This window comes from Ruditapes philippinarum, unplaced genomic scaffold (genome assembly GCF_026571515.1).
Source record: "Ruditapes philippinarum isolate M1 unplaced genomic scaffold, ASM2657151v2 ctg2716_1_1_1_1, whole genome shotgun sequence".
NCBI lineage: Eukaryota > Metazoa > Mollusca > Bivalvia > Venerida > Veneridae > Ruditapes > Ruditapes philippinarum.
This window is the reverse complement of record NW_026863181.1, coordinates 77,597-137,684: the sequence shown is the minus strand read 5'-3', so window position 1 is coordinate 137,684 and position 60,088 is coordinate 77,597. Positions and strand designations below refer to the sequence as shown.

Sequence of the window (60,088 nt, the reverse complement as noted above, 5' to 3'; positions counted from 1 at the left end):
TTTAACAACTTTCTATTTGCCATTTTGTTTCTCTGTTCGAATATGCATGTATATGGCAAAACTTATCTACTATGTGAAACGAATATCTTAGAATATTTTAAATATCACTCTTATTTGAAATAAAGAATTTTCAAAAATGACGCCAACGCTTATTATTTCGTCATTTTAAACGTCATTCTTGCTCCCGACGCTTCACTTTAAACTTTAGATCTCGTGAATCGTGACACATGTAAGTTTTATTGCGGCGTGTAATACATATGTTAAAGATATAAGAATATATTGTTTAGTTTATCATAGTTTTATCAAATACATGAAATGTTTAAAGACACATTATGCCTCACAAATATGTTTTTTGTATTCTGCAGAAAGGGCAAACATTTTTGTTATAATTATTTTATATGTAGTGGATTCGGAACATGTTAAGTGCTAACCTTCTGTAGAAAATAAAATAGTTGTAAAATGATTGGTTATAAAAGTAGCAAAACGTAAATTAAATGGTGTTTTGACTTACACACAAAAAGCTAAATCACTATAATAGTAAAATCAAAATGCAAAACAAGCAAAAAGTGATTCAGCTATTTGGGACTCGAGTCTCTCTTTCTTATTCTTTGTTGTTGTTTTGTTCTTTTTTAAACATTTTTAGGGCTTCATGGGCCATTAAAATATTATTTTTATATAACGACTGTTATTATTTTATTTAAAGACACCACTTTATAACAAGAAACATTTAAATAATACGAATAATTTAAATTTCAAATTGACAATATTTAGGATAAAATATAATTTATACATATCAATAGTAAAACATTCTGTAGAATATAGATCATTTGTTCTGACGATTCGCATGAAAATAATCCGAATGTTTTATTTCAGAGTACACAAAGCAAAAAAGGACTTATTGCGACTTCAGAGGTTTTCACATTTTGCCGGGGTCAAAATGGAGCACGCCGATGGGTTGTCAAGAGTGTGTCTGTAAAAAGAAATTTATGAAGTGTAAAAAGTAAGTACTTGTCGTATTAGTTTATCGTCCGCATAAAATGTCATCTCCCATGAACTTTTCTGAATAAACCAAACAAACGGAATGATTCAATATCTGTGCGACAAAATCAAGAAAGAAACATGAACAATATTTCCAAAATAGTGCTTGTCTTATTATGTTAACGTCTATCTAAGTACATGTACATGTACAGAGTTATTTCTTTCATGACTTGCGTTGGTCGGGCACATTCCTAACGGCAATGCTCTAATGTCAAACACAGGCGTTAGGGTACAATTGCCTAGCCAGTAATGTCAAATTATCTTTGTATCTTTGTAAAATATCCCCTTGATCATCAATAACAAAATGAACAAAATTCCTGTCCAAGTTACTAATTTGACCGTTATTGGCAAGGTAAATAAGCCGTATACCTGTGATGTCATATATATCTTCGTTTCTAATGATTTTTTCCTGAGATATTAGCTGTTATTAAAAGAAACTTGCGGCAACCATTCTGTGACTGAAATAGCCCTTGATTAACTGGCCTTTAACCGATCACGACAAACGATACTTCTCTCTGAAAGATTTATATTATGACAAATTTGTGATGCAAAACACAAGACAGTAATAGAAAGAATTTTAGTTCCATTGTCGTCATAATTATTTTGTTAATTAAAAAAGGCATGTAGTTGCCGATAATTATTCATTCATTTGGCCATTTGTATATAGTTGCCGATAATTGTTTATTCTTGTGGCCATTGTGGTCAAAATTTTTAAAATAGAGCCACACCACTCCCATCTAGTAGTACAGCAGGACTCTTGATATTCGCTTTGTCTGCTACTTAAATCTTACTATTTTATCATTAAGTAGACTTAAAGGATCATTTTCAGAAATGCTTTTTTTTCAATTTCGAAAAAAAACAAAAAAAAAAAATTAAAAAAAAAATAAAAAAAAAAAAAACGATTAAATTTCGGTGAACTATCCAAAAAATAACTCATTGCCAAATTACCGGAACCATCTTTTTCATCTACAGCTTTTTGAACAAAAAAGTACAGCTACAGTAAATATGTATTTTGTATGGAAGTCAAAATACTACTTTGTTTACACTTTGCTACTTCATTACAAATTATTTCACTTTTATCGCTACTTTTTTCAGGGTTTCCCAAAAATCCAAAAATTTTCTCTAAAAAACCCTTATTTTTAAAAAATATAAAAACCCTGCCCTTTTCTTAAGCCCTTAAAAAAAAATTTGTTCTGAAAATTTTAAATTTTGCCCCTTTAAACAATTACAATGGACAGCGAAAAGAGGCCATTACACAAATTCATATAGACACCAGGTCTTATTAATATTGTTTTTATTTCAGGATAAAGAAAAGCAAGATGAGAAAGATGAAGATAACATGTATATAAACTAAATATATGTATGTAAATTTAGTGTGATGTTTATAAACTGAATACATGTATTTAAAAAGTTTGAAGCGATGACAAAATATCAAATAAAACAATTGAACGGTGTTTATAAATAATATTCCTTCAATAATAAACTAAACCTAAACAATACATGTCAGACTTTGTTTATCATTTTTAACCAAACAATGTTCCCTGTATTTAAATGACTAAATGTGAATAATGACCCTTTCCACGTTAAATATCTTCAATGGACTTGTCCACCTTTCAAGCTGGACAAAACCATAATTCGTTTCGGACAAAACCATTATATTTAGGAGAAAAATCAAAATTATGTACTGCCTGAATAACAAGCAGTGCCAACCATGATCAGCCGGTTGATCTCGGCCCTGTGCTGATCGCTTGGGTAGTAAATTCAGTAGTCGCTGGCGGATTCAGGGTTGTTAAATTGATAAGGCCTGTAATGCTTGGAATTGTCAAATGATGGCTAAGAGTCTTTAATCTCACGTAAAAAAATTAACTTATGTAATTCTATAATTTCTTTGACGGTTTCGTAAACAGGATGTTTGTTCCAATGAAATAACACTGGACCTCCCAGCATCAGTTACTCGAAAGCGTATAAGTTGTAGAATGGTTGTTCTTGCTCGGAGGTTTGGAAATTATTTTCTAATTCCTGGGACTGGGTTACTGGATAAACACGGAGGCATATGTTCTAAAACATATGATGTTTTTATTATTACATTTTAACAATCAATTCATGAGTCTTTTTCTTTCTATTAGAAGATCTTTACCGGTACATTTAAATACATAAAAATGCTAAAATGAAACAAAAACGACACAATATCTTGTGCTATGTTTCTGATTGACTATTAAATTATGAATAAAAATGACAAGACTTATCAGTTGAAGCAGTCCGGTTCACCACTGTCAAAGAAGGCAAATGCGGTTTGGTCAGCTAAGCTAGGTCATATCGAGTTTAGATGCTTCAGTCTAATATCGTTAAATGCGTCTTCTTTCAAGAACTTTAACCGCTTCTATTTTATCAACATGTGTTGTAGGTTTTAAAATCTTTTCAAGTTCTTCAGAAATATACCGGCAGGTTTTAAACCTTGCATGTATCCATGTTTTTCTCATGTGTTTTCCTGTGACTACATACACCAACGGGAAAAAATGCTTAATTTTTTTATATAAATTTTGTTTGAAAGACCCAGCTGGGCCATACTGAGAAAAACAAATTCTTTGAGACGTTCTTCTTTCATCAGCTAATATATTAACGTTTGGCCTTAAAGAGTCTTTTATTGCTAGCTAATTCATTTCACTTACGTTTACAATGGATAATCTACCTTTATTCTTGGAATGCACGCAGCAATACGGACTTGTTTATGCCAGATGGAATATAACAGCGCCAGCCAGCTCCATTGCTGGCCAGGCCGTATGTTTTAATTTCATTATTTTAATAGTATAACCCCTCAAACATAACACACATCCAACAGGTTAAGGGTTAACATCATTATCATTTACTGTCTGCTGACAAAATTGACCTGTATTCAATGTGGAATGTTAAATATTAACACTAGTTATTGCCCTTCACCTAGGGGCCCATTGTCCCGAAAACACGCACCTATGGTAAGATTATGATAAAGCTTTTAGCTTTAGTTACGAGGTGAATGTTAAGGCCAATGTGATCTTGACCTTAGACAAACTGACTAAAATCAACAGGTATCATCTACTATTCATGACTAACTTCCACACCAAATCTTAGGACTGTATGCCTATGGGGTTTATAGAAGAAGCATTAAAGAAGAAAAACCAATGATCCCTAGGGAGGAGCCAGATTTGACTCAAGAACAATAACGTGAATAATCCTAGACAATGGTCCGAGCTGGTCTGACCAAAGATATAATTTCAGCAACCATGTAAAGGTACATAAAATGATTTTTCATGCCAAATATATATGCTCTAGTCTGAGGGCTTTCAGAGAAGACTATTTCTTGGTAGGTATTTATGAAAAAGAGGTTTCATGCAAAATATCTAAGCTCTATCCACTGGGGCTTATTTTGACAATACAGATATCTTTCGAGTAAAAGATCTCTAGATGATGCTATATACATGTACCACATACCAAAGCCCTGTGCTTTATATCTTAAGACAAGATGAATTCTTTAATTTGAATTTTAAACCCCCTTTTTTGCCCTTTGACCTACTTATGCAACTGACCATAACCATCTGAACAACTTTAATAGGATTCCTGCGTGGTTTTTCTCATATCCAGTCATTGGTTTCTGTTGTTTAATACAAATTGTTAGCAGAGGGGTATCACAAAAGCCCACCAAGAGCACATTGTGATCAGGTAAGCTAATGAAAAAGAAGTCAGTTGATTTTGAATACATTTTTTATATTCTCTGATACAAATATATCATACATATATACTCACTCCATTCTAATATCATAAAAATAATTTTAAAAATATGTAAAAATATATCTGATAATATACATACATTATGCATGTTTTGTTACTACATAAAACAAATCTCTTATAAACACGAGGTTAAAATGGAGTCATAGTATATTTAAACTTGTCTGAAATGAAAAAAAACAACTGTTTTGATTGTAAATGAGTAAAAAGTAAAGGGTCGCACTTTCAGTTATCACTAGAAAATTATTCCGCCGCTGTAATAATGTGTCATAAACAATCGTAACGCTGTTATACTCCTTAAATTGGCTCTTCCTCCGAGAAAAGTAATCCTGAAATACAGAGAAAACTGTTATATAATTTATCCCATAGTACTCAAAGTTACCCATCAATAAGTTTTCTCAAAAAAAATAAATAGAATATAGTTTACACAAATGAAGTTTGACAAATAAAATGTTAATAAAACTAATGAAAAAAAAGACAACAAGTTTTAAAAGGTTCAATCAAACAGTGCCTGTAATTTTTCAATTTTGGAACAATTCTACAGTTATTTTCTGAAAACTATTTTAAGTTGGAAGGTATTTGAATTCAAACAGTACTTTTTCATTTAAAGTGCTATTTTTCATTGTAAACTGCCACTGCACTGTACAGGAGCCCCTTCTAAAGTGAAAAAATACTTCATGCGTCCGATATGGCATTCATACTGGTGAACATTTCAATGAAGTAACATTAAAATTCCTCCAAGAGTGTAGGAGATATGCTGCGGACAAAAATTGGACGCAATCCACCCATCAGCCAGTCCGTCAGCCCGCAAGGGGGAAAACTATAATATGACACGTTTTTCAAACCACCCAGCCACCCCTACCTCCGCCAGTTTGACCAGCTGTCCGCCCGCCCGCCAGGGGTAAAATTATAATAGGACCCGTTTTTCAAACGGGCGTATAAAAACCTGATTTTTTAATAAGAACTAGAACTGTGTCCAAAGGACACGGATGCCCCCACTGTGCAGATGTGCTCGTAAACAAGAGCATGCATATCTGTATGTAAGATTTTTATGTGGAACTTTTTATTAAAATCTGCCATCCGGTTTAAGAGGAGTTGCGTTCACAAAATTTCTATATGGTATATAGTGAAAAAATCAACAAAGGGCCATAATTCTGTTAAATTTGGTCGCAGCAAAAATTCCTTCCTTTACTTCCATCTACACATTAAGGTTGTTCATCCCTGGAAGTTTAAGCAAAATCTGCCATCCGGTTTAAGAGGAGTTGCGTTCACAAAATTTCTATATGGTATAAAGTGAAAAAATCAACAAAGGGCCATAATTCTGTTAAATTTGGTCACAGCAAAAATTCCTTCCTTTACTACCATCTACACATTAAGGTTGTTCATCCCTGGAAGTTTAAGCAAAATCTGCCATCCGGTTTAAGAGGAGTTGCATTCACAAAATTTCTACATAGCATATAGTGAAAAAATCAACAAAGGGCCATAATTCTGTTAAATTTGGTCGCAGCAAAAATTCCTTCCTTTACTACCATCTACACATTAAGGTTGTTCATCCCTGGAAGTTTAAGCAAAATCTGCCATCCGGTTTAAGAGGTTTAAGATTTCAGGACGTACGGACAGACGATAACGTTTACATTAATCGGTCATACCATTATGATATAATGGGTTGTGCAAGTTATTCAGTTATTACACTTTGCATTTTTATTGCAATATAGAAGAATAAAAAGTAGATATGGAAACGTAAAGCTGAGTAGCGTCGTTGTTAGAGAGTTCAGATTATGAGGAGAAAGTTTAGATTTTTTTTCCGAGTTCAAATCTGCAATTGTGCAATATCTTTTGTATTTGTATGTTTTTTACTTTCAAAAAACATTTTCATATTCTCTTATAAACCTGTGATCTACAATTTTGTACAATTTTAAGTTAAACTTTCAACGGTTAAATAGCAAAATTGAATGTATTTGATTTAAACAGTCATTGAACAAATTGAATAGTATTGTCAATTTAATGCTATTTAAAACTCTGAATTCAATTTGCTACATTTTTTACAATTTTGGCTCAATTGTATATTTATATACCCGGTATTCAAATATCTTCCTGTGCGGGTTGCCTCTAACTTACCGGTCGGAAGCGAATGTTTGTAAAACTAAATGTTCTCAAATTCCGGAAAGTATTGTATGAACAAAATTCACGAGGAACTTAAATCCAGATCTTTGAAAAAAAAAAAAATATATATAAGAATATATAATATATAATGCCTTTTCCAGTAATCGAACCAGGGTCTTTACACTTAGGAAGCCAACACTCAACCACTACGCTAATACGCTGAACAGTTAAAATGAATAATTATTTTGGTGATTAAAGATTTAAAGGCGATAAATAATATGCTTTTATATAAGAATTATCGACACCTCTATTTGTCAATATTGATGTAAACAGATAATGAAAGGAATAGCGTATTCAAGCTGTATTGATCAATGTTTACAATTGTTTATAGTGTGTCATGAAGAAATTTCAAAGTATAAATTAAATAGAAGGAGCTGTAAATTCTTCAATTGATTAAATAGCATGTAGCCTACCAAGGTAAATACCTAGACAGATTTATAAAGTCATGCAATAAAGGCATGAAGTGAAATATTTGAAATTCAAATTTTTAAATGGATAACATATTGTTATAATTAATCAATACAGTACAGATATCGAGGAATATGCAAATTTCTGCGAGTATCGAGTAATCTCAAAAAGCGTGACTCCGAGTGGATTATAAATTTCTCGGGTGAAAAAGAGTGACTCCGAGACAAAAACGAGTGACAATTTTGTCCGCGGGACTCCGTGAATCTCCGAGTCAAAAAGAGTGACTCCGAGAAAATAAGACTGATTTGGTACACGTATGCTTTATTTATTTATTAATTAATATAATGCCCTACCTCTAAAATAAAATCCTTCAACGCATGTATTATTCATTCAAAATAACAATGTTGTCGAAAATTCTTCGTTGATGTAAAGTATCACAAGTGAAAACGAAAGTAGACACACTTGATTCATTAATTAATTAAAGGAAAGAATAACCGATGATTTCCCGCAATTCCCGTAACGCTCAGTGTCAAAAACCTATTTAATTTAGTATTATAAAATAAGAAAATATAGACGAGCTTCTTTTTTGCATTGTTTATACAAATTTATAATTATTATGTAAGCAAAAAAAGAAGAAGAAAAAAAAAGGAAATACATGGCAAAACAACCACGTGCTTAGGTCGATTCATTCCATTGACATACTATCGTAAGGGAAATTATACTTTGTACCTGAACTGAATAAAAAAACAACATTTTCTTTAAGACAGTCTACAAAATATCTGCCTTGGAAAGTAATTTTATACTTTTAAGTCAGGCTTTTAGATAAATTTGCAGGGCTCCAGATATTTTTTTAGGGCAATGAGTATTTACTAAATTTACCAGTTACATAAATGATACCAAACTGATTTCCATGTGAAGTACATGTACGTCTCCTTTTAATTGTTGGTTGATAAAAAATCCGTGAAATACGAGATATAATACATCATTCCATACAATGCACTAGCCAAAACAGCGACACCCTATGTCGGCATGTACAGTCCTGCTTTTAACATTAATGTTTAAATTTATTTTACTATTGCTTTCAGAACAATATAGAACAGAGTTAAGAAGTTCGATCTGCTAGGCAATTCTACCGATGTTGGCAGCACAAGAAAGGACAACATTAAGGAATTCATTTATGAAATTCTACCGATGTTTGCAGGGGGAAAACAACAGGCACTGCGTCGTCTCAAAAATAAAACCATGAATTATAAAACAAGAACATTGAGATTGGCAGTGATTTTTTAAAGGCATGGCGGTCTTTTTCAATCCACATACGTACATGTACAACGCATGCCCGCTTGCTGTGACGATCAAATATGTTCATATGCTATTATAAAAATATTGTTTTATCGTCTATCATATGAACAGTACATGTACGTGAAATCGGAAGTAGTTTAATCTTTGTCAAAACTGTTTTTTATTTTTATAAAATGACATGATATAGATGATGTACAAACCATAAACAAATAAAACAAAAAGACAAATAAAATGATCATTTTATTCTTTGCTGTTTTTATTTTTTGTCAATCTGTGTAATGCTGATTACAGATGAATGAATTACGGGAGCAGTGCGCTAGGTAAGTTGAACGGCCTCTGTCAACTTGTTAACACCTCTATAACTCTTGTATTCCTCCATAATGCCTGAAATAAAAAACAAAAATCTTAATTTATTAATGATCATCACAAGACAATTGACTTTTGATATCAATATCGACATACGTCTACATATGACTTTGATAACAGATTTTCGGAGATATTCTTGGAATAAAATTACAACAATATATTACTAATTTTTATGCAGCTTTATTTAGAAACGATTAAGTTAATGTTAATTCTCAAAAATTATATATAAATCAAGTGTCTTCAAATTAAAACGGCGGATGTGACAGGTTGACACGTAACTAAAATACATGTAAACAATGGATTATGAAGAAACGTACATGCACATCATGACAATTTTTAAAACTATACAAACCAATATAAAAGTTGGGAAAGTCAATTTTTTTGATGTGCACATGTTATCAATGATTAAAATATTATGAAGATCGAAACTCATTTTCCACATTGAAAAAAATAAACACAACACAATATTTGGCACCTGAAATAAATTAGAACGGCACGTTATCGGTATTTGATGCATTTAGAAACATTTAAGATTAAGAAGTTTATATAATTAATTCATTTCTTAAAGAAGTATAAAAAAAAATGTTGGCCGTTATTATATGGATTTTTTAATCGCTTTTTGTTTTTGATAGAATTTCGGGTTCCTGTGGTTATTGCTACTGACCTAATTAATCGGGATAAAAATAAATTGAGAACTGATGACGCTTACGGAGTGATTTTTTTCTAATCAAATGTACCTTTCAATTGTTTCAGGGTAAATTGAAAACAACAACCGTAAAAATCATCTTTATTTTTCGAATGGTAATCTAAAGAATTAAATTAAATATAAAATGAGATTGCACTTTGCATTTATTTACACCAGCTAGACACCGACACGGAGTTACGCGGTAATTCTCTCTCGGAGTCACGCGCTTTTATTTTCGTCTCGGAGTCACTCTCATCACACGTTTCTCACGCGGAGTCACTCGTTTTTATGGGCAAATACTCTCGCGGAGTTGCGAGTATTTTCCTCGATCCTCGGAGGATTTTGCATATTCCTCGATATCTGTACTGTAAGTCATCAAGAAAACAAGTAAAGGTAATTAAGCACTAATATCATCTATCTAATATTTTTTTACAGTTTTGATGTGCCCTCTATTTTGGTTTATAACAGTAAAATTTAAATAGCAGAATAATTACCATATCGTATAGGTAAGCAAAAAGCTTGACTGAATCTATTACATATCTTACAGTAAAATAATTCTTTTATATTTTTTTTGAAGTTTCTTGTCTGTTTTATTTCATGCATATTTGTTTAATGTCTCAGGTCATAAATTATGGAGAATATTATGAGAATTGTTTTTATGGTGATGTTACTGTCAACAGCAGTGATTTCTCAGTCATGTACATCTCCAACAACTAGATGTGACTGTTTCCAGTTAGATGGGAAAACCATAATAAACTGTAGATACAAAAACTTAACAGCTATACCAACATTTACCAACACAAATCAGGTGTATGATGAAATCAGATTTACTTCATTTGAAGAAACTGGAACTTGCCAGCCATTTGCTGGTTGTAACAATATTCGACAGATAGGTGCTAAGGCCTTTGCTAACTTGAAAGTAAAGAAAATAGATCTGTTAAACAATCCAGTAACCTTGATCGACAATTATGCATTTGAAGGTTTAGCACCAGAAATAGAATCAATATCACTAGAAGGAGATGGGTCAAATGGAATGCCTGACCAAGCCCTTGCTGCTCTTGATGAACAACTTAAAACTCTACATCTTGAAAAATATGGAGATACATCCATTGATGCACCAATTGTTTTTCCATTTCCATATCTAGAATCACTAACAATCAAAAAATGGAAAAACCTTAAATCTATCAATGCAGACATCTTCGGTGTAATGAAAGATTTGAAGGAACTCAAGTTAATAGCATTAAGGAACATAACTATTCTTCCAGTCCCAGCTATTCAAAAGTTTTTAAAATTAACCTCATTAGATATAATGGATATTGGTATAACATCTATAGATGGAGATTCTTTCACACCAATGTCACTACTCAAGGACATTAAAATACGCAACAATATACATCTGAACACAATTGATCAAAGAACCTTTAGTGGAGTAACGGACAGTGTGGAATTCCTTGAAATAGATAATAATAATTTGAATAATAAACTGAGCCTTGAATTTCTTAGAAACGAAAACTGGCCTGCTTTAAGTCACTTAAATATTGGATATAACTTTAATTTAAGAGATCTTCCCAGTGAAATATTTAGCAAGACACCAGCTTTAGCATATTTACAGTGCCAAGACATTGGACTGACAAGTATCAACAAAGACATGTTTTCTGGTCTTGTAAGTCTTCATACACTTGATCTGGCTTATAATAACATAAGAACTGTTACAGCACAAACCTTCAAAAACTCTCCATCTTTGGTTGAACTTCGACTTCATGATCAGCAGAGTATTGATTATCTAGATATCCAGAATAATGCATTTACTGGAATAGAAACATCTTTAGAGACGCTTAGTCTCCAAAACAACAAACTGAATATTTCTCAATTCTGGATGGATTTATCAACACTTACAAATTTGTTAGTTCTTGAAGTAGACAAACACGGATAATTGAAATATAATTACCTGAATTAGAGCCTTTTAAGAAAAACAAATGGAATAACAAATTTTTACATATTGCTGACAATAAGTTTCCCTTTTTAAAAACAAAGACATTTTTTTGGGTCCAAAAGAGCACTTTTACAAACTATTAAATAAAAAAAAAAGAATACAAAATTTGATCAATGCACATTGAGGACTTTCCAGTCAGCCAAAACTGATTTTGGGTTTGGGAAAAACCTTTTTAAATTTGGGCAATTGTGATTTACCCTGGCTGTATGACGGGGTTTAAAAATTTTACAGGAAACCCAAAAACCCAGTTGCCCGTCAGGAAAAGGTAAAAATGTGCATCCCCAAATTTCCCTTGAAAACCCAATACTTTACAAAAATTTAAAAAAAATTGGAAATGTGTCCCACTGGAGGCAACATCGAAACTGTCCCAATTTATACCGGGAAAAAACCCAAAAACCAAATTCCTAAAAACACCCCCTTCTTCCAAAAAATTTGAAATTCTTATAAATAATGGGGGCCATAAACTTTCTTTAAAATGACGGGTAAAAAATGGACAGGACCCCAGGGTTTACGGGTTTAAAAACAAAGAAATGTTTATCAAATTCCCAAGGCACCTAAAAAAGGCTTACCCCGGGTCTTGATCCCAAAATCACAAAAAATTCAAAACCAAATTTTAACGTGAAAACACAAATTTTCATTTTTTCCCCTTTGTTTAAAAATTGAAAATGAATATAAAAGATCTAAAACCCAAAAAATGAAGTCAAAAAACTTTTTTCCCATCCCTAACTGACACCCCCTCTTAACCACAAAAGGGGCTCCAGAGAAAATCTCCCCGTTTGGGTGTTTTTATTTGGTAAAGTTTGGAGGAGTTTTTACTTGTTGGGGCTTATCACAGCAATTCTCTTTAATCTTCTCCGCAGCAACAAACCCAAGAAAGAAAAACCTTTGACTGAACCTGTCAGAATCTCTATGAAAGCTGATGTTCCTCATGCCAGTGGTACAGCTGAACATTTATCTGAGAAAGTGGAGAAGGGTGCATCTACTGCTGATACAAGTGTAACTGTAATCTCAAATGGAAATATCAACAATCAAAGCAGAATATCTGCCGGCAGTTACCAAACTTTAAATGAAAAAGGAGTGGATAGTAGACCTATGCCATCCTCATACGGACATTATACAAATGATATTGGAGAAAGACCACTACCAAATGCTCCTAGAGGAGCCACTGGACATGAATATGTGAATTCTGGATTTATGAATAGTGCAGATCATTTACCTGAAACATCAAAAAATGATTATAGTGAAGTTTGATACTGACAAAGGTTAAAGTTATCATTGTTCTACAGGCACAGCTGAGATTGTGAAATCCTACATGTGTCACATTCAATCAGTGCCAGCTTGTGTATTCTTGTGTAAATGACATGTTTCAAATGTAGACACTTCAATTTTATCATCCAAAGATATGGTGCTGCAGAGAACAATGAAAGCTTCAAGGTATGACAAATGTTGGTATTAAGTACAAAAAGACAACATACATTTTATGATATGAAATGTATATTTACATTATGGGAATTGTTTCTCATAAAAATTATGCTAACAACTGCATTGTGTATTAAAGTCTTGAAAACATTTCAGAAGAAGTTATAAATACAAGAAAGCTTTCACAGACTTTTAATTCTATTTAAGTAGCAATTGCAAGTTGATATACTTTTATTCACTGAATATTAAATAATCAAATGTAGCTGGTTATGATAACATCTGTGATACTTCTAACATATCAGAAAATTATTTTATATATGCAATGTATACAGTTTATCAGGCTGAGCGTAATTGTAAATATCTTGTATAAATCATTTCTAACATACACATTTTACATTCCAAAAAAGTTATATTCAACATGATGTTATATAAATTGAAGCATCAAACTGTTTAGCTTAAGATTGTAAAATATATTTATGTATCAATTAGAGTATTTACTTATGAATATAAATCAAATTTTGTAAAAATGTAATAAAGCTTTAAAATACATCAAAATCAGTCTGAATTTATGCATGACAAAACTCATGAGTAACCTAATTTTAGAAACAGCACATCAAGAAATTACGCATTTCTGTTTGTGCCCTTTGCATAAAATCCTTGTATATATTACATTTAAATCTCATAGAAACTTGCTTAAAATATCATAGAAATATTTTTAGGTGATTAGAATTGTGAATGTAATCTGCTACCAAAGACCAAAGTAATTTAGCAAATAATGAGTAATGTATATTAAAAAGACTAAGTTTGAATATGTCACATGGTGTTTACAAATACAGAAATATATTTAGTTAGTCTTTTTTGCCTGATATCAAATGATGTTAATGAGGATTTAAAATTACCTTCCAAAATTTTTTAAGACACAAAAAAATCTATTATTAACAAATCTGAATTGAATATTTTTGAATGACTTGCTGGTATCAAGAATGTCTGTCTAGCTTATACTGTTTAACCAGATAAATATTAAAGACTCTATCATGCAAGTAAAATTTTATCCAAAGATGTTTTCATACTTGTGTTATATAAAATAAAATGTATGTATGTAAACAGTTTTGTATTGTCAAATTATTGATAAAATGTGAAATATCTTTTATATCATTATCTTTACTAATTGAAAATGTGCTGATATTTTTGTAAATCTGTTTATAAAAGATTATACATGTATATATATTAATAAATGTTAAAACATATCTGCATTATTGTTCTCTATATTAGATATCATAAAACTTGTTCCAACACAAAACCTTTGCAAGTTGATTCTCATTCCGTTAACTCTCTCTATTAAAATCTAATCCTTTGTTAAAAAAGAAAGCTTATCTCAGGACTGTTTGGGATTTTTTGTAGTTATCTACTGTTGTTTTTTCTTTCTTCTTTTTTAACTTATGTCATCAAATAAGGATAAACTAAGGTTACCTCCAGCAAAACAGTTATCATACAACTTTCTTCCCAATGTCATATCAGGTCATCCTACACAAGCTGAACATGCTTATAAATATTTTAGTTTTTTTTCATACCATACTCTAGAATAATAATAATTTGAGGAAATATCAATTCTTCTGTATAGAAACGGTTATAGATGCAGATTTGTGTCACACAAATTGAATCGCCTTACTTTGAATTTTGAACATTCCATGTAAAGTTTAAGGAATTTCAATATCTGAGCTAGTAGCATAAGAGAGCATGCTCAAACTGAATGGATGTGCAGGCTGGTCTGGCTCTCTACTGGTTGCATTAGGCTTTTCATTATCGGTTAAATCTAATCTGACCATACCATGTTCTGCTCAAGTTAAGTATTTTTTTCAATATCTCTTTAACTGTAAAGAAATTGTTCCACATTTACAATATGACTTTTATAAAACAATTTCTTTTATAAACTTAAGTAACATGAAAAATGGGAGTACATTTTAACATAGACAGGATAAATTTTCATTAGGAAAAAACAATCATAACAACATTAGCATGACATGTACATTTATCAAAGTCTTGCTTTTTGAGTAAGTTTTGTCAAATAAAATGAGGTGAATGGAAAAAATTCATATCCGCACACAGGTTGTGCCCATGCTATACCATTTATCAATAGAAGTAATTTTTATGAGCTATTAATAAAATATAATTGTTTTTGGTTGTTAGTTTCTCTTATTTAATTGTCAATGTATGGTGTTATTTATTATTCAAAAAATGCTAAGGTAATATTTCATTTACCTCTGTCTGTATTGAAATGATTAAAGAGTGCATGATTATATAATTATGACATAATTTCAATATCTGGTTACTTATTGTTTACTTCTTTGTTAGGTGATTGTATATACCGTAACATATTTTGTTATTTTTACTTGTAATTTATATCTCTTTGAAAGAATTTGTTATTCAACATACACAAATGTAACATGGTCAGAAGTTATCAGTAAACAAAGTGAAATATAAATATGTTGGTTTCTTTTTTACAATTTTCTGAGAATATTCATCTCCTATATTAATACAGAAAAACTATTACTTTGATTGATACAAAATAGTAAGGAAATTGAAACTGACGTGCATTCTACGGTACTTTTAATGATTGATTAAGTTGAATTTTTTAATTACAAATTAAGAACCACTTAAATACAGTGCAGCGAAGCCCAAGATATGTGAGAGTGTTTTGAATAGTAAAAATATCGTCAACTTTACATATAAAGTCTTGCACAATTACAATCAACATAATTATGGTATTTTAATATTTAAACAGATGCTTCAAAATATGTAAGAATAGCCGTTATTTAGTGAGAGGTGGAAATACAAAATTTTACTATATTTTACACAAGGACCATTAGTGAAGACATAAGTCGCCTCATGAAAGCCAATCACATGTTACAACTAATGACTAGCAAGAGACCCAAAAATCATTAACAGGGTAACACACATTTTTTATTCAAGGTACATAACTCGGCTGAAAATCCTTCAACCCAAAAACCCCTGTTATATGTGCAAGTATAAATCTTGTAAAGTTTCATTAAAATTGCATAAGTTGTATAAGAAGAGCAGTCCGAACAGATTTTAAAAATTTAAATCATTAAAAGGACATTACTCTGACAATAATCAATGAATATATAAGTGTTGATGAGATGCACAACTAGACATAGTATTGATCATTCCTGTAAAGTTTTGATGAAAATGCACCAGTAGTTTCTGAAGAGTAGTCCAAACAAATAGCTGGCAACACAAAACAAGAGGGCCATGAGGGCCCTGAGTCGCTCACCAGAAACAACTGCTTTTCAGAGTTGGAAATTATCCATTGTCAATATTTTCTGATATTTAATTTGAGCATATATATGTTTAAACAAAAATTTGAAGAAATGCCATGACCTGGGACATTTAAGCTTTAGCTTTAACAGCGCCATTCCAATTAATATGAGCAAACTTGATAAAAGACTACATAATAATGCTACATACAAAGTTTGGTGATCATCCATCAATTAGTTCTGTAGAAATAGATGTTTAAAGGTATTTCTATTTTTAGCTTTAGCGGCCCCGAAAAGGGGCCAATCAAATTAATATAATCAAAGTTGATAAAAGACTACCCAAGAATGCTACAGACAAAATTTGGTGATCATTCATCAATTAGTTCTAAAGAAGAAGATGTTTAAAGGTTTTTCTATTTTTAGCTCTAGAGACCCCTAAAAAAGGGGCCAATCAAATTAATATGGTCAATCTTGATAAAAGACTACCCAAGAATGCTACAAACAAAGTTTGGTGATCATCCATCAATTAGTTCTGTAGAAATAGACGTTTAAAGGTATTTCTATTTTTAGCTTTAGCTGCCCCTAAAAGGGGCCAATCACATAAATATGAGCAAACTTGATATCAGACTATGCAAGAATGCTACAGACAAAGTTTGGTGATCATCCATCAATTAGTTCTGTAGAAGAAGACATTTAAATGTTTTTCTATTTTTAGCTTTAGCGACCCCTAAAAGGGGCCAATCAAATTAATATGAGCAAACTTGATAAAAGACTACCTAAGAATGGTACAGACAAAGTTTGGTGATCATCCATCTATTAGTTCTATAGAAGAAGATGTCTAAAGGTTATTCTATTTTAAGCCCTAGAGACCCCTAAAAGGGGCCAATCAATTTAATATGAGCAATTTGATAAAAGACTACCAAAGAATGCTACAGACAAAGTTTGGTGATCATCGGTTAAATTCCGTCAATTAGTTCTCTAGATATAGATGTTTAAAGGTATTTTAATTTTTAGCTTTAGCGGCCCCTAAAAGGGGCCAATTAAATTAATATGAGCAAATTTGATAAAAGACTATCAAAGAATGCTACAGACAAAGTTTGGTGATTATCCATCAATTACTTCTGTAGTAGAAGATGTTTAAAGGTTTTTCTATTTTTAGCTCTGTTGACCCCTAAAAGGGGCCAATTGAAATTACATGAGCAAATTCAAGTGTAACTGTCACAAGGATGCTACAGACCAAATTTGAAGTAAATCTGCCCAGCGGTTTCAGAGAAGAAGACGATTGTTGACGCATGACGACGGACGCCGGACGCCAGAGTATCACCCTTTGATACTAATAGCTCACCCTGAGCCTTCGGCTCTGGTGAGCTGAAAAACCCAACCTTTTTCAGTGAAGGGCCATAAATCTGCCAAAAATCATTCAAGTAGAAAACCTGTGTAACATGCGCAAGTACTTGAGCTACTTATCAATCCTGTAAATTTTCAATGAAATTGCATTAGTGTTATAAAGAGGAGTATTCAGACAAACTTTATTAACAACTTTTTAATCAAGGGCAATAACTCTGCCAAAAATCATTCAACCAGAAACTCATGTAATATGCCCAAGTAATTGAGCTACGCATCAATCCTGTAAAGTTTCAATGAAATTGCATTAGTAGTATAAGAGAAGTCCTGACAAATTTTGAAAATAAAAAATAATTAAAGGGCCATAAAACTGACAAAATTCATTGAACCCAAATATATGGATGATATGCACAACAAGACTTGGTTAAAGTTTGGATGAAACTGCACCAGCAGTTTCTAAGAAGTAGTTTGGACAAGATTCTGTGTAGCTGGCAACACACAAAAAAACACCTTTTTTATTCAAGGGTTATTTCATAACTCTGCTAAAAATCATTCAACCAGAAAACCTGGTAATATGCACAAGTTCTAGAACTACAGATCAATCCTATAAAGTTTCATTGAAATTGCTTCAGTGGTATAAGAGAAGTAGTCGGGACAAACCTAAAAAAAACAAGAACGTGTTTGTTAAACACAAATGACCCCGGCTCAGATTCTTGTCAGTAGCAATATTTCAAAAAATGTTTACCCATTCACTCAGTTATGGACAGAAAAATTGCCAAAAAACTGTAAACACAAGTTATATAGCTTGACAAAGTCATGGCATTTTGTAATTGTGAAAAATAGAAGTTGCCAAGTCATTGCTCTGACTTGTGAAGTTGAATATTCAACTTCATGCAAGTTATCTTCCTACCAAATATAAAATATATCTGTCACTTAATAAAATCTAAAATGTAAAAATCTATTTTTAACATTGGTGACCATGACATTGGTAACATTGACCTTGACCCAAATGACCCTTTACTACACCCAAAGAAGGAGGACCCCCCTTGGCATGTTTGTATTAAACTAAGACATCAACTAAAATATAAAGGCTGTATGAGCAAAAATGTTTATATTTATTTTTTAAACCAGTGACCTTGACCCTAGAGACCGCTTACTCCACAAAAAATTAGAGGACCATCAAAAGGTATACCACCTACTAAAAATATTAAAGATATCATTAAAGAAATTAAGCAATAAGGAGAAATTTAAGATAAAATTCAACTTGCCGAAATAGGTTAACCAGACAAGGCTCTATTTTCAAAGTGTAAAAAGGGAAATAACACTGGGAAATATGGATGACACAGTTATAATAACTTGGCGAATATCATGTACTTTGTATTGATTAAGTAAGTGTGGTAATTATGAAGCCATTATTATAGACATAACTTAAGATATTTCCAACTTGCCGTTTTAGGTTAACCATTATTCATTTTTTTTAGTGCTGAAAAGGGGCAATAACTGTGGTAAATATGAAAGCCAGAGTTATGTAACTTGCCCAGATCATGTACTTTGTATTGATTAGTAAGTGTGTAAACTTAGAAGCCATTGGTACATGTAGAACTTAAGAAAAATCCAACTTGCCGTTCTAGGTTAACGTCATACGGACAGACGGATGGACGGACAGACGGACGGACGGTTCAATCACTATTTGCCGGGGGCATAAAAAAATCATTAAAGGGCCATAACTCTTGACAAAAATCATTGAACCAGAAAATGCCGACAATATGCACAACTAGACTCATCATTCCTGTAAAGTTTGAAAGAAATTGCACCAGTAGTTTCTGAGGAGTAGTCTGGACAAGTTTTGTGACGGACGGATGGACAGACGATCAGACAGACAGTAGTCAGAGAAGTGATCCCTATATGTCACCACTACTCCGTAGAGGTGACACAAAATACATACCAGGTTGGAATGTAATTCATAGGTCACAACCAAGCACTAGGACGTCTTGGAATACTCCTGCCCCATGAGTCTAAAGGTTGCGAATGCGATCTTCTCATATACCAGAAACATGAGAGCTGCCGTGAGCACTGTCTGTAGTAATTTAGCTTCTAATCCTTTGTACAAGCCCGCGAACCCGTATTGTCTGTAATTTAAAATCTAACTAGTCAGTATTAGGTATTACGGTGTATAGTAAATTCTATACAAATTTATACTTAACAAACTTATAGATAATTAACAAGAGCTGTCACCCAAGTGACGAATGCCCCCGAAAAGGTTTCTTAAGCATGCAGGTTTTATGAAAAGAAAAGAGAATGAAAGTAGCTAATTGCCGAATATTGTTCTTTGTATTATTGTTCCTGTAATCTCTAATAGTGATAGTATGAACCTTCATAATATAAGTGTGACCTTGTCCTCTGAAGAAGGGATGTGGTTCCTGAATGCGACAAACTGTTGTTACGAGATAGATATTTGTGCCAAATTATTTCAAAATCCCTCAATGCATGACAAAGTTACAGTCTGGACATGATTGTGGTGTAAGTGGGGACACATGGACAAACGGACATGCATGGCAAAGTTACAGCCTATATATGATTGTGTGTACCTATTTATTCTAATTGTGATAATGTGAAACTTCAAAATGTTAGTGTGACCTTGACCTTTGAGGTAGAGATGTAATTCTTGGAGGCGACAATTGTCTTGATGTGGTAGACATTTATGCCTAGTTATTTTTAAATCATTCAATGCATGACAAAGTTACAGTCCGGACACCAATGTGTGTACCTACTTACTCTAATTGCGATAATTTGAAACTTCAAAATGATAGTGTTACCTTGACCTTTGAGGTAGGGACGTGGTTCTTGGACGCAACACATCGTCTTGATGTGGAAGACATTTGTGCACAGGTTATTTCAAAATCCCTTAATGTATGACAAAATTACAGTCCGGACACAAATGAAATGGGGACGGACAGACAGACGGTGCCATTATATTATGCCTCCCTTTGAAGGCATAAAAATGTGTCTACAGGACAAGGATATTGTATCAGTCTACAGAAAGATAGTGTGACAGTTGGACAGATGGACAATGGCAAATCTATGTTCACTCCCTACCCACTAAGTTGTAGGGCATACAAACAGTTAACTAGTGGGTGTATTTATGTATTTACTGTAATAATCTATAGATTTTCTCTGGGCCTTATTTTTGTAATGGGCATGAAACAGTGACATAATTTTGTCAGTATAAAGATTTAAGAAGAAATTTGATGCATTTACTTCATCATTTTATCTTCTGGGTAACAATGGTAACATTTTGTTGTTGTTACAATTAAAAAAGTAAATTCAATGAATATTTCTACATTCTTTTCTAGACTAGTTATGCATTTTATTGACAAAAATTGAATGATGCATGCTGTGTACTAATGTACTAATAAGTTTAAATTCTCACACTAAGATGCTATTATAAAGGCCCATATTCATGACTTTATTGATGTTGAGATGGTTAGGCCTATCCCAATCTGATTAAAATACACTTCTTAATAATGCTGTGCTATGTAAAACATAAGCTTAAGTTTGCTAATGCTTTAGTCAGATTGGGCCAATCTTAATATCAAGGTTTATATTAGTTTTGTGCATTAATTTATGCTGCTGTTTTTTGATGGCCTCTGGGAAGCTTAGCATAAAATTAATGTGCATAATTCCCTCCATATGCTGCACAAAATTATTCTCTTAAAACCATACCAATCTCTTAAGATGGCCCAATTAAATACGGACATGTAATATCGCCGCAAACTATCATGCAGACTGCTTCAAACAAGACCTGTCTGAGGTGCAGCAAAATTCTATTTACCATAACCAAGCTAAATTTCTGAAATGGACTTGTACATCTTTCAGTCCAGACTAACCAATCATATTTTAAGGGAAAATAGCAAAATATGTACACACTGAATAGCAAACAGAGCAAACTATGATCAGATGGCATGGAAGTGCCTGCTGATTTTGGTCTGCACTGATCCTATGGGTAGAAGCAGTTTGTTTGTTTGGTTTTACAGCACACCAACACAGTATCATGGGTGCAAGTTCAAAATGTCGAAAATCCTGAAAACTCTGAATTTATAAATATTTTAAATGTTTTTACATTTTTCTAGAAAAAAAAGAGTGCTTTCAAAACCTGAACTTCAGGCACATGCCTGAAAACTTGAACCCATGAGTATAAGTCATATGGCACCAAAACAGGAAAGATGATTTTGGCTAACCTCAGGTGTTACAACATCCTAAGCAAAACCAGAGATCAAAACCACCTCATCAACTTGAGCTTAGAGATAAAGAAACTCCACTATATTGAACCCATTTGGTTACCCCTTACGATCACGAAGTGATCAACAGTAGCTGCAATTCTTATGCCTAAACGATTGACGGCAACCCCTCAACCACAAGGGCTAGGTAGAAGCAGTTGCCACTGGGCAAAGATATTTTTATCAAACACAACATTGGTATCAAAATATACCTTAAGATATCCTTGAAAGCTTCCCGCATACTCTTCCTTTGGCTCTCTTTGTTGTACCCAGCCTATACATAGATATATAGCAGGACATGATATCATTACATGATCATCAAATACTGTATAAATGAACAAGAGTGTGCCTCATAAAATCTTTGCTTTAGAATAGACTAACTCCGGAATTAAGAATATTTGGGTTTCCCCAACTTATATGTACATTGTAGGTACAAACAAACTTTACAGGTTCGAAAATATGTGCAACCGGTTAACTAATCTGTTGTGGCAAGTAGTGCACCATTAGTGCACAGTGAAGCTTTAACACTAAAAGTTTGTTTTTAGCTATGAACCCACAATTTGCCAAGTTCAGGATAACATCATTTGTCTCATACAATCAAAGGGAGATTACTTAAAAGGACTATGAGAGACTTGTTTATACAATTATAACAAGTTACAAGGAAATGATTTGTTATTTTTGACTGACCCTGATTTTTGTATTTAAGTTTATGTAATGTACATAGAATATGGCCACAGAACATCCTATGACCTTGAAAATATATAAATATGGTTTTAACAATGCATGCAATTCTATTTTTTTGTTGCTCCTAGCAAAGTTGCAAAATAATTTATTTGATTTTCTACCAAGATAATTGTGGTCACTCATTTTAAAATAGTAATTTAATTATGATTATGGCCAAAGGGCTGGAAATAAATGTCAAAAACCATTTAATAACTAAAAATATCAAGAACAAACAATCTGCTGACATGCTATTTTACCTCTCACCACACTAAACATATCAGATGGACTTGCCCATCTTTCAATCTAAATAAAAATCCTACCATCATTCATCATATTTTGAGAAAATTTCAAAATAAGTATTTCCTAAATAGTGAACAAAGCAGACCATGACAAGACAGCCCAAATTGGTCTGCACTGGTCCCATGTGTAAAATCAGATTCCACCAGGAGTTTAATGGTTAAATCAATGTTGGACAGTTATGACACGCATCATGTTCATAATGTAGTTGCTATAGCAACAATATTTACTCACCCTCTGTCTAGATTGTAGTATCTGCAAGGGGTATGTGATTATTGTCGCAACAGTCTTTGCAATGGCACCAATTATAAAATATAGAAATCCACTCAACTCCTGAAAACATTAAACATATTAATCATTAATACACATTAACACTATCCTATTTATTTGTATCGTGTCCATATAAAAATCAAATCAAATAAAATCAATTCAAAAACATTTCCTGTGAGTCAGTTAAGAAAATTCATATGACCAACACATCAGTTACAGTTTTTTCTTGCAAATAAATTTCTTTAATTTCAAATAAATAAAACAAACAGTATAACCTTCACAATATTATTTCTACTATTTCAGTTACATAAATTGCATGCTCGGGTTAAAGCCGCATCACATAAAGATCAATCTTTACTAACGGTGACCAACCAGAAGTGTCCCTTTGTGTTCAAATTGGTACTGAAGCAGAACTGTTAACCCTCTATATATTCGATTGTTTTTACATATTTAAAAGAATTCAACATTCCTAACAGAATATGACAAATATAGGTATGGGACAAATAATTGTAAATCAGCAACTTTGACCATTTGGTAACTACAAAAAGATTAAAATCATACAAATACATTAAAGACACACTGTGACTTACAGTTTGATGTAGAGTTTTCTGGAAGTAACGTTTGATTGTTTCGTACACCATGAACTGAATGGCTGGATTACTGGCAAGTATCACTGAAGGTTTGACACCAGCCCAGAGACTCAATATACCTTCAGTCTTCACTATCTTTAACAAACAGTCTAAACAAATTGACAAAATAAAACAATTATTTATAAATTGATTATTCATAGCATCTTAGTACACAAGTTGTCATTTTGTAGCAATACACACTGACTTGTTAGTAAAAGAAAACATACATGTAAATATAAATATCCGACTTGATTATCTCCCCTTTTTAAGTATGATGTAATATCTGAAATCCCTCCTTCCCCTTAAAGAACATATTTAATACAACATTTTAGGAGTTTATCTGACAAGCTTTTCTCTCCTGTATAATCATATATGACTACTTCTTTACATCAGTGCTGGATAATAATGTCATTCTTCAACTGTTATGAATGAGTTGTGTCATTCTGTCATTTGCAAAATCAATCGTTTCCATGAAAATAGAGTACTAAAGATTAGTTTTCTTAATTTCTTTACAAATTATAATTGAAACATAATATGAAAGAAAAAGAATCAATCACTAGCTGCCAGTAGAGAAAAAATATTGAGATCTTGTGCAACTTGAACTGTAACTTTGTAGGGCCTAATCAAATGTTACCACATTAGACAGTCACCCTCATGCTGGATATTCCTCTCTGTACTGTAAGCCTGTGCAGTCTTTCATTGTCTCCCTTTTATGCACCTCCTTGTACATAACTTTAATTAAATTTCATTGTCTCTGCTTCCTGTACATACCTAGTATACCACTATATCTGACTTGTTTATCTCCCCTGTATTCATCTGTCTCAAATTTGATTCCTTGGAGCTTGAGACGAGTGTTCACAACCCACAGTGGTGTAGTTACCAGTACGTTAACAACACCTGAAACAACATTCAATTGTTAATCATATTAATGATATCAATGAAAATAAAAAGTCTGTTAATGCAAACAAGAGGGCCATGATGGCCCTAGATCGCTCACCTGACACATCAAACTCATCCAAACAATTACCTACACAAGCATTCTGACCAAGTCTCATGACAGGTGAGTCAAAAATGTGACCACTACAGTGTTAACAAGGATTATCCATATTTGAGCAGTGTGACCTAGTTTTTTACCCAGGTGACCCATATTCAAACTTGACCTAGAAATCATCAAAACAAACTTTCAGACCAAATTTCCAGGATACTTGGATCAAAAACAGTAGCAACTAGAGTGTTAACAAGATTTTTTCTATTTTTAGCTCCGGTGACCTAATTTTCACATGCGATTTCGAACTCATCCGAGCAATCACTAGACAAGCATCCTGACCAAGTTTGATGATGATTGAGGCAAAAATGTGACCACTAGAGTGTTAACAAGGTTTTTCTATTTTTAGGCTCAGGTGACCTAGTTTTTCATCCAGGATTACCCATGTTCGAACTTGACCCAAGAAATCATCAAGACAAAATTCTTGACCAATTTACATGATGATTTGATGTAAAAAGTGACCACTAGAGTGTTAACAAGGTTTTTCTATTTTTAGCTCCTGTGACCTACTTTTTCATCCAAGATGACCCATGTTCGAACTCATCCGAGCTATCACCTAGACAAGCTTCCTGACCAAAGTTTGATGATGATTGATGCAAATGTGACCGCTAGAGTGTTAACAAGGTTTTTCTATTTTTTAGCTCCGGTGACCTACTTTTTCATCCGAGATGACCCATGTTCGAACTCATCCAAGCTATCACCTAGACAAACATCCTGACCAAGTTTGATGATGATTGAGGCAAAATTGTGACCTCTAGAGTGTTAACAAGGTTTTTCTATTTTTAGCTCGTGACCTTGTTTTTCATCCGAGATGACCCATGTTCGAACTCATCCTATCTATCAACTAGATAAGCATCCTGACCAAGTTTGATGATGATTGAGGCAAAAATGTGACCGCTGGAGTGTTAACAAGGTTTTTCTATTTTTAGCTCCAGTGACCTAGTTTTTCATCCGAGATGACCCATGTTCGAACTCATCCGAGCTATCACCTAGACAAGCATCCAGACCAAGTTTGATGATGATTGAGGCAAAAATGTGACCGCTGGAGTGTTAACAAGGTTTTTCTATTTTTAGCTCCGGTGACCTACTTTTTTCATCTGATATGACCCATGTTCGAACTCATGCAAGCTATCACCTAGACAAGCATCCTGACCAAGTTTGATGATGATTGAGGCAAAAATGTGACCGCTAGTATGTTAACAAAGTTTTTCTATTTTTAGCTCCGGTGACCTACTTTTTCATCCGAGATGACCCATGTTCGAACTTATCCGAGCTATCACCTAGGCAAGCATCCTGACCAAGTTTGATGATGATTGAGGCAAAAATGTGACCTCTAGAGTGTTAACAAGGTTTTTCTATTTTTAGCTCAGGTGACCTATTTTTTCATCCAGGATTACCCATGTTCGAACTCATCCAAGCTATCACCTAGACAAGCATCTTGACCAAGTTTGATGATGATTGATGCAAAAATGTGACCGCTAGAGTGTTAACAAGGTTTTTCTATTTTTAGCTCCAGTGACCTACTTTTTCATCCGAGATGACCCATGTTCGAACTCATCCGAGCTATCACCTAGACAAGCTTCCTGACAAAGTTTGATGATGATTGATGCCAAAATGTGACCGCTAGAGTGTTAACAAGGTTTTTCTATTTTTAGCTCCGGTGACCTACTTTTTCATCCAAGATGACCCATGTTCAAACTCATCCAAGCTATCACCTAGACAAACATCCTGACCAAGTTTGATGATGATTGAGGCAAAATTGTGACCTCTAGAGTGTTAATAAGGTTTTTCTATTTTTAGCTCTTGTGACCTAGTTTTTAATCCGATATGACCCATGTTCGAACTCATCCTAGCTATCAACTAGATAAGCATCCTGACCAAGTTTGATGATGATTGAGGCAAAAATGTGACTGCTGGAGTGTTAACAAGGTTATTTTTGGATATATTTATAGGCCACCATCATCACATGCAAATTGGAATATGGATTTAGAACAAATTCTAGAAAAAATTTATATTGAAAACAAGGAAATCATTTTGACTGGAGATTTTAACTATAATTATGACCCACTTACTCGATCTACTAATAACACATGCTGGAATAATATTACTAACAGTTTCAATTTAAATCAACTTGTTGAAAAACCCACCAGAGTAACTCAAACATCTAAAACCATTATAGATCATCTCTATACAAATTTTTCTCACAATATTTCTGAAATATCCATCCCTCAATTGTCCATTAGTGATCATTTCCCAATCTGTTTCACACGCAAAATATCAAATACAGTTACCAAAGACCCTTTACATCAGATAATACAGTATCGAAATGTTAAACAATTTAATGAAACAGATTTTGTGGAATCTCTTGAACAGCAGCCTTGGTCAGTGATAGAGATATTTGAAGATCCAAACGATGCTTTGGATTTCTTCAACTCTTTATTTAATGAGGTTTTAAATTCACAAGCCCCTCTCAAACGAAAACGTGTAAAACACACACATCTCCCAGACTGGTACAACCCTGATATTCTTCATGCCACTAAACAAAGGGATAAAGCTAAGAAATCAAATAACAATGATGAATATAAATATTGGAGAAACAAAGTGAAAAATCTAATCTCAAATTCCAAGAAAAATTACTACTCTGAAACTATTAATAACAACAAACACAATGCAAAAGAAATGTGGAAAAATCTTAAACAATTATCAAGCAAATCTACAAATCACCAGACTAATTATATTCAAGATGAAGATGGAAATCAAATCACAGACCCATTAGAAACTGCTGAGGTATTTAATGATTACTTCATTGATATCTTCAAATCTGCTCCACAAAATTGCTCAACCTTATCACAAGAAGATGAAATAAGATTGCATGAGTTTATTGAAATGCATTCAAATGATAAATGCCCTTTCAAGATACCTGAAATTACAAGTCAATTTATAAACAAAGAACTACAAGATCTTGATGTCAGAAAGTCAACAGGTCTAGATGGTATAGGAGCCAAATTTCTTAAAATAAGTTCTAAAATCATATCCAAGCCTTTGGAGAAAATATTCAATCTCAGTCTATCAAGTGGCTTATTTCCTTCTGCCTTTAAACAAGCAAAAGTAACACCTATACATAAAAAGGGCAACAAAAATGAAAAAGGTAACTACAGGCCTATATCAATACTACCAGTTCTATCGAAAGTTTTAGAAAGACATGTTAGCAATCATCTTAAATTATTTCTTGAAACTAACTCTCTTTTTCAGCCAAATCAGTCTGGCTTTCGCACAAATTATTCATGCGAAACTGCTCTTACTTCAATTATTGACAGCTGGATCAGAGCAATAAATGAAGAAAAACTTATAGGGACTATATTTCTGGACCTAACAAAAGCATTTGATTTGATCAATCATAACCTATTATTGAAAAAACTACAAATGTATAACATACATGGAAATTCAATTTCATGGTTTAGGTCATACCTAAGTGATCGCACACAACAAGTATGCGTGTCTGGAAAATATTCTGAAGCTCAGGATATAAAATCTGGTGTGCCTCAAGGTTCAGTTTTAGGTCCTCTCCTTTTCATTATCTACATTAATGACTTACCTTTGCATTTATCACATTCTACATCAGACATGTTTGCTGATGACACTACAATTACCTCATTTGGACACAGTATCAGTTCAATTTGTACAAAACTTCAGTCTGACCTAAATTCCATACAAAAGTGGTGCAACAGGAATTCAATGATTCCAAATGCTAATAAAACTAAAGCTATGTTTATTTCACCTTCAAATAATATCTATAATACTATCAGTAATACTAGTGATTTCCAGATCACTCTTCAAGATGAAAGCTTACAAATTTCAGAAACAGAAAAACTTTTAGGTGTCCATGTTGATCATACACTGAACTGGAAAACACAAGTCAAAATGACACTGAATAAATGCAATTCATTACTATACCTTCTTTTGAGAATAAAACAATTTCTAAATGTTCATGTAAGGAAAATTTTCTTTAATGCATACATTCTTCCCCACTTAGACTATTGTTGCACTATTTGGGGAAATTGCAGTAAAGAACTCTTAAATGACCTGTATAAATTTCAAAAACGGGCAGCACGAATAATATTGGACAAAGATTTTGATGCACCCACTGATGATTTATTTTCTGAATTAAATTGGATGAAATTTTCTGAAAGAGTAAATTATAAAAAAGCTATTTTAGTGTACAAGTCCCTTAACAATCTTCTCCCTGATTATATGCAAAATCTTTTTACTTACACTGAAAATACACATTTAAGATCATATCAACAAAAACAACTTCAAATCCCAAAACCTAGACTTGAGTTCTGCAGAAAATCTTTATCATACTCAGGGTCAAAACTTTGGAATTCTCTTCCCTTAGATATCAGAAACTCCACAAATTTACAATCGTTCAAAAATAATTATCTTAAATGGTGGTTCTCTGGTGGGAATAAAACACATCAAGTTGTATTATAAAATGATAAATGTATATCTGAATTGCAATTATTATATTCTTATATAATGTTTTTTCCCTAGATTTTCATTTTACATGTTTCTTAACTATATTGTATTTGTAATTATGTTGTTGTTTATCATACCTTTTGTTTGTAAATGTTTATATTATGTACATTGTATATTTGATAGAGGCTCATAGGGAAGACTGGGCATGCCCAACTATGTTGCCTCTTTAAATAAAGTCTTTATTATTATTATTATTATTATTATTTCTATTTTTAGCTCCAGTGACCTAGTTTTTCATCCGAGATGACCCATGTTCGAACTCATCCGAGCTATCACCTAGATAAGCATCCTGTAAAGTTTGATGATGATTGAGGCAAAAATGTGACCGCTGGAGTGTTAACAAGGTTTTTCTATTTTTAGCTCCAGTGACCTAGTTTTTCATCCGAGATGACCCATGTTCAAACTCATCCGAGCTATCACCTAGACAAGCACCCTGTAAAGTTTGATGATGATTGATGCAAAAATGTGACCGCTAGAGTGTTAACAAGGTTTTTCTATTTTTAGCTCTTGTTACCTAGTTTTTCATCCGAGATGACCCATGTTCGAACTCATCCAAGCTATCAACTAGATAAGCATCCTGACCAAGTTTGATGATGATTGAGGCAAAAATGCGACCGCTAGAGTGTTAACAACAAAATGTGAACGGACGGACGACGGACGGACGACGGACAATCATCGATCCTAAAAGCTCACCCTGAGCATGCTCAGGTGAGCTAAAAAGATAAACTTTTAGTTGGTAAACTATCCAATGTCTTGCTTGTATGTCACCATTTGTTTGTTTTTTAATCAGCCCATTTAAGATCATATTGTTACACTCCAGCTTTCCCGTTTAAGGTCGACTCAAGGTGCTCCTATGTGTATTATTTCAAAACAACCGACAATAACTAGATAGAACCACTGACCTGACAGAAATGTGCTTCATATATAAAAGAATAGTTTAGAAATGGTTTTAATCCACAGCTATGAGGAGAATTTAATTTACAGTAAGAAATAAATAACTCAAATACATTTGTATTCTTAAATAAAAAAATATTTATAATTGATACAAACAATAACTTTTCATGATTTTTTTTCTTACCTGACACAAATGCAAAAGTAAGGTCTTTAAATGGGTCTGGTTTGACACCTTCTCCAATGAAGACAGTTTTCATACAGTTGTAAGTGTAGAAGTAAACAAAGTTTGAGCAACAGAGGGATGAAATCACTGGTATTAGACCTCTATACAAGGAAAAGCTGAAATTAACATAAATCAAAGTACTGAAGTATCAATATGCTGGTTATCTATCACCTATATGGTTAACTTGGCATATAATGTAACTTTACAATGTCATTCTTTTAAATCAATGCTATATAGATACTAAAAGTCTTGCACTGCCTTAAGGGAATGAATATTATAAGAATCTAACACTAGTTGCTGGTATACACTAGAATATCTGGCTTAAGGATATATGTTAACAATAGTAATGAGGCTCTGTCAAGTTTCAGCACAAATAGTACCCAAAAGTCTGTAATGACAGCCAGTGTTTGATTCTTCTTCTTGTATCTTTCATATAAATAATATTTCAGAAAAAGAAATTATGCAAAACTAATATTTTCATTCAGCACTGTTTTCTTACAGTAACTAAGCCTATGAATTAACAACTTCATTCATAACAATGAAATGATGTCACCTTAAGCATACAACTAGAAATATGTCCAAAGGACATGGGTGCCCCCAAACTCCTCTGTTTTGTCAATTTTATGACTCTAGGTCAAATAAAATTGGGCTACATGTGCCAAAAGTTGAAATCTAAAAATCTTTTACTAAGTAAAGGGCATGAACTTTACAAATACTGAATAAATCCACAAGCAAACCCAAAGGTGCATATTAATAGTTTTCTTTACCAAACTCTCTGTCTCATATACATAGAAACAAATATTTATTTAAACTGCATTATAGCATATCTAACCTTTTTGTTATATACCGGTAATCACCATATACATGTCTAATATTGATCAGCAATCTAACAATTCATAATTTATGGTGTTTAATTCAGTTTTATAAAATACATCGTACTTACAATCCTTCTTGCTTTATTATATCTAATATAACAGCAAATGAATATTCTGCTTTCCTTTTCTCATCAACTATAAAACAAACAATAAAAGATTTTATCACATGATATGTCCCTTATTGTTTTCAGTCTATTATACCATTGTTAGAACCCAAGGGAACAGATTCCGCTGAACTGTATACGTAGCAATTATGCATGGGTCATCGAGGATAATTATATACATGTTTAATTTAATTCTATATATTGCACAATGTTAGGTTAAATAACAATTTTTACACAGCTACATGACTGACATGTCAAAAGCTTTATAACAACTGTACAATTGCTGTTTTGAATAAAATGGAAATTTATTCATGAATTTTCAGCTGGCTGCCATGTATAAAGATTATATGAACATCACAAGTTGTAAATGAAAATCAACATTACAGAGATATAACTATTCTATATTACCTTGAAGTCTTGTTCTTGCTGTATCAAGAGGGAAAAACACTGTCAGGCCAACTACACTTCCCTGAAAGAAGCAATTTGTAAATTGATAACAAAAAAGGCTTTTTATGTTACTTAAAGGAGCTCCACTGAGGTGTAAAGGCATAAAAAATAAATTTTGAAAATATTACAAATATCAAATGAAGCCCTAAAAATTGAAAACCCTGCAAAGATAAAAAAAGAAATATACTCAGGGGGCGTGGACGGTAACTTGCACTTTCCAGTACCGTCCATGAACAGGCTCAATCAAACCGAGCCTGCAACATTTTCAATTTTGTCGTGTTGGGCTTTCTTTAGGGATTCTGTATTTATCTATTTTATGATCACATCCGTGTTATTTGTGCCGTGTGGCGGCTGTAAAAAGTCTCCCCGTACATTTAATCAATGATGTTATATTTTCGATCCTTGAAGATCGTTCAGCACGACATTATTGTTGTGCTTGTGGTAATTTTAGTTTCAACTTTTCGGCATTGTCTAGTTGGGTGGTTCCAATATTCCCACTTGAATAATGTTGAATCACCCTTAGGATATGTTGCCTGCTTTTTAAATTTGTCTTTTGACGTCTTATCTGTGATACGCAGGCTTCATAACCTCTGATCCCCTTTCAAAATTCCATTTTATTTAGTTCCGCCCATTGTTTTCTCGTTTAGGGCACACGCTTTTTATTACTTGGGGACCATACGCCGCTTTTCATGGAATGGCACGGAAGTGTCACATTGAAGGTTCCATGATAACCGCCGTATGAACACATCTGCGGATGTTTCTAAATTCAAAATTTTACTATTCCACGTTTAAATGTTGAATTCTGCTTAAGCCGGTGCTAGGGGGCGTGGACGGTAACTTGCACTTTCCAGTACCGTCCATGAACAGGCTCAATCAAACCGAGCCTGCAACATTTTCAATTTTGTCGTGTTGGGCTTTCTTTAGGGATTCTGTATTTATCTATTTTTTAAATTGAAACCCTGCAAAGATAAACAAAGAAATATACTCAGAATTAAATTGAAAATCAATTTTATATGTGATTATCAGCCGAATGTGAGAGAAAAGCCTTGCAACCCTTTTCATTATTGGGTTATTTTTCACAATAAAAAGTATTATTCTTGAAAAACAGGATGAGGGAATTAGCTAAAAATGCGCATACAAGTTATTGGATAAGACCTGAATCAACTGGTACACAAATCTAGGACAAATATTTTCAGCCTTGTCATGTCTAAAAACCTGAGTGGTTTTCATTAAATACAAAAAAATCATGTTTAATATACTATTCTAGTCGTTTTTGCTATCAGATATAATGTAATTAAATAATAAAATACTGCTTGAATATTCAGTATATGGGTAACATTTGTAAAATTTGAAATTCCTTTAAAGGCACATTATGCCTTGGAAACATTTTTTTTTCTCCTTCAGAAAGGGCAAACATGATGGTTATAACCTTTAAATAATGGTTTAAGAGCATGTTAGATGCTTATCATCCAAAGAAAGCAGAGCTGAATGTGAAATTATTTATCATAAAAGTATTAAAATATTAACAAAGAAGTATTTTGACTTCCTTACAAAATACTAAATCATTATTACTGTACTAATTCCAAGAAAGCCACAGAAGCAAAAAAATGGTTCAGAAGCAAGGGCTAATTTTAAAGAGTTACAAAAAAGGCTAATGTTAAAGGGACAAAAAATGTCATTGATAAAAGAAAAGCACCTAATGACATTTTAATTATTAGATAGACAATGTACATGTATAAGATAAAAATCTTCATAACTATGGTCAAATGCACAAAAAACCCACTAAGGTAATTAGTTTCATATAGTCTAATTGGCCTTGGGACTATTCAATTATAAATATAACTATAAATTTGCAATAGTGATGAAATGATTAAACATTGTAGAATGTAAAATACAAGAAAATACCAGAAAAAATATATCAGTCATATTCAGTTAAACCTAAATGTAAATCTTTTAGGAAAAATTGCATTTTTACATTGCAACAAAGAAAGGAACAAGTGGTTTATTGACAATGATATCAACTTACACGCATGATTTAATGATGTACATTTTATACTAACAAAAACAATTAAGTGTGTTCTACGTTGCCTCACACTGTACATCATTTAAGTTAAAAACAGCTTTGCAATATTGCAATACAAAAATAAAATTAAAAAAACTTATTACTATGTAAATATACATGTACTTTTGTAGTATCCATGGGAATAGCATATTTATTATTCATGAGCTTGTAATTCAAACCATTTTATGCATAACAAATCCATAAAATTAATGCTAATGTATTACAGGGACAAAATTAATGTACATTTCATACAATGTTTTGATTTTGTAATATTAATTCCCAGTCTGTGACTGCGGATTTTTGTTACTTAAGGAAGTCATACTTCTATGTGCTTCAGCTTCCTTTTCAATGTCTCTAAAAATCTTTCATTCATTCAAGTTTATAACCAGTTTAGCAAACTTGATTAAATTTTTAAAACTGAAAGCAACTAAATCATGTATCACAAGATAAAATTGAATCAGTCAACATATGATTATAACTTAGTTTCCAGATTAGTGAAACAAAAGAAACATTTTAGGAAATATGCAAAATAAAGTTATGTGAATTGCAAAGTCAACAAGTTGTCTAGGAGTGTAAGCTACTTAATTTAGTTAATTTATACTGACAAAGGTATTTTAGTTGCTAATCATGTAAAAAAAACCCACAAGTTATTCAGGTTTAGTAAACCTACCATGTACACATGCATAGAAAGCCTAAAATAAAAAAGGAGTTACAATGTATAAAGTGAATCAAAAGTTGATGAAATAGACAGGTTATGAGTTATGTTACAGAAATGTATCTCCATGATAAAGTTAATGTTTATATAAATATGTTCCAAGTATGATTTTGAACAGCTAGGATAAAGCCCTTTGAATGTTAGCGATGATAAATAATTACAGACCATTGATGACATCAGTTTGTCTGAGTGAGTCTGGCCAGAGCTGCACAATCTGATACTGAGATCCATGAAATTCCTGGTTAATAATAATATTCTAAAAATAACAGCCAGTGCAAGACAGTCAGTTTTTAAAAGTCAATAGAGAGTAGTCCAAAATTATTCATTTCAGATCTAAAACCTTTAACAATTTTAATTCTAAAAATCTAATGTTTTAGCCTTACTAGTCCAACTAATTAGACTTGTCAAAAGACATCCAGATAATTTTGGATTTCCAATGTTTAATTTCAAAAAATCTAATATATTTTAATAGCCTTATAAGTCCAACTAATTAGACTTGTCAAAGAGACATCAAGATAATTTTGGATTGGCAATGTCTTTTTTGAACGGTATGACACTAGAAAAAAAATGTCTGTAAAATGGGTCAAACAGTTCACTCTGAATTAATTAAGCTTTAATAAGCCTATATTGCAAATTCTATCGGGTTAAAATCAATTAATTAGGCAATTCTTAGAAATATATATGCTGTAATGACATAGACATATTACTTAAATTGTTGTGTCCATTAAAAAGGATGACACACACCAAATTAGTATAAGACTAGGAATGACTTAGACTACATGATGAATTAAGCAAATATTATTAAAACTAAACATTCCTATGTATCTAATATATATAAGCTTTTAAATATGTACTGTACGTAGTCTACATGTATACACCTGGGATTTTGTTATCAAAATAGTCCTAATTATAAGACCCATATGTAACCTATTTCATGTTTATCATTAATCTGATACATTCATTTTCCATGGGAAAAAAATGTTAAATGTCACAATCATAAGTATAAAATATTACCCTTACTTTTTTTACCTCTAATTATTTGGACTAAATTATAAACTAATGCTCTTGTAGTATTTAACTAGTTATCCATGTAGAAATAAAATTGCTATTTAATTAGCGCATAAGCCTACGTGATTTTGCTTATCATTTACTATAAATAAATGCAATGTTACATCTAAATATTATAAATAAAATAACTGATAAAATATACCACTGCTCCAGCTATGGCATGCACCAAATTAGAATATGTAAACACGTTTGCTAATGCTCCACGCTTCATATCTAGATTGTCCTCTGCATTTGTAAGCAAAAATTGTAATGCAGGCTCACTGATAATGTTTGCAATTTGTATGCGTGCCATTTTAATATGCCACGAACTAACATTTGTAAAATGAAAGTTAACAAACTAGATTTTGACCTCTTACTTCCGGGTTAACCGTGTCCAGTGTGATAGCATAATTTAATTGAACGAAAAAAATCTTTCTTAACATTTTGAACTAAAACTAAAATGATATGACAAATATAAAGTATATCTACATTTTTATTGTATTAGAATTAATATTAAGGTTAAAATAAAGAAAGATTTACGAATTTAGAGCCAAACCTTCAAGATCAAAGTAATTATTTCGTCATAATATATGAAGAAATTCTGTGAATTACTTTATACCAAAATGGAAACCAATTAGCAAAACAATCAGAAATTTTCTTGAGAATCATCAAATATTGGGTGAAAAGTAACAGTTTCACTTACATTAATGCAGTAGTAATATAACACAGCATGTAAAATTTGTGATTCCACTATTTTTATATCGAAGACGCAACTATGGACAAACTGACAGCGGTTTCAGGGATTCTTTTCTTGGTTGCTGATGTTTTTGCCATAGCAAGTCTGGCACATCCAGAGTGGATTGTCAGTGATGTAAATGGTAGGACCTAGTGCTTATATTTTCAGTTATTGTTTTATATGTAGATGTTAGCTTCGTGTTCTTTGTCGGTCAAAGTAATCTGACATGGATGATGTTTTTGTTTGATATTGTCGGATTACATAAATATCAGCTGTGAATCGTTATAATTAGTTGTTGATTGACTGAGTTCTAGGCTTACTGAGGGCCCAGCACAAAATATTAGCATGCGCTATCAAGTGCAGACCCTAGCCCAACAAATTGTGCACCAGGGCTTTTATTATGTAAACGTTGGTTGCCATTCGTGAGTAATTATATAAAACCCTGGAAGGGTTAATTTCGAAGCACAAGGTTGACTTAGGTAGTACACAGAGTATTAGCCAAAGAGATGAATTAAAGTTACATTCAAGTTTGAAGTACATGTAGGTCACTGTACAATGAGGCCTAGAATTTACACTAACTTATGACAATAATGAAGGTAAGGTAGTCCTGATAAGGGCCTACCTTTCTAGTAATCTGTGCTGTCTTTAGAAGGGCTCACACACCTTAGTACCCTTTCCTTGTCATCCCGACCACTACTTTTTGTAGGCCATTCCTAAATCTTGGCTTCAGTATCTTTATTTACTAGGGAGTTAACCAATTTGTAGTTTTTGTAATATTGTAAATTGAATTGTGGTTTATGCGTTTGCAAATGATAAGAACAAATACTTTTTACGAATGATTTTTATCACTAATATAATTATATATATACGATAATTATATACACATATGTTCAAAGAGCCTCTAGTAACATTGTACTTATTACTAACCAAAATTACTCATGTTAACATGAAATGTGTCTAATTAAGAAAATTTGGGTTGACTTGACTAATAAGGTCCTTGGTGGCTGGTCTGCAAGATCTGAAGTTTGCCAATGTCCTTGGTCTCTCAATGACATGCATGTGCCAACAGGAAGAGTGAGCTACAATTATAATTTACATTGACTAGTTCTTGATATTTATACTGACATACTTATTATTTAATATTAACATACATGCTTAATCTGTTACAGGTCACATGAGACTTGGTTTGACTCAGCACTGTCAGGTGATATATGGTCGTACAGAGATTTGCACATTTCCTCGGATATCTTTAGAATGGATGCTGACTTTGGTTCTCATTTCATTTGGTATAATGTGTCTAACTGTGACATGTGTACTGCAGATCTTGTCTCACTGGAAGAGGAATGCAATTAAATATGCTAGATGGATTGCTTTTACAGCTAGTAAGTTACTTGATAAGTGTATATTATGTACATATTTTTACAGTCCTTTCAATTTATTCATTTTGAAAGTCAGTAACACCCAAGGTTTAGCCAAAATTATCTTTCCTGTTTCGGAGCAATATGACACAAATTGTGTTGGCAAAAAAGCAAAAAAAAAACAAACAATATGCATGTATTTATCTAAGGTTTAACCGAAAGGTTGGTGTTAAAACATAATTTTAATGAAACAAATGGTACATATACAACTTCAAGGATTTTCTGATTATTTAAAATTGTCACCATGTATCCTATACAGTCCAAGCCCAATCTGATATATGCAGAATTATATAGAAACTAAGAAATTTAGGCAGTAATTGCCTATTATGGGTTAGTTACTGTTGAATGAAAGTAGAACAGTAGAACACACTGTAAGTTTAAACATACTATCTGAGCATGATTGTGTAGAAAAGTTTTGAGGTCTTTTGGAATCACTCGTGTGTCTGCCTTGTTTAAGTTAACTAACTGTAACTCTGCTTATCATAGTTGTAACCAAAGTAAGGCTAAAAGCCACAATAACTGATGTATATGCAGACACATTAATGTTTAGGAGGCTTGTGGGGTGTAACTTATTGACTGAAATACTGACTAAAGGGATACAGATTGGTCCTTATTGAAATATATAACTGAAAGGTGGAGTGTGACCTCATGGTTAAGGTCATATTGTCTGCCTCTCAACCCAATTTCAAGATCATGGGTTCAAGTCCTACTTGGGTGATGTTTCTTTATATGACACCAGTACTGGTTGGTTCCACGAAGTGGACTTGTAAGTGATTAATTTAAATTGTTATAAGTTGCAAGAGCTTGTTTCGCAATATATATGTTTAAACTCAACTAAACTCAACTCAACTAAACAATTTTTTACAAAACCAAATGACTGTTTATAAATATTACTAAATGGGATATGTTAAAAAAGATGTAAAGTGTATTGTGTTGTAAACCTTTTCAAGAAAGAGTTATTTGTAACTTACTTCTTTGAATCATATTTTTCAGTGACATTGTTCTGCCTGGCAGCTGTGATATTCCCGGTTGGATTTGCAATAGAAGAAATTGGTGGACAGCCATATAAACTTCCTAATCAAACACAAGTTGGATCATCATATGTTCTCTTCATTCTTGCCATATTTTTCACAGTGATTTCAGAACTGTTTGCTGGGAAAGTTTGCCTTCCTATGTTCTAACAGCGAAGTTTAACTATTTAAATGTTACTCACTTTAGATATTGCAAGCACTCATGTGGAGAAACTGAGTACAATGAAGTATTGACACTGTCTTGCCAGTATAGTTGGTTCTCGAAGTCTGTGGTTCTGTCATTACAGAATCAGTGTTTTGATGCACTATGACAGCTCGAAAGTTTATTAACAAGATTTGTAAAGAGCATACTTACATTATAATGTTGCAGCTTTTCATTGTCCTGTAAAAATTGAGTAGCATGTGTTAAGCAATTTTCAAGCATCCCATTACTATAACTGTTTGAAGAGAGGAAGCATACTTTTGAAGAAAATTCAATGAAAGGGAGACAACTCTTACATTCTTTCAGCTAATGTATTATGCATTTTGTTACAATTGAGTATGATATTCTCTATCAGACAAGTACAGAATGAGTTATATTTGTTGATTTACTGAATTGTTTTGATCACTTTTAAACCTGACTCCTTGGTTGGGATTTGGTCACTTGCACTTACATGTATATGTCAAGAAAGAGACTTTTCTGAGTACAATGTACATGTATATTAAATTATAAGCAACATTTTTTTAATAACATTGAACCACAATTTTTTAAAGAACCTCTTAGCTCAGATAATATTGTTTTTGTTTAACATTTTATTGTTTCACAATACAATGTATATTGATAAATAAGTGTATGTAAATGAGATCATGATCTTATTTGGATATTGTTTTGTTATATTATTAATGTTTACATTACGTGAGATCCAAGTACATGTATGAATTATGACATAAAATAGTAGACAGAGCAATCATAGCTATCAGACTTTATATTCAAAAAGTGAGAAACTAAGTTGCGTAAATGGCTATAATATATATTATATCAGTTTACTTGTTTTCAACTTTGTAAGCTAATCCAAGGCTTTAATTACAATGGCTAACATGAGCATAATTTTTTTTTTTTTAAGTCTATTAGTAATCACTATCAGAGGATATTTGTACTACCCTGTGAGATTTGAGTGTTTCTACTTGGATTTTATAAATATTATTATATTTAAATGATGTCTAATTTATTGTGTATAGTTTTAAATTAGCTTTGTTTTACATTGTTTTTTTTACATTCATTAAATGGTACAAAGTATAAGGGTCAGTGGTATGACAGCATAGCTAGTGCATACAACATATATTTAAACTTGCATGTACTTATACTAAAAAATATCTGACATTAACTGATATTTCTCATTGCTTACCATTTCTATATATCAGGGCAAATAAAATTATTTTAATATATAGCTACACAGGTCTTTTATGCTCTGTTACAAGTTTTGCTATTTGTCTGTAAGATAAAAGATCAATTGATTATTAATTAGTATAAGGGGACCATTTTGATGGAGGTTGGGTATATTTATAAAATGCATAATTATTTTAACATTAAGAAACTTTAACCTAATATCACAAGGACACATTAAAAGGAACAATAAAATCGTTATTTAAAACAGGTGGGCAAAAGTGAATTGTAATTTGTTCGATGTAGTACTTGCATTCCTTACATTTTGCAACAATAAATAAATGTATGGGTCCTATGTGACTTCATACGGTATACTTTAACTTTACTGTTTATGGGTATGCATGCAATAATAATTTCTTAGAGACAATGTTCACATATTCATGTATACATTTGAGCCGCGTCATGACAAAACCAACATAATGGGTTTGCGACCAGCATGGATCCAGACCAGCCTGCGCATCTGCGCAGTCTGATCAGGATCCATGCTGTTCGCTTACAAACCCTATAGCAAGTAGAGAAACTGATAGCGAACAGCATGGATCCTGATCAGACTACGCAGATGCGCAGGCTGGTCTGGATCCATGCTGGTCGCAAACCCATTATGTGGGTTTTGTTATGACACAGCTCATTTATATTGCTTGTAAATCCTTGAAGCACCACACCATAAGAGACATGGGCTAGAAGTATTAAGCCAGGCCGACATACACACCTGTGCAAATTGACTATGGCAAACTTGAATTCCCTTACACTAAAAATGGACTGAGCTAAGTTAGAGGCAGGTGAAGTCCATTACTTAAAATAAGCAGAGAAATGGTTAAGTAGGTTACAAGTAAATAGTCAAGATTGATGCAATTCTGTTTAATATACATGTATTATGAAAAGTACTTTAGCTTGTTTCTTTACATTGTTATGAAATATTGTAATAAAATTGTTTAAAAACTGATGTGGTTTTTATATCTCATAACTCATAATGTTACAAACTTGCAGAATTCAGTTCTTTTGCACCAGTTGTAATTGAACCATCGGTTTGTCCATCCGTCTGTCTGTACAAGGTAAAGTTATCCTGGAAAATTGGATATAACCTAAGTTATACCTGTATCAATGGCTTCATAATTAGCACACATTGTACTAAACAATCTGGGGAAGTTACATATGATGACTGTGGCATCTACTTTCCTCAGTTAGTACCCGTTTTTTAATAGAATTTATGTATGTTCAACCTATTCCTGCAAGTTGGATTTTCAGAACCACTTACTTTTGTACATGTGCACTAACATAGATTTGATCTTTGATATTGATTGAACTAGTAAAATCAGTTAACCTAGATATTGACCTTATACATGTTTTTCATTTATAGCGTTTCTTGTCCTTAACACTTTTTAGTCAGATGAGCAATAATAGCCATCCTGGTCCTCTCTTTTTACTTTTATTTGCTCTTTATGAATTTTGAAAACTCTACTGTTAATTATACATGTACAGGTTATATAATTGATTCAGGCCAGCACATGACTAAGATGTAACTTGACTCAAATCTGAACCAACGACTTCTTATTAGCATACTTTCTAATCAATACAAAGACCATGATCCTGTCTAGAAAGTTTACATGTTTGAGCATCATCCATTTCACCCTTTCATCTCCCTTTAATGCACTTGTATTTATGTTAACCAGGTCTTACATGAAATGTTGTTTTATAGGCAGCCTTCTTTTTTGATGTTAAGTTTGGTAAATCAAGTCCAGTTAAAAACTCTTTCTCCAAAGGTATTTAAAAGTTTCTCCTGTAATTTTAATGTTGTGTTCACAGTTGTGTAAGGTATACGAGAAAATTACCATGATGTTTCTTACAGTAGATTGAAAGAACTTATTGTGTTAATCATATGCCTCAGTCTCACTCTAATAATACAATTCATTATGTTAATGTTATGCATCAAATGGTGAGGTAATTGTCAGAGTTACTTATGGAGTCTAATAAAAATATGGTTGTAAGGTATACTATCAATGCTTTGAATCAAAGTTCTGTGTGCACCAACAGAGGGCTGAAGCTAAAGCAAAAATGGGGGAAGAATAAATATTAAATTGTTTAAAAGTATTGTTTTATTTTCTTTGATCTCAATTATAAAATAATAGATACTTTTTATGTTATCGAAGAATATGCATTTCCATGGTCATCTCAAATGCTGTCCACTTTTACAGATAATTTAAAATTATTAAAGTTCTTAACAGCTATAGATGGTGTTAGTCTACATGTGTGCACTCAGATCATTGCCATGATAAGTAAAGGGCCAAGAAGCTGGAGTGTTTCAACAATATAGTAGATTAAATCTAATCTTAAGTAACCTGAATAGTTTAACAGCAGATGCAAATACTGAAAGATCAAACTTCTAAGTTGTAATTATATCCCTCGCTTTCCAAATCAACAAAATTCGGCAATTAATCCAATTTTAATCTCATATAATTCCTTGTTCCTAACTGTCTCAGGGCTGGGAATCAAAACTGCGTCGTATCCTACAAAATGTAAACAAACGCCGCCATCTTGGAACGAAAAACGTATGTTTTTGTTTATAACTTTTTTTGTTGGAAATGACTGAAAACCAGATATATGTATTAACACGCTACACTATTTTCCGCTTCGTTCGGTATATGTTGCTTGCACAACTATTTTGTAAAACAAAAGTTATAGCGAACTTGCATCTCGAAGCGGGGCAGAATTTTTATGAAAATGTGTGGATACGACGCAGTTCATATTGCTTTATCTATCGTTTTTTCCTTCAAATCAATTATATATTTGTTTCAGAGTTCACCATAAACTTCAAAATATAATTTTGCATCATTTACTAAAATTTCATTAAAAAGAGATGTTTTTTTTCTTAGAAAATAATGATTTTTACGAAATGATACGACGCAGTTGAAAATAAAATATGATACGACGCAGTTGTATTTTTGGCAGTCCTTTCAACTGAGATAATTTTGGCAAAATATTTCTATTTTATGGAATAATCACTTGCGCTAGATAAAAAAAAACAAGATCATTTGCGGTGTATAGCAATGTTCTGTTGCTTTTGATTATTTAGAATACATTGTGTCATGTCCAATATAAAATTTAATTTGAAAGTTTACATTGCGGAAGCTACTTTTCAGTTAAACATGTTACCTAATTGATCATAATATCTGAAATATTTTTTATATTTTCCTGTAGGTTCAATATTATCCCTAATTTTTTTCGCAAAAAAATATAGAAATCTATTAACTTGAATTCATGTTGGCTAGCTACGCTCTAAGTTAACTGTGGTTCTGCATGTTCTGGGTAATGACTGCTTTTTTGTGGTTTGTTTTCAAACTTTCACTCTACACATTAGCTTTATTAGGGGCGAGGACCTCGGTGCGCCTTTGTGCATTATTTCAGGCAAAATGTTGCACCTGCAGAGAACCATCGACATTTTGAAACTAGCTTCATAGGTTTTCCACACGAAAGAATAAAAAGTCCCTGGTGGTTTTTGAATTCATAGCAGTTCAGGTCAAGTGATTTGAATTCAGTAAACATAAACAGCTCGGCCACGGTCGGACACACCTTTCTGATTTGTTTTTTCAACAAAATTTGTTAACGTCAGCTGTACAAATAAGCAGCTTTTTTAATAACTTCTGGCGTGAAGTTATAAGATTATAAATATTTGAATTAATTATAAAGAGACAATTAAATTTCTTATTTCGATATGACTAGCAGAGAAATTTTTCAATGTAAACAGGGGGTAATCCTCTGTGAAGTCCTTTTCTGAAAACCTTTGTTTAAGTTTTCAGGCAATTCATTATCAAATAAAAATCACATTTTAGTATGAAGGTATGTTAAGATGCCATATAGAGCTCTAGTCTGTTGAAAATTTGATGCGATAATCTGACCTTAATTTTCTGTTTAATATTGTGAAAACTTCTTTAATACTGTTGAAAGATCATGTCTGCCTATATCTGTATCAAATTTATCGGTGCACAGCGTAAAATACCTTTGCAAAACGGACACCTTCATTACAAAATAATCTGTAGTTGTATCATATGTAACTCGATTTTGAAAATTTAAAGTTTTTTAATGGAGAAGAATGAAGTACTTAAGTGCAAATATAGAAAATACATTCCGTAGACCTTTCCTCATCGGCGATAAAGAAATGCAATACGACAAAATCAGAGGTAAAGTTCCGCGGCGCTAAATATAAAATGACTAACGGAACGCATAACCTACTTGCAAAAATATATTGTAGCTTAACCATTTATAATATAATTTTAAAAATTTAATGTTTCAAAATAATAAAGGTCATCTGTTCTCACCGATTATTAAGAAAATGAATACAATAAAATCGGCACGTAAAATACATAAGTAATAACGGAATTGACGGAAATTATTGCTCATTACAAGTAACAAAGGTAGGCATGCAATTTGCGCATAGCTCTCTTCCGAATAGCAAGAGACCTTTTCAAAATTTGTAATTTTTTCTCTCTTTTTTTTTTAAAAAAAAAAAGTCATTCCTGATTAATACTAGTATAGGGGTTCAAAGGAGAGGTTACACTGGAATATTGAATTTTGTATCAAAAATAGTAATCACTCCCATTTCGAACTCACGGGAAAATTTTAGAAGCATGCTAAGGCAACACTGGAACACGTTATCATATGGGTGTGCGATCACGTGTTTATTGCACAATGTATCTTGCATTTTGATACAGTTTTTTTTCGGAATTTGTAGATGCTTAATATGATAGGTACTTAAATGCAGCCTTAATAGAATTGTATTACATTTCCATTTTTAATGGAAACCAATGAGTGACCTCTGCTTTTGACTTAAGTTGTAAACAAGAAATGTTGTTGGACGTTATTAGCATACCTAGCACATAATTTAAATAGACTAAGTTTAAAACCAATATGCAGCCTGCAATGAAAATACAACTGCGTCGTATCATATTTTATTTTCAACTGCGTCGTATCATTTCGTAAAAATCATTATTTTCTTTGGAAAATAAACATCTCTTTTAATGGAAATTTAGTAAATGATGCAAAATTATGTTTTGAAGTTTATGGTGAACCTCTGAAACAAATATATAATTGATTTGAAGGAGAAACGACTAGATAAAGCAATATGAACTGCGTCGTATCCACACAATTTCATAAAAAAATTCTGCTCCGCTTCGAGTTGCAAGTTCGCTATAACTTTTGTTTTACAAAATAGTTGTCTAAGCAACATATACCGAACGAAGCGGAAAATAGTGTAGCGTGTTAATACATATATCTGGTTTTCAGTCATTTCCAACAAAAAGAGTTATTAACAAAAACATACATTTTTCGTTCCAAGATGGCGGCGTTTGTTTACATTTTGTAGGATACGACGCAGTTTTGATTCCCAGCCCTGTGTCTTAAGTTTATGATCAGGGAAAGTAATCACTGCTTGGAGTAACAATAATTCGGAAATCCTGCTAATTAGCAAATAGCGGAGATAGTTTAATGAATGAAATTGTGTTAGAGATGATAGTTTTAAGTTTTTATTTGACAAAAAAAACTGTACTCAGTACCCTGGTTTCAAAATCATTGTCAAAGCACTTTTGCACAATGTTATTGCATACTATGTAAGCTGGAAGGAAAATATTTAGTGGTGTTTAGACATAGTTATCAAACTTACGGAAATAACCAAAGTCATACGGTTATACCGGATATATGTAATGATATTCTGAGCTGGTAGAATTTTGTATGTAAGCAATATTTTCCTTTGATTTTTTAAAATGTTGCTCACAGTATGTCAATAATACAAGATTTTTTTCTAAAATTGTTTCATTTGGGAAAGTATGTTCGAAATAATATACGTTTATCTGTGAACTATTTTGAACGAGCGGAATGCTAAAACAAGTAATTAGGTCAACGTTTTCAAACGTTTTTGACTGTGTCATACCTGAAAATAACTACCAATCAAAATATTTCATATTTTAACTTTGACCAATCAAATCATCTCACAATTTGCTGATACTGCTAAAACGTATCGAAAACGTTTCGCTTGTTTATATATCACGCGACAACCGCACTACTTTTACATTCGTTGAAAAAGAACAGACTTGGGACGTAGGACTGTTAAAACAGACTTTAAAATTGTAATTGTTTGTAACATTTTAACATTTAAAAATTTGATTTTAAGTCTGTCGTGTTAAATTTTTTGTATCAGAACTTGTTTAAGCTTTAATTTTAGATCTGTAGTTGAATAAAACTGTGATCTGATTGATAAAAAAAAAACAGAAACAAAAACATTCGAATCTCTATTTAAAGATGGCAAGTGATCTTAATTTTTCTGTTCCTTGTTTATTAGATCAGCTGATGGACAGCCAAGTTATCCGATGTGACGTCGATTTTGGGATGACCGTAGATCCTGTGTTTGCTAGCAAGGCCTCGCCCAGTCACGAGTCGGACAGCGGTTGTTCAGACATGAGTGAGGTTAGGTCAGTATCGCCTCTTAGTGAAGTTGATTTTAATTCAGCAAATGATGATCAGGTAAAGTTGTTTGATTTTGATTCGGTGGCAGAAGACGAACTTGATCAGGAACTTGAATCATACCTAGCAGTTCCACTTACAGAAGAACATAGAAATCTTAAAACACCAGAAGCTATGGTTCATGATATTGATAGACCATCAATAAATTTACAATCTAGAGGTTCACCAGACATAGATGTTGAATCAGATTGTAATGATCAAGATTATGTTCCTCAGGCAGAGCGACAGTCTCGGGGTCGTATAATTCAATCGAGAGCATTAATGGTAAGGAAAGCTGCTGAAGTGAAACGATGTGCACCAGTTATTCAGGTACCCACTGTGACCAATATTCAAACTGATCTTCATATTTTACCTTCTAGTTCAAAAGTTGGCAGCTTTGCCGGGAAAAACAGTAAGGCAGCACCAGCAGTGAAAGTGGTAAAGGTTGTCAAGACTGCAGCCCAGTCCAAACAAGAGATTGACAATGAACTTCTTCAAGCTCTTGATGACAGAAACAAGAAGAATGCCGTTCAAGCAAAGTTAAATCGTGAGAAAAAGAAGGTCTATATTAAAGGTTTAGAGGATGAGATTGAAGAATTGAAGTGTGAAAATTTCACTCTCAAAGAGAGAAATCAGACTGTAACAAATGAAAAAAATGAACTACAGGAAGAAGTTGAGTATTTGAGAAGTGTTTTAGCGAATCAAAGTGCATTATCTGGTCTATTGAAGAATATTGGAAATGTTGAAAATGTGAAGCTGACCTCTTCACTTCGTCGTAAGAGAGGAGCTGATCTTGACCATGATTATCATAATTCAGCTAAAGTCGCTAAGAAGTCAGGGAAGAAAACAGCGGGGATTTGCTTACATGTCGACCAAGGAAGTGTTTCACTGGAATTCTGTTCTAAATGTGCCTCAATGGCTAAATCAGGTGAAAAGGAGGGTAATTCATGAGGGTCATGGTTGTGAATAATAAGGATATGATAATGTTAATAGCATTGAACAAGTGTGCTGCACCGACTGAAACCAACAGTTAATTACTGCTAAATATGATGCTTGGTTGGTAAGCCAAGTGATATTTTTGTGCTGCACCGACTGCAACCAACAGTTAATTACTGCTAAATATGATGCTTGGTTGGTAAGCCAAGTGATAGTGTACAGTATAAAGTGATGGTGTGTAAAAAGTTGTAATTTGAGTAAGAATACTGAAACAGAGAATAGTGAGGTTCTCTGTGAAACAAAATGTGTAATAATGAATTGTAAAAATGAGAGTTTTTCACAGTATATTTCATAGCTCAGCTTTTTATTTTCAGGTATGTCTTCAATTTTATGAAATTCTTTTATTACCTGGTACTTTTGACAGTTCAGTTGATGTTTTGTGTTACAATTGGTTTAAAGCAATGATTTTTACTTTGAAAAGCTCTTGTTTGTGTTAATTTTGACTCTGTGATAGTTGATAAGAAAAAAACAACAAGTCTAATCTTAAATATCTAGTTCTACATTTTAGATGATGCAGAGTGGCGGTGGCTAACCCGAATGTGGGCTGTCTTTCATATTCAACCTTGAGAGGGGTTATTGCACATTTCCTGACCCCATGAGAGCGTGCTGCTAGTGCGCCAATTAATATAAATTCGGTAAGGTATCTTGCATGTTGCAAGCCTTTTTAAGATGAGCTGCCTGTTGATTTAAATAATTTGTAATTTCTTGGGAAGGTTCTCGATCAAACTGCATGGAATTTTGTCAAATATTAACTCTTTTCCCATAATTGATGAAATTTCCCATAATTGATGAAAAGTAAATATCTTGTATAGATAAATTTACCTTCATATTACACTAATTTCATGTTAAAAGTTTACCTGTATTCATACATGTTTTACATTTTCAATATTTAATTGCTCATTTTGTTTAACAGAAATCCGGTATCGAGATTGGGGAGAGAAAAGTTGTACATGGCAAGTTAAAAGTCCAAGAATTAAGGAAAGGAAAAAGGGTGGTATTGGTAGTAATGATACTCATTGTATATATGAAAGAAATTGTGTAATTTATGTTCTCATTTACATTTTTAACATGTTCACATATTTGAAAATGTTCACTTTTAATGACCAACATAATTTTTTATTTCTTTTGTGTACAGAATTTGTTATTTTTATATTATGTATATGATTATGAAATAAGTGCTAGAATTTAATAATACGTACAGTCATGTTTTGTAAAAAAATTGATAAAGTTTGCAATTTTCAATTATGTTCCTGCAATGTAGTATATTTGATTGTGATTATTTATGTATTATTTTGTCAGCCGTAAAATGTTGATTTGCACTACTTTGAAAATATTAAATGTGTTGAAAATGTTAATAAATTTTTGTTATTAATAGCAGAGGATACTGCTGTTAGAAGTATTTTTCAGGTCTCGCCAATGAATTCGTATATCTGGCCCTAGACTGGCAATCCAAATAAAAATCATTGCTCTTCAATGGCACATCTACTTCAGAGAAGGTAATTTATAGCTGCTTTCTGTACCATGTTCTTGTATCATGTGACTTGAATATTTTAGGTTTGAACATAAGGCATGCGATTCTTCTGGGGAACAATATGCACCACATGATGAAACTGTTATATTAAGGACGTTTTCATATAGACATGTAGGCAAAATTAAAACTGTTCAATAGAATTTCTTAAAAAATTGGCATATTGTTAGAATATGATAACAGAAACATTTTAAGGCAAAAAAAAATTGGGGTACCGTTCGTATTTTCAAGTTATGCTGCCCTTGAATTGGACTTTTTCGTTAAATTCAAGGGCAGATAATTTGAAATGAAAAAAAAGCAATCATTTTTTTCTTATTAATTTCATGAAGCTTACCTTTGTTTTTAGTTGATATGCAAAATTTCAAGAAGGAATTTAAAAGTGGATAATTTTTTCTTCCACTTACATTCTTTAAAACACTGGTGCAATTTTTCTTAGAGAAATGGCCTTTTTTTAAGAATTTTTAAGAGTATCTATTTTATTTAAAAAAATTAACCAAAATATAAAAGGGGAATTTGTTTTTTTAACGGGGACTTGGAAAAATTTTTTAATTTTTAGAGTTATTTTTCCTTGATTATAAAAATTTTGAATTTTCCCTTTTTCGCATTAACTCAAAAAAAGAAAGGTAAAAAAAAACCCAAATGTGTAAAACCCTTAGTTTACCTTGGTTATTTTTTGATTTTATTTAGTATTTTTGATTAGATTGCTTAGTAAAAAATTTTTCAATTTTCAACTTGTGTCGATGTAATCCAAAAAGAATATTGAATCAGCCATGTATAGTTGTGCACCTGCGTATGTTCGTCTTGGATTTTTTTTAGTATTTTTTAGAGTTATGCCCTTGACTTAAGAAATTTTTTATATTTTCAACTGTCTGCTCGCATGTTACTCCAAAAGAATTTATGACATAGAGTCAATTAAACCTAATCGGAAGGGTGCTCTAGCATATTTAGTTTTTGCCCACCATGGGGTTATTGCATTGTGCGATTTATCAGTAATTTGTAGAATTATTTCCCTTGACTGACGTGAAAAACTGTTTCATAAATGATTGTTATTCAGCATTCCTTGAGTGCATTGAGTTAGAATCGAACAACTTATACAGCGAATAAATGTATCATCATCACTTAATTAAAGAAATAATGTATTCACATCACTGTGAAGCCTATTGCCAGCCTGCGGACTTTGGAGTTACTTGCCCTATAGACATTACAGTAAGTATAAATTTGCCCAATTTTCAGATTGCTTCATTGCCATAGCCTCACAAAAATATTATTCACATGTAGGCCTTGAAAAGTTTACAAGAATGTTAGGTCAGCATGTATACTTATGGCACCTTGGAGTTTGCTTGTGGATTTATTCAGATTATGTCAAGATTCTCTTGCCCTTATACATAGCTAAAAGCATATTTTGTTTCAAAAAATATTTGACCTAAAAAGTCATAAGATTGACAGGTAACAGTGGCGCGCGCTGCAGGCGCACCATGCCTCCTATGGCACAAATTATCTAGTTTTTAGGCCTTAAATCGCTTTCGTTATCTATAACTTCCGTAACACATGCCAAGTATTAGAAATTCTATTGCAATCAGTTTTAATTTTGCTATTATGCATCTATATGAAAACTCCGAAATCGTCCTTAATAGGTTCCAATTTTGCTTACTGAAATCCCGGTAGTATTGAATCCAGTAAGACTCTAGAATGCAGTACTGCTCAGACTGTCCAGAAATTGCCCTGCTAAAAGATTTTCATGAAAAAACATATTTTAGTACATGCTGAATAATTATGCAATTTTCCATGCTTTCTAGGCTAACTATTTTCTATCACAAACAAAAGTACCAAAACATTGCCTGAAACTTTATTAACTTGTACCAATGCTATACATCTTAAATGGACTTTTCAAAAAAACACATTTTAGCAGAATCAGCCTCAATTTACTGGCTTAAATAGCGCATATGGTTCTGCACCATGATCAGATGCTCACAATGATATGTACAGTCCTGATCTTGAGTCTGCCATAGATTATGCATTGAAAGATTATGTAGTCACCGCGCCAGACTGTTATTCAGTAAAGTTGAGCGCGCAAATTATAGACTCATGACATATGCTTTAAGTTTTTACTTGCCATTATTTGTATGAAAACTGTTTTATATTTCATATTGTCACTAGCGTACAAGTTCACTGATACAGCGGGAGCTATGCTATCCGTTAACCAGAAAGGAGCTGGAAGTAAGACGCGTTGCCATATCTTGATTGAATTATCATCAGACCTTTGTGGTAAATTCAGGCATTTTATAGTCCTTGCCCCCCATATGAAAACGTATGCTCTTAATTGGCCATCCTAGTTTGTGCATTAAGACAAGAAATGTGCATCTTTGTAATGCCGTTATACATGCACTACAGAGCCAAGATATGCATATTGTGCACACTCTTGGTACAGCTTTCATTTGCATTCAGCTTTACTATTTCGTCTGTATCATGATCACCCAATTGTGATCCATATGCTAAGATCACCGTCCCCCCTATGCTCTCGTCAAGCACGTTTGATTTACATCCTAGCATGAGTCTACATTCTTATTCCAAATATTGATCATACCTTATTGTACTGTAAAAGCACTTTTGATCACCAAGATGTCTAGGCAAATGTTGATCAACCACTTTGCCATCACCTATAGATGTCTAGTCCAAATATTGATTACCCTACAGTGTCAACACTTGCATCACCCTAGATGTCATGTCCCAAATATTGATTACCTAGTACTCAGTTCAACACTTTGATCATACTATAGTCTGTCCAAAATATGCATAACCTGTATGTCTGTCAACACGTTTAATCACCCTGGTAGATCAATGTTCCAAATATTGATATACACTATGCTCTGGTCAACACTTTGATCACCCTTAAAAGTGCTGTTCCAAATATTGATATCGTCATGTCTGATCAACACTATTTGACTCCAAGATGTCTGTCCAAATGTGCATTACCTATGATCATTACTTTGATCAGCCTAAGACTGTCTGTCCAAATATTTGCATAACCCTATGTCTCGTACAACACTTTTATCACCCTAGATGTCCTGTCAAATACATGATACCTAATAAGTCTGTTCATACATTTAAATCACCCTGTTAGCCATCAGTACTAGTCCAAACATTGATTAAAGCCTTAACTAGTTCTTGTCATACACTATTGATACAACCTAGATGTACTTGATACCAAATATGAATATACCCTATAGTCTTGTCCAACACTTTGATTCACACTAGCATTAGTGGTCTGATAACAAATATCTGATCACCCCATATAGTTCTGCATCCGTACCATCTATGATCACCCTGTATGCATGTCTGATTCCAAAAATATGCTTAGATTACCTCTATGCTCTGTCAACACTTTATATCACCATATATGTCTGTCCAAATATTGATTACCCTATGATCATATGATCAACCCATAGATGTCTGTCCAGAAGCATTGATGGTACCCTATGTCTCTTCAACACTTTGATCACCCTAGATGTCTGTCCAAACATTGATTACCTTATGTCTGTTAACACTTTGATCACCCTGTTGATGTCTGTCAAAATATTGATTACTCTTTGTGTGTCAACACTTTGATCATCCTAGATGTCTCGGTCCAAATATTAATCACCTATGTCTATACACCCACTTTGATAACCCTTCAGTGTCTGTCCAGAACATGATGTGCCTTTATGCTCTGTCAACACTTGATCAGCAAGATAGTCTGTCCAAATTATATGCATTCACCAATGTCTGTCAACACTCGTGTGAGTGTCTAGATGTCTGTCCAAAATATTGATCACCCTGTCTGTCAACAATTTTGATCACCCTGTAGATGTCTGTCCAAATATTGATTACCTTATGTCTGTTGTCACTTTGATCACCCTGTTGATGTCTGTCCAAATATTGATCACCCTATGTCTGTCAACACTTTGATCACCCTAGATGTCTGTCCAAATATTGATTACCCTATGTCTGTCAACACTTTGATCACCCTAGATGTCTGTCCAAATATTGATTACCCTATGTCTGTCAACACTTTGATCACCCTAGATGTCTGTCCAAATATTGATTACCCTATGTCTGTCAACACTTTGATCACCCTAGATGTCTGTCCAAATATTGATTACCCTATGTCTGTCAACACTTTGATCACCCTAGATGTCTGTCCAAACATTGATTACCCTATGTCTGTCAACACTTTGATCACCCTGTAGATGTCTGTCCAAACATTGATTAAAGTGTTGACATTACTATGTCTGTCGTCACTTTGATCACCCTGTTGATGTCTGTCAAAATATTGATTACCCTATGTCTGTCAACACTTTGATCACCCTGTAGGTGTCCTGTCCAACATTGATTACCCTAATGTCTGTCAACATTTTGAATCAACCTGTAGATGTCTTGTCACAAAACGATGATTAAAGTGTTTGACAGTTACATTCTGATCGTCACATATTATTGATCACCTCTGTTGATGTCTGTCAATAATCATTATGTACCCTATTCGTTCAACAAACTTTTGCAATCACTCCTGATGTTTTACAAAACATTGATTACCATGTCTGGTTCCCCCAACACCTTTTTTTTATACTTTGATCCAACCCTAAGATGTTTGTCCAAACTTGAGATTACCCTATGTCCAGTCAACAACTTGATCACCCTAGAATGTTTGTCCAAACCCCTTTGAATCCAACTCCTGATTCCTGTCAACACCTGTTGATACCCCTGTTGATGTCTGTAAAATAATTTGATTACCTTGTGTGTCAGCTTGATCGAATCCTAGATTCTGTCCAAATATTTATCACTCTATGTCTGTCCAAAACCACTTTTATCACCCTAGAGTCTGTCTCAAAATATTGATTACCCCTATGTCTGGTCGACACTTTTGGATTCACATGAAGATGTCTGTCCAAATATTGAATTAACCCTATTGTCTGTTTTGTCACTTTGATCAAACCTGTTGCATGTCCTGTCTAAAATATTGATTATCCCTATTTGTCAACACTTTGAATACCCTGTGTTCTGTCCAATACATTGAATATTAACCTATGTCTGTACATAACACTTTCGATCACTCCTGTAATGTTGTCCCAAACATGTGATTACCTTGTCGTCAACACTTTGATCACCCCTGTAGATGTCTGTCCAAACATTGAATTAAAGTGTATGACCTTCCTATGTCTGTACCGTCACTTTGTCAACCCTGTTGAAAAATGTCGTGTCAAAATATTGATTCCCTATGTCTGTCAACACTTTGATTCACCCTGTAACGTGTGCTGGTCCACAACATTGATTACCTATGTCTGTCCAACACATTGGATCACCCTGTCGATGTCTGTTCCAAACATTAGATTAAAGTGTTTGACTATTACTATGTCTTCGCAACAATTGATCACCCTGTTGATGTCCTGTCAAAATATTATACCTATGTCTGTCACACTTGATCAATCCTAGATGTCTGTACAACATTGATCCTAGTCGCAACACTTTGATCACCCTAGATTGTTTTTCCCAAACACTTGATTACCCTAATGTCGTCAACACTTTTGATCTCACCTAGATGTTTGTCCAAACTTATCACCTTGTCTTCAACACTGCTTTGCATTCACCTTTGTTGATGTCTTGTACAAATATTGATTACTCTTTGTGGTGTCACGCTTTGATCATCTAGATGGTCGGCCCAATATATTTATCTACTCTATGTCTGCAACACTTTATCACCCTAAGATCTGTCCGAAATATTGACATTACCCTATGACTGCCTTCGACACTTTGATACCATGTAGATGTCTTCGTCTCAAATCTATTTGATTACCCTATGTCTGTTGTCACTTTTGATCACACCTGTTTATGTCTGTCCAAATAAATTGACTCACCACCTAGTGTCTGGTCACACTTTGATAACCTGAGGTGTCCTGTCCAAACATTGATAAACCTATGTCTGTCAACGACTTTGATCAACCCTAGAAGTCTGTCCAAATATTGATACCCCTATGTCTGTCAACACTATTATTCACCCTAGATGTCTGTCCAATTATATTGAGTTATCACTATGGTCTGTCCCAGTCAAACTTAATCACCCTGTACGATGTCTGGTACAAAATTGATTACCCTATGTGTCAACACTATGATCACCCAGATTCTGTCCAAACCCTTGAATCACCTTGTCAACACTTTGATCACTAAGAGTCTGTCAAATATATTGATTACCTACTGTCAACACTTATCAATCCTAGATGTCTGTCCAAAATATTTATCACCATGTTACTATCACACTTTGATAACCCCTAGTGTCTGTCCAAGAATTGATTACGTTATGTCTGTCAACACTTTGGAATCAGCCAAGAAATGTCGTCCAAAATATTGAATTACCCTATGTCTGCAACAGACTTTGATAAACCTCTAGGTGTCTGTCCAAATATTTTATCACGTCTATGTCTGTCAACACATCTTGATCACCCTGTAGATGTCTGTCCAAGATAATTGATTACCCTTTTCTGTCAACACTTGATCACCTGTAGATGTCTTGTCCAAATATGATTACCCTATGTGTTTGTCCTTTGAATTCACCCGTTTAATTGTCTGTCCACAATATTGATCACAAGTATGTCCACACTTTTTTGTATAACCTAGGTGTCTGTCCCAATCATTGATAACCCTATGTCTGTCCAAACACTTTTGATCAACCCTAGATGTCCTGTCCGAACTAATTGAATTACCCTATGTCTGTCATGCACTTTAATCACCCTGTAGATGTCCTGTCCCAAATATTGATTTACCCTATGGTCTGTCAACACTTTGATCACCTAGATGTCTGCACAAACATTGATTACCTTATGTCTGTCAACCCCTTTTGATCAGCCTAGATTCCTGTCCAATATTAATTACCCTATGTCTGTCAACACTTTGATCAATCCTAGATGTCTGTCCAAATATTTATCACTCTATGATCTGTCAACACTTTTGATCACCCTGTAGATGTCTGTCCAAATATTGATTACCCTATTTTTGTCGTCACTTTGATCACCCTGTTGATGTCTGTCCAAATATGATCACCCTATGTCTATCACACTTTGATAACCCTAGTGTCTGCCCAAACAATGGATTACTATATTCTGTCCAACAACATTCGATCAGACCTAGATGTCTGTCCAAAATTGATAACCTATGTCTGGTCAGACACTTTGGATATCCCTAGATTGCCCTGTCCAAACATTGTTACCTACATGGTCTGTAAACACTTTTTGATAACCCCTTAGGTGTCTCTGTCCAAAATATTGATTACTTATGTTGGTCCACACTTTTATCAGCCTAGATGTCTGTCCAATATTAATACTATCTGTCAGTCCAACTTTGATCATCATTAGATCGTCCCAAAATATTGATTACTAACTGTCTGGTCCCAAACACTCTTGATAATCCTAGATCTTAGCAAGATATTGATAACCCTATGTCTGTCACACTCTTTGGATCAGATCCAAGATGATCTGTCCAAATATTATTACCCTAATGTCCGTCCAACAACTTTGATCACCTAGAATGTCTGTCCAAATGTTGATTCCCTATGTCGTGTCGTCACTTTGATCACTCTGTTGATGTCCCTGTCCAAAATATTGATTTCCGTCTATGTCCTGTAAACACTTTGATCAGCCCAAGAATGTCTGTCCAAATAGTGATTACCCTAAAATGTCCTTGTCAACACTTTGATCACCCTAGATGTCTGTCCAAAATGTTGATTACACCCTATGTCTGTCGTCATTGATCACCCTGTGATGTCTGTCCAAATAATTGATTTACCCTATGGTCTGTCAAACACTTTGATCAGCCGTAAGATATTCTGTCCAAATAAATTGATGTACCCTATGTCTGTCAACACTTTGATAACCCTAGGTGTCTTGCCCAAATATTGAATCACCCTGTCAACACTGTGATCACCCTGTAGATGTCTGTCCATAATATTTGATAACCCTAATGTTCTGTTGTACACTTTGAAATCACCTCTGTTTGATGTCTGTCCAAACATTGATTACCCTATGTCTGTCAACACTTTGATCACCCTAGATGTCTGTCCAAACATTGATTACCCTATGTCTGTCAACACTTTGATCATCCCTAGATGTCTGTCCTGACTTAGATAACCCTATTTCTAGTCAGTCAGTCTAAATTTTGATTTTCACACTGTTATCACTGTATGACTAACCAAACTTTGATCTGTCTGTGAACAACCCCACTTTATCTGTTGTCATTGATCACCAAAACTCTTTCAACACTTTAATCACCCTGACTATGAAAACATTGATCTCCTGATGTCAATCCAAATATGGATCACACCATGATTGTTCTAGCTTTGATCACCCGAATAACTGCCCGTGCTTTATCAGTCTTTGTTAGTGCTTGATCACTTACTGACTTTCCACACTTGGATAACTGTATGTCTGTCGATCTTAACCATATTGAGGAAAGTTTTTTCTAAAAGCCCTCTACTAAATTGTTAAATTCATGATTGCCATGATAAACAAAATCTTGCATTATGTTGTAAGTTCCACTTTTCAAAATCAGTTGAGCTATTGTCATGACCATCTCAAGAGCTATTTACTTTAAGCACATTTCTGGTTGTAGAGGTAATCCGACACTAAATCAGATTTTTTGCAATATCCTATCTTTGTGTATATATATCGTCTGGTACTTTAAATTCATCCCTGTCCCAAAGTCGTCACACAGTATAAACAAATGTATGTTACAAAAGAAACATCAGTTAATTGAATATCTGTGCTGAAGACCTTTATAACATTAATACTTGGGGTATTAGAAAATTTATAGTGTAAAGTAAGAAACTAGAAAAACGTAAAAATTCATGGGCCAACCCTTATTTCCCAAAAAAAAACCTCTGGTTTTTATAATATTTACTTATAACACTACGCTAAAAGAAACACTTAGTTGTGGAAAAATGAAATTGTTTGGGACTGGTTTGGTTTTATGCGCGCACCAAAACACGGGATATAATTGCACTGAAACCGAACAGAATGGATTTTTGGGTAACTTGGCAAAGGGTTTGGCGTTCCAAAAACATCAAACCCAGGGGTGAACCACGTCTCTGCTGGAGCTAAGAGATGCATGACATAAGTTATTTGAAACCCCCATTTTAATGCCTTTGCAATCACCAGGATATAAATGGCTGAATTCCCTTTGCCTTGCCATTCATGACAACCCTTTACTTGCAAAGTGATTGAGTTACGGAAAGGACCGCTAGACTTTTTCTACAATAATAGAAAATGTTCATTTTTAACAAGTGCAAAATGGATAGTAAGTCTTAAAAGAATGCCGAAAATTCAATGCCCCTTTGTTAAAAAGTTTTAAAAATTAAAAATTTCCGCTTTAGGGAAAAAACCCTAAAAACATTGCAGCGCCTGGTAAACTCTAAAAATTCCTTGTAAAAAATAATTTCCCAAAGCAAAACGTTTTTTTTATTTAAAAATTTGAATTCCATTTATTTTAAAAAAAAAAATATGTTCAAAGCTCAGTTTTTTATTCTTTACCTGAATAAAAAGGTTTAGAAACTTCCGGTTTAAACTGGGGAAAGAAGATACTGTTATTCAAATCGGGAAAAAAAAATGCCCCAAGGCTTAAATTTTCATAAAATTTTACAAAAAAAGGGGAGACTGATTTTGTACATCGGGAAAAAAGAAACAGTGAACATTTTCTCTGCCCTACCCCAGTTAAAGGTACCAATTTTCTTTTAAAAAGGCTGGAAGGATAAAAAGTCAGGCCGCGCCAATTAACATACATACTAAGCGTTGGACTTTGGCAATTTGAGAAGTATTTTTAGTAAATAATTTATAATCATCAAATCTTTCATCATTAGTTTTTTCGTGTGGCTGCTTTTAATTGGTCAATTTTCATAGTTGTTAAACGCTAAGTAAGGTTGAAATTATATACCCGTGATAATCACTTCATACACTATTGGATAAAAAGCAGGGTTTGTTAACCTGCCTACATCTGAGTGAGTTGAGGTAATTTAAATTACGTTTGGCAATTTATAAGATTGTACGGATATTACATTCATGAAGAGCAGCTAATTATGAATTTAACATTTGAAATCCTTGAAACTGCTCGGAAGAAAATCAATAAAAAAAATTCACCAAGTTAGCAGTAAAAATCAATTGAAATAAACGGCAAGACAAATAAAATTTAATAAGTGACTATCCCCCCCCCCCAATATAAATATGGAAGAAAGATAATAAAAAGTTGAAAGTCTGATTTCTTTTAAAGCTTGCCAGAAAAAAAATGCTGTCCAATTCCTTGTGTATGTACCAGCTAAGAATAAAAACAAACACTAATTCAATTTCATTAATTTTCTTTTTTTTTCTCATCTTAAATAATGGTATAGCTTGCATTACCTGTGGGGGCATGTACCAGGGAAAGTAAGGCCTCAACATCAGACGGTAGCGATTTTGAAGTACAACACCAATTAAAAACTAAGATGTACAGACAAATCTTAATGTGTGAAGGCTACTATTTCTTGATTTCGGAAACCTTAAGTCTAGATGTAAGGATTAGGC

General features: G+C 33.1%; 4 protein-coding genes across 4 annotated transcripts; 3 read left to right on the top strand and 1 right to left on the bottom strand.

Moving 5' to 3' along the window:
* Positions 1 to 4,769: 4,769 nt before the first annotated feature.
* On the bottom strand, positions 4,770 to 36,291 carry LOC132721397 (peroxisomal membrane protein PMP34-like). The gene is made up of 10 exons (XM_060705696.1): positions 36,060 to 36,291; positions 32,034 to 32,094; positions 31,590 to 31,656; positions 30,608 to 30,762; positions 24,720 to 24,845; positions 23,910 to 24,058; positions 23,284 to 23,382; positions 22,242 to 22,303; positions 19,698 to 19,881; positions 4,770 to 5,129 (listed from the first exon to the last, which is right to left on the bottom strand). Exons 1-9 carry the CDS (start codon positions 36,207 to 36,209, stop codon positions 19,734 to 19,736), a joined length of 1,017 nt encoding a protein of 338 aa, XP_060561679.1. The 5' UTR covers positions 36,210 to 36,291; the 3' UTR covers positions 4,770 to 5,129; positions 19,698 to 19,733.
* LOC132721400 (leucine-rich repeat-containing G-protein coupled receptor 5A-like) lies at positions 10,129 to 13,052 on the top strand. The gene is made up of 3 exons (XM_060705699.1): positions 10,129 to 11,636; positions 11,946 to 11,979; positions 12,550 to 13,052. Exons 1-3 carry the CDS (start codon positions 10,353 to 10,355, stop codon positions 12,963 to 12,965), a joined length of 1,734 nt encoding a protein of 577 aa, XP_060561682.1. The 5' UTR covers positions 10,129 to 10,352; the 3' UTR covers positions 12,966 to 13,052.
* A 221-nt stretch (positions 36,292 to 36,512) lies between the features above and the next one.
* Positions 36,513 to 41,447, top strand: LOC132721396 (uncharacterized protein C16orf52 homolog A-like). Its single transcript, XM_060705695.1, has 3 exons — positions 36,513 to 36,774; positions 37,802 to 38,014; positions 39,044 to 41,447. The coding sequence occupies exons 1-3, from the start codon at positions 36,672 to 36,674 to the stop codon at positions 39,229 to 39,231; spliced, it is 504 nt and encodes a 167-aa protein (XP_060561678.1). The 5' UTR covers positions 36,513 to 36,671; the 3' UTR covers positions 39,232 to 41,447.
* A 5,016-nt stretch (positions 41,448 to 46,463) lies between these two features.
* Positions 46,464 to 49,348, top strand: LOC132721395 (CREB/ATF bZIP transcription factor-like). The gene is made up of 5 exons (XM_060705694.1): positions 46,464 to 46,620; positions 46,833 to 46,962; positions 47,374 to 47,921; positions 48,498 to 48,624; positions 48,903 to 49,348. Exons 2-4 carry the CDS (start codon positions 46,841 to 46,843, stop codon positions 48,554 to 48,556), a joined length of 729 nt encoding a protein of 242 aa, XP_060561677.1. The 5' UTR covers positions 46,464 to 46,620; positions 46,833 to 46,840; the 3' UTR covers positions 48,557 to 48,624; positions 48,903 to 49,348.
* The last annotated feature ends 10,740 nt before the right edge of the window (positions 49,349 to 60,088 follow it).

Bases quoted from the DNA above. Each gene is read 5' to 3' on its own strand.
- LOC132721397 (XM_060705696.1), bottom strand. From the start codon at position 36,209: ATGGCACGCATACAAATTGCAAACATTATCAGTGAGCCTGCATTACAA. The intron at 24,846-30,607 runs GTAAGAAAAAAA...ATGTTGTTTCAG, and splicing joins TACTTTTGCATTTGTGTCAG to GTGTTGTTAACGTACTGGTA. The intron at 23,383-23,909 runs GTAAGTCACAGT...TAATGTTTTCAG, and splicing joins AGAAAACTCTACATCAAACT to GAGTTGAGTGGATTTCTATA.
- LOC132721396 (XM_060705695.1), top strand. From the start codon at position 36,672: ATGGACAAACTGACAGCGGTTTCAGGGATTCTTTTCTTGGTTGCTGAT. The intron at 36,775-37,801 runs GTAGGACCTAGT...AATCTGTTACAG, and splicing joins GATTGTCAGTGATGTAAATG to GTCACATGAGACTTGGTTTG. The intron at 38,015-39,043 runs GTAAGTTACTTG...CATATTTTTCAG, and splicing joins ATGGATTGCTTTTACAGCTA to TGACATTGTTCTGCCTGGCA.
- LOC132721400 (XM_060705699.1), top strand. From the start codon at position 10,353: ATGGAGAATATTATGAGAATTGTTTTTATGGTGATGTTACTGTCAACA. The intron at 11,637-11,945 runs GTAGACAAACAC...AAAATTTTACAG, and splicing joins CAAATTTGTTAGTTCTTGAA to GAAACCCAAAAACCCAGTTG. The intron at 11,980-12,549 runs GTAAAAATGTGC...GGCTTATCACAG, and splicing joins CAGTTGCCCGTCAGGAAAAG to CAATTCTCTTTAATCTTCTC.
- LOC132721395 (XM_060705694.1), top strand. From the start codon at position 46,841: ATGGACAGCCAAGTTATCCGATGTGACGTCGATTTTGGGATGACCGTA. The intron at 46,963-47,373 runs GTCAGTATCGCC...TTTACCTTCTAG, and splicing joins TCAGACATGAGTGAGGTTAG to TTCAAAAGTTGGCAGCTTTG. The intron at 47,922-48,497 runs GTGAAAAGGAGG...TCTACATTTTAG, and splicing joins TGCCTCAATGGCTAAATCAG to ATGATGCAGAGTGGCGGTGG.